The following is a 72,089-nucleotide window of genomic DNA, read 5'->3' on the forward strand; positions in this document are numbered from 1 at the left end:
GTTTGCTATTATTTTGTTGAGGATTTTTCATCATGTTCCTCAAAGATACTGGCCTGAAGTTTTCTCTTTTTCATTGTATCTCTTCCACGTTTTGGTGTCAGAATAATACTGGCCTTATAGAATGAGTTAGGGAGGCATCCCTCTTAAGTTTTTGGCTTAGTTTCTGTGGGATTGGTAATTTCTTTATATGTTTGGTAGAATTGAGCTGTGAATCTGTCTCATCCAGGGATTTTTCTGGTTGGTAGGTTTTTCAATACTGTTTAATTTCAGAACTCACCATTTGTTCACCATTTGTTCAGAGTTTCAATTTCTTCTTGGTTCAATCTTGGGTTTCTTTCTAGGAATTTATCCATTTCTTCTAGGTTTTCTACTTTGTGTGTAGAGAAGTGTTTGTAATAGCCTCTGAGGGTTTTTTTTTTTTTTTTTTTTTTTTGTATTCGGGGTTGGTAGTAATGTCCCTTCCATCACTTCTGATTGTGTTTATTTGAATCTTCTCTCTCTTTTTTTTATTAGTCTAGCTAGCAGTCTGTAAATCTTATTCTTTCAAAAAACCAACTTTTGGTTTTGTTAATCTTTGTATGGTTTTTCAAGTCTCATTTTCATTCAGTATAGCTCTGATTTTAATTATTTCATCAGCTAGCTTTGATATTGGTTTGTTCTTATTTTTCTGGTTTCTTTAGGTGCGATGTTAGGTTGTTAATTTGAGATCTTTCTAACTTCTTGATGTGGGTGTTTAACACTGTAAGCCTTCCTCCTAACACTGCTTTAGTTGTTTCCCATAGATTCTGCTATGTTGTATCTTTGTTTTTATTAGTTTCAAAGAATTTATTGATATCTGCCTTAATTTCATTATTTGTCCAGATGTCATTCAGGAGCAGATTGTTTAATTTCCATATAATCACATGGTTTTGGGAGATCTTCCTGGTATTGATTTCTATTTTTATTTTGCTATGGTCCAAGTGTAGTTGTTATGATTTAGGTTTTCTTTTAATGTTAAGAATTGCTTTATTACCGAGCATGTGGTCGATTTTAGAGTATGTGCCATGTGCAGATAAGAATGTATATTCTGTTTTTGGTGGCAAGTTTTTTAGTAGATGTCTGTTAAATCTATTTAGTTAAGTGTCAAGTTAGGTCCTGAATATCTTTGTTAGTTTTCTGCCTCAGTGATCTGTCTCATATTGTCAGTGGGTGTTTAATTCTCCCACTAGTATTGAAAAGTCTGCTGTTATTCTGATGGGTTAACTTTTACAGGTGATCTGCCCCTTCTCTATAGCTTTCTTTAATATTTTTTTCTTTCACATTGATTTTGGAGAATTTGATGACTATGTGTCTTCGGGATGGTCACCTTGTTTAGTATGTCACAGATGTTCTCTGAATTTCCTGAATTTGAATGTTGACCTTTCTAGCAAGGTTGGGGAAAGTTTTGTGGACAATATGCTTAAATGTTTTCCAAGCTGCTTGCTCTCACTCCTTCTCTTTCAGGGATACCAATAAGTTGTACATTTGGTCTCTTCACATAATCCCATATTTCTTAGACATTCTATTTATTCTTTTTCTTTCTTTTTGTCTGATTTAATTTGAAGAACCAGACTTCTAGCTCTGAGATTATTCCCTCAGCTTCTGTTTCATTCTTCTGTTAATACTTCTGCTTGTATTATGAAAATCTTATAGTGGGGTTTTCAGCTCTATCAGCTTAGTTGGGTTCGTTCTTAAAATGGCTATTTCTTCTTTCAGCTCCTGTATTGCTTCATTTAATTCCTTTGATTCCATGGATTGGGTTTCAACTTTCTCTTGAATTTTAAAGATCTTTATTGCCATCCAGATTCTAAAGTCTATGTCTGACATTTCAGCCATTTTGATCTGGTTAAGAACCATTCCTGGAGAGCTAGTGCAGTCATTTGGAGGTATGAAGACACTGGCTTTTTGAGCTGCTGGAGTTTTTGCACTGGTTCTTTCTCATCTTTGTGGGCTGATGTCCCTTTAATGTTTAAAGGTGCTGTCAGATATTATACAATGAGATATCATCTCACCCCAGTTAAAATAACGTTTATCCAAAAGACTGGCAATAACAAATGCTGGTAGGGATGTAGACAACATTATTTTAACTGAGGTGAAATGATATTTCATTTGGATGGGGCTTTTTGCTTTTATGCTCTTTGAAGCCCTTGAGCATTTGATTATGGTATAAGTTGGACTCAGCTGACTGGCTTCATTTCTGGACAATTTCAGGGGGCCAAAGTTCAGCTCATTACTCCCAGGTTGCATGCTCTACCCCTTGGGGCTTGAACCAGGCCCATGTCTTTGTTCTCTGGCCCCTTGAGAGTTAAGTACCTACAGCACTGAAAGGATCAAGGTACTCCCTGTCCATTGGTAACAACACTCTAATGTGGGGTGCTGGCAAAAGTGCTTCACTGGGGCAGTGACAGCAGGGTACATGCTTGTGTACATGAACCAGTGGCAACAGAGTGGCAGTGCAGTGAGGTTCTTGGGCGCATGTGCCAGCAGCAACAGACAGTGACAAGGTAGTTGGGTTTCCACATGCATGTGCACCAGTAAATCAGTGAGGAAGGCTGCAAGTGAGTGCAAGCCGGCAAAATGGTGGGGTGAGGCTGTGGGCAGATGCTTGCAGGCGGGGACCCTTCTGCAGAGGCTCTCTGATGACTAGGTGGAGTCAGCTTGCAAAGGATCTGTGGCAATGGCTACTGAGATACACATAAATTGGACATCTGAGGCTGTGCTGCAAGCTCAAATAGGGGTTGTAGAGTCTTCTGCAGCTAGGATTCTAGAGGCCCAGGTTGAGAGTGGGCCACTCCACACCTATTTAACTAATCTCTTCTCCAGGAGCTACTCAGTGCCCAGAATGAGTCCTGGTGCTTGGTAACCCAGTGTGGGGTTCCTAACTTCCTCTTCCTTCAGCCCAGCATCTGTGTCCTCCCTCTATCTACTCTCAATGGCTTCCTTCTGAAAATCTGCTCAGTGTGTGCCTGTCTTCCTGATGGTCTGGTCTGTTAGTAGAAACAGCTCTTCCTGGCTGTGACTAGTTGGCAACTTTGGATCTTCCCACATTTTCTTTATTCATTCATCTGTTGATGACCACTTAGGTTGCTTCCATATCTTGTCTATTGTGAATAGTGCTGCAACAAATATTGGAGTGCAGATATTTGATATACTGGTTTCCATGTTTTGGTAATATACACCTAGCAGAGGGATTGCTGGATCATATGAAAATTCTATTTTTAAGTTTTTGAGGAACCCCTAAACTGTTCTCCATAGTGAATGTTCTAATTTACATTGCAATCAACAAGTGTACAAGCGTTCCCTTTTTTCTACATCCTTACCAGCATTTCTTATTGCCTGTCTTTTGAATAAAAGTTATTTTAACTGGGTTGAGATGATATGTGATTGTATTTGCATTTCTCTAATGATCAGTGATATTGAGCATCTTTTCATGTATCTTTGCCATGCGTATATCTTCTTCTTTTGAGAAATGTCTTTTCAGATGTTTTGACCATTTTTAATCAGATTAGATTTTTTTCTTATAAAGTTGTTTAAACTTCTTACAAATTCTGTTTATTAATCCTTTGTCAGATGGATAGTTTGCAAATATTTTTTCCCATTCTGTGAGGTGTCTCTTCACTTTGTGGACTGTTTCCTTTGCTCTGCAAAAGCTTTTATATAGCTTTCTTTTTTTAAAATTAATTCAGTCAAAGTTTTGCCAATTTTGTTGATCTTTACAAAATCAATTCAATTTTGAGTTTTACTATTGTTTTTCTTTCTCCATTTTATTTCTGCTCTAATCTCTTTTTCTATCAACTTAAGACTTATTCTTAATTTGTGGTTTTTTGAAGTTAGGTTGTTTGATATCTTTCTTCTTTTTTAATGCAGATGTTTATCACTATAAAATTTCCTGGGTACTACTTTTGTTGCATCCCATAATTTTTGTTATGTTACATTTTCACTTAATTTGTCTCAAGATATTTTCTACTTTTCCTCCTGATTTCTTCAACTCATTAATTGTTCAAGAGTGTGTTGTTTAATTTCCATGTATTTGTGAATTTTTGCTTTTCTTCTACTATTAATTGCTAGTTTCATTCCATTTTGGCTCAAAATATAGTTGATACAACTTCAAGCTTCTTAAATTTGTTAGCACTTGTTTTGTTACATAATATGTGACCTAGTTTGGAGAATGTTCCATGTGCACTCAAGAAGAATGTATATTCTGATGATGTTTTGTGAAATGTTTTGTGTATGTTTGTTAGGTCAATTTGGTCTATAGTGTCGTTAAGTTCTCTGTTTCATTACTGATGGTAATTGCTGTCTGGATGGTCTAGCCACTATTGAAAATGGGGTATTAAAATCTCCTGCTATTATTGTTACTATTTCTCCCTTTAGTTCTGCTGATGTTTGCTTCATATATTTGGGTGCTCTGATGTTTGAGGTATATATATATATTTTTTTCATACACACACAAAATTGTTATATATTCCTGCTGAATTGACCCTTTTATAATTATATTAGTCTTTTTTTTTTTTGTCTCTTTTGACAGCTTTTATGTAAAGTCTATTTTATCTAAGTTTGGCCAAACCTGCTCTCTTTTGGTTTTTGCTTTTAGTATCCTTTGCATAAAATATCTTCTCCTATTCTTTCACTTTATGTGTGTCCTTATATGGAAAATGAGTCTCTCATAGACAGCACATAGTTGATTCTTCTTTCTTCTATCGCTTCAGCCACCCTATTTTGATTATGCAGTTAATGTACATATAATTATTGGTAGGAAAAGAATTACTATTGCTATTTTGTTGTCTTCTGTCTTTGTTGTCCCTCTTTTTCTCTCTTGTGTTTCCATGATTTTTTGTGGTGACATACTTTGATTCCTTTCTCTTTTTGGTGTGTATCTTCTAGAGTTACTTTCTTTGTGCTTATCATGGGGCTTAAAGTATCTTATAGTTAAAATAATCTATTTTAAGCTGATAACAGCTTCATTTCAATCTCTTACCAATGCTCAAGACTTTTACTTTTTACCTTGACACAGTTACTGTCACAAATTACATTTTATATTGTATATCAATTAATGCATTTTAATATTTATTGTATTCTTTTGTCTTTTAACTTCTTGTTTTACTCTGTTCTGGCTGCTATAACAGAATACCTGAAACTGGGTAATTGGGTAATTTAGAATAATTAGAAGTTTTTTTTTTTTGTTTGTTTGTTTGTTTGACTCACAGTTTTGAAGAATGGGAAGTCCAACATTGAAAGGTCAGCACTTGGCAAGGGCCTTGTTGTATGGTGGAAGGCAGAAAGGCAAGAGTGAGAAAAGGAGGGTCAAACTTACCATTTTATAATTGCACCAGTCCCACCTACGAGGGGCAACCAACATGGCCTAATCACCTCTTAAGTGTTCTACCTCTTAATACTGTTACAATGGCAATGAATTTTTTTTTTTTTTTTTTTTTTTTGAGACAGAGTCTTGCTCTGTCGCCCAGGCAGGAGTGCAGTGGCCGGATCTCAGCTCACTGCAAGCTCCGCCTCCCAGGTTTACACCATTCTCCTGCCTCAGCCTCCTGAGTAGCTGGGACTACAGGCACCCACCACCTCGCCCGGCTAGTTTTTTTGTGTTTTTTTTTTTTGTATTTTTTTTAGTAGAGACAGGGTTTCACCGTGTTAGCCAGGATGGTCTCAATCTCCTGACCTCGTGATCCGCCCGTCTCCGCCTCCCAAAGTGCTTGGGATTACAGGCTTGAGCCACCGCGCCTGGCCGGCAATGAAATTTTAAGCAGTTTTGAAGGAGACAAACATTCATGTCAAGTCACTTCTATACCAGAATTAGAAGTGATTTATACATCACTGATACAGGATTACAGCATTCTGTATTTGTCTATATATTTACCTTTACCAGCAAGTTTTATACTTTTATATGCTTTCATATTGCTGTTTAGTGTCTTTTCCAAATTGAAGCATGTCTTTTAGGCTTTCTTGCAAGACAGGTCTAGTGATGAAATCCCTCAGCTTTTATCTATCTGGGAAAATCTTTATTTCTCTATTTTTAAAGCATAGTTTCATTGGATATAATATTGGTAGTTGGCAGTCTGGTTTTTCTTTCAGCACTTTGGTTATATCATCACTCTCTTCTGGCCTATAAGGTTTCTACTGAGAAATCTGCTGATAGTTTTACGAAGGCTCCCTTGCATATGACAAGCTACTTTTTTTTCCTGGCTATTTGCAAATTTCTTTGACTTCTGAAAATTTGATTACGATGGTCCCTGATTTAAGATGATTCAACTTGATATTTTTGACTTTATGATGGCACAAAAGTAATATACATTCAGCAAAAACTGTACTGAGTATACATAAAACCATTCTTTTTCACATTCAGTACAGCATTTAATAAATTACATGAAATATGCAACACTTTATTATAAAAGTCTTTGTTACATGATTTGGCCAAACTATAGGCTAACCATGTTCTAAGCATGTTTAAGATAGAGTAGCCCAAGCTATAATCTTCCATAGGTTAGGTGTATTAAATGCATTTTTGACTTACGGTATATTCAACTTATGATGGGTTTATTGGGATGTAATCCCATGGTAAGTTGAGGAGCATCTGCATAATGTGTCTCAATGTAGATTTCTTTGGGTTCATCCTAGTTGGAGCTTGTTGGTCTTCTTGAATCTGGATGTCTATTTTCTTCCCCAGATTTGGGAAATTTTCAACCATTATTTCTTTAAATAAGCCTTCTACACCATTTTCTCTCTTTTCTACTTATGAAACTCCCATAATTTGATTCACAGAGTCTCGTTCTGTCACCCAGGCTGGAGTGCAGTGGCACAATCTCAGCTCACTGCAACCCCCGCCTCCTGGGTGCAAGCAATTTTCCTGCCTCAGCCTCCTGAGTAGCTGGGATTACAGGCGCTCGCCACCATGCCCGGGTAATTTTTGTATTTTTAGTAGAGACGGGGTTTCACCATGTTGGTCAGGCTGGTCTCAAACTCCTGACCTCATGATCCGCCTGTCTCAGCCTACCAAAGTGCTGGGATTACAGGCGTGAGCCACCACACCCGGTCTATTCTCATTTTTTCATGCATTGTTTTCTTGATGTTTTATCTCATCTTTACAACAATTATTTTGAATTATTTGCCAGGTAATTTGCATCACTTCATTCTATTAGATTTGTCTGGAGATTTATTTTGTTTCTTAGTTTGAACTGTATATCCCTTTTATTTTTATTTTATGTTTTGTATGTGACTCACAACTTTGTGATAGGATCCATGCATTTGAAGAGACAGCTACGTCTCCCTGTGTTTACACACTGGCTTCATACAAAGGAAGACCTTCACCAAGCTAGACATTCTGGGAACTTCCAAAACCTTTTTGCGAGAGATGCAACTTCTCTGGGTCTGTGCATGTAATTTCTCAATTAGAGAAGCTTGCCTTTTTTTTTTTTTTTTTGAGCTTGTAATCTTTCTCTCTCTCTCTAGTCTCTATATGTAGGACTACACATTCTCTGGTCCTATAATAGCAATCTGCTCCACTCTCACTTGTTCTCAGTGGCCACCAGGAATCCAAAGTATGCTGTCTTCCTGTCAGCACCCTGCATCAGGAGAGGCAGATATCCCTCAGTCCTCTAGAATGTCCGACGCACAGTCCACTTCTTTCTCCCTCTTGAGAAAGACACCGTAAGTTGTGCAGCTCCTGATTGTATTGAGTCATGCCAGCTGCAGCAAACTGACCCATGACTCTCCTTTGTTCTCAGAGACCCCCAGGTATACAAACTATGCTGGTTAAGTCAGTAGTCCGAGGAAAGGGAGAAACCATTCCCTTGGGGCAGCCCTCCAAAGAGTCAGAATATTGGATACATGCTTCACTATTTTCCCTCCCTCGCTAAAGAGAAGCCTCAACTTGCATACCTTCTCTCCATCACACTAAGTCTTTCTGGCTGCAGCAAGCCTCCCTCCACTTGTTTTTGTTCTCAGTGATCCTACTCCTGTCCCACCCCAAGCATCCAAATGATACGTGGGGTAAGACAGAAATCAGTCGCCAGGTTAGTCTTCCAAAAACCCTGAATGCTGAACTCATGCATTCACCACTCTTTTTTCCCACCTTAGGGGAAGTCGCAAGCTGGGTTGTTCTCTCCTGGTTGGGCTGTTCTCTCCCGGTGCTGAGCTGTGCTGATGTGGGTAAAATGAAATTGCTTTTCTTACCTATCTCAGTGTGGATATTCTGGTTTTGTTCCTGCCAGGGTACTTCAACTTCTTACCTGGATTCTGGAATTCTCCTAAAGGTATTTCGGTTTGCATATTGTTATATCAGTGTTTCTGTGGAGAAACAAGGGCTGGAACTTCCTATTTTGCCATCTTGCTAATGTCACTTCCTAGCAACTCAATTTTTAACTGGGTAGGTAAGAACTTGTAAGAGATCAAATAAAACATGTTGGACATTCACTATTACAAGTGGTAGCAAATGCATCGATTATGTGAATCATCCAAACTTGGATCAATTCTAAAAATGAAACACCCAGGGAATATGCTTATGTGAACAGGAAGATAGGGTTATTAATAATCACACTCATTGTATCAGGCTTCAATTTAGGAGTTGAGGAATAATGGGTTTTTCCTATTTATAATTAAGTTTCCAAACTTCCTGGGTCAGCTTTTTCCTTAAGCAATGAAGTGTTCCTGGATAAGTGGCCTCTAAGGCACTATAGGCCCTCATCATTTTATGAAATTTTTATATATGAATAATGGTGAATGGCAGATGATGGCAAATAAAGAAAAATGACACCTCTAGTATACAACCACTACTCATAATATGCTAAGATTTTTTTTAAAGAATGTGATTGATCTACTTTTGTGTTTAATATCTTTAAAAGTTGGTTGGCTAATCTTGACTCCTTATAAATTGTAAATGAGAAGCAGAGGGACCTAATTTTTCCCATATGAGCCTTGATGATTCTAGATGACTCAAATGAATTCTTTATTATAGATATCTTTCCTATCATTCTAATATTACCAGAAGCATGTGACTCTTTGGATTGAAAAATCATCCGATTCAAATTACAAACACATATTTATCCCAGTTAATTTTCTTTTACTTCCTGAAATCACCAGTACAGAATACTGGCCACCTCAAGACCACCCCCTTCGCCTTGACATTACAAGAATTTGTGTCATATCAGAAATCAGACCCCAATCATTCCAGCTCTTTCATGCTCCTGCTTCTACTGCATAGTCCTCTGATTTCACAAACATCAATTAATTTCTTCCAACTCATAAGCCAACTCCTGAGTTTACTTTTTTTCTATTTAGTTGAAATTTATGATGGATAATTTAATTCCATGGCACTCAAGGTAGGCTCTGGCCAGCATGGGCATTATCTGGTAATTTGTTAGAAATGCAGAATCTCACGCACTTCCTGACCTGCATTTTAGAAATTACTTAAAAAGATCCCCATGTAATTTGTATGCACATTGATGGTTGAGAAGTCCTGATGTCAAAATTTCTTCAACCAGTTTTATTAACCCACATATACTTTCTGGATCAGCTTTGTTCTTAAGCACTGAAGTATCCCTGGATAAATGACCTCTGAGGCACTATAGACCCCTCCATCACTTTATGAAATTCTTCCATATGAATCATGGCGAATGCCAGATGATGGCAAATAAAAATGACATGTCTACTATATACATTTGCTACTCATAACACGGTAGTGCTGGTGTAGTTCCACAGCACATTGAAATTACTTGTTTATACTCATCATCACATCTAAACAGTCTTTTATGAGCAGATATCATATTATCTTTTTAATCTTAGCTAGATGCTGTTACTAGCATGTTCTAGCAACACAGTGTTGTTGAATTCAAGTTAATTTCTCTCTAGGTCATGAACCAATTAATAAGATGCTTATGACATAGCAGGATCAGTAACTATTCTAAAATATTTGCATCTTAATGGGGGATTCCTGAAGAAAAATGAATTTAGCCTAAATTATTAATAGTAATACTGTGAATTTTGAGAAGTTGGTCAACTGAATGAAAGTACTTTTGGGGGCAAAGGACTCTTTGTCTTCAAATTTCCCTCCACCTTGCCCATCATCAAGGTGGTCCAAATGAAAGAACTCTGAGTGCTTCTGGGCTGGCCGATTGGCTTTTAAATTGTCTTCTTCCTATTACAGTTCTAAACGCCAATATCTCCATAGATAGAAACTGCAGGCCATATGAGAGACCCAATATACATGAAGTTATGGAATAATGGGAAGAGTAGTTGGAGTGGTGATAGGATTATTATAATACATTTCCTTGCAATTGCTTATCCAGTCACCTGTCTTCACCAGACTGAGTTGCCAGAGTAGAGATGTCTACCTTAAGCAAACAGATCCCCTAGCCAGTACCTTGTACATAAAGATAGCATGTTTAATGAATTTTGGGGATAAATGATTTTAAGGCATTGGTCATGGTATGATTAACAAAATGGCATGTCTGCGTCATAAAAACTGAAAGTGCCAGCAGTTCAGATTGTATCAGCAGGAGGGGGCATGTTCATTTCTGAATGCTGAATCCTGAGAAAACAGTATCATCTTTCACAGTGAGCCACATCAGTATTTTCTGACTTATAAATGCCTTTCTTAACATCCCAGCTCCATCAAAGAGAAATTAGGCAATTGGGACACTATTTTATAAACTGACTTATAAAGTCTTGTGTTTCCCTACATGACGACTAAGTACCTCAGAAATGCTTTGTCTAACACTTACTTGTTGAGTATTAGAACATTAGTTGCAGATTTAATGTTACCATGTTGTAATTTTCATGTGGTTGAAAAGTTAACATAATGTAGAAATGTGAAATTAAACTGGTTGACTATGAGCAGCAGCTCTGCTAAGATCTATTTCTCAATCCTCATTATTTCATCTCTTGGCTTATTGTCTTTGCTGCCTTCTCCTATTACTCATAAAATTGCCAAATAAGTCCCTGAGGATGCACTAGTATAGGGCTTCTGGAAAATAGTGTTTAGACAGTTTACATCATGGGACCAATGAAGCCAATATATGTGCCATTGTTACAAAAAAGAAAAAAAAAAGCCTGAGTTCTCTTGTTCTGTTAATTGACCCACAGCTTTAGAAGGAAGAGGGCAAATTTGGATGAGAAACAATGAGAAAGCAAATTTTCAGGGGACTAACTTGTAGGTTTTCAGTTTAAATGATGCTTAATAGAATAGAGAAGATATGAGAATTTTAATAACAACTTTGAATCCACAGTGGGAACTATCTTGGAAAAAAAGAATGACATAAAAATTATTCTTTTCTATTCAGAGAGTGTGAAGAGGAGGAGAAAGGCTAAGATCTTTTCCAATGCAAAATTAGGAAAAAATATACTGTAGGTAAGTCACAAAAAACAAATATCTTGAAGTTTTCTTTGTTCATGAGGTTACAACTGTGGTGCAACTTACTGTGCCTGTCATCATTTTCCTCCTAGTAGGAGGAGAAGCTAGGGAGCAGTAAACTAGAGCTGGCCTTGCCAATGGAAACTAACCTCGTAGAGTTAGCAGGACCTTTCTAAGCATCATTTGGGAACCTCTGTGTGGCCTCTGCACGGTAGTGTCCTCCCCATGCCTCACTGCCTACATCCAGAGTCTTGATATTACCATACATACCTTTACTTCATTCAAATAAGAGAAATAAATGTAACTCTGCATTTATCCTCAGTATTATCATTCAATAAATAGACTTTGGGTATGAAGGACATTTTCATCATATGTACCAGCACACAAATTGTAATTTAGAGATGAAAACGAGTATTCTATAATTTGTCAAATCTCTGTTGTGCTAAGTCACACTAACTAGCTGTGTCATAAAAAGTAGTGGCACAAAGTCATCCCAAGTGACTCAGCAAAATTTTTCTAACCTCTGCATATATATTTTACGATTACGCCTCATTTAATCCCCCCTTTTCTATTCAAAGCAGAATTGGTCAGCAGGAAAATCAATTTCTAGAATTAGGCCTTTAGTTATTAACCCCACAGCAGATTCTTATATTATGAGATGGTTAATACACTGTTGTTCTTGAAGCCTTGTAGATTCCTCTTAATTCTATAATGATCAGATTTAAAAATATTTTCCGCTTATAAATCTCTATTATCAAACGGCAGAGAAAATCTTGTTTTATCCAACAATGAGGAAAAAGGAACAAAGCCTAGGAAATGGATGTACAGAGAAAAAAACCTTCAGTTGCCATTGAGGGAAAATATTTCTCAAGTTTAAACCAAACCAAACAAACAGCACATGATGATATATAGTCCTAATAAAATTTTATTGAGAACCAGTAAGTCAAATCCTTTACAGAACATAAAAATACATATGATCCCAGCCTTTCCCATTAAATGACAATATAACATTTGGGCAGTTTCCCTGAATATCCCAAACAGTTTGCTTTATAATTAGAGAAACAGTTCATCTACAGCTCAACAGTACAGAAAACACAGGAATGAGGTGCTCTTATTTAGCGGAAGCAGAAATGAATTCAGTGTAATTCAGTGTAAATAATAAAGGACTATAGATGAGTTCTAGTAGCCAAAGGAGTAGATGCGTAAATAGTCACTCTTCACATTTTCTATTTATTTCTAAAGTAGCTAGTAAAAGGCAGGACCATCATAAGATCAGACAAAAATTAACCTGACGACATAGTAGCAGAGTATGTCTCTCAATTCAGTTATTTAGGAAATGTTAATAAAGAAAGTAACCCTAGATCCACTTTTACCTAAAACTCTACCTACCATGAAGGTTTTTGATATCAAATAATTGGAACTGACATGAACGATAAAAAGAGAGCCACATGAATCAGGATTAAAGACTGACAACTCAGGCCACACTATAGTCCATAGTTATCTATGGAAATAGTCAGGATAGTAATAATAATAGTCCATGGCATCTATGGAAATAGCCAGGATAATGTTAACATTTTTTGCAAGATGAAAAGTTAACTATTTGCAATTTCTAAATTACTATAGAAACAGAAACATGTGATGGGATAAATGAACACTGTTTGGTTATTACCTAGTCCCTGTACAGAGATAAGAGATGGTATTGAGTTTTCTAGGAAGCAACTTCTGGGAAGGATTTTTACCAAGAAGAAAAATATCCAAGAGAAAAATATAACAGAACTAGAACTGAAACAATGATGCCACTACCTTTTAAAACTAAGAAGCCTAGTATAAAAGTTTTAGTTACTACCATGTTAGGGGATTGTCTCAGCGTTGTAGGCTTTGCCTGAGTTTAAAATCCCATCAAAACTTTTTTGCTCTTAAGCATAAATACAACAAATAGCATACATATAAAATTGTGCCAGTTTAATAAGTTTTCAAAAGCTTAAAACAAACTTGAATTGTGTTTGTGTGGATGAATTTGCTAGCAGATGACTGTACCTAACCCATTTATGCTGGGGGTTGCAATTTTTTGTGTGAAAAATCAGACCTTGGCAATGACTTTGAGCAGTAGGATGTAAATGACTCCCACAAGCTTAGTGTTCCAATAATGGAACAGTAGGCATAAATGGGTTAACAAGAATCTTAATTGAAATGTTCTTCTCCCTGCCTTGAAATCTTCCTGGGGTTAAGTATTGCTATCACGATACTTGGAGAACTGTGATCAAGTCTCCTTTGGCTCAAAGAAAGTGTTCCTTTCCCTTGCTTAGTAACGTAGCTAAAAGCATAGGCACAGTAGAGTAAGACATTTAACTAAACCAAATGAGCTTTATTCTTTCAGGTTGAACACCACAGACAAAGGCAAATTAGCTTTGCTGTGCACTACTTTTACTTCTTACTGTAAGTGCTGATGTTGCTGACTGAAAGCTCGTGTCACAAGAAAGGCAGAGCATGCACACGCTTACCAGTAGCACTTCAGCAATCTGAGAGGCACAAGGTAGTGCCGACTTACACAAGTCAAGAAGGAGGAAGCTGATCTTGAAATTGAGCAGTGGGCTGCTTTTTAAATCCTACTGCCAGTGGCCTTTAAAGGGTCGATATCCAATAATACTAGCTCTTTTGGTGCTAAACAGGAGATAATAGGAGACTGCTACCTGCAGGAACCAGCACACACTCAGTAGGGATTTGGTTTGAAGTTCCAATAAAAATAGCATGTTTTTGTCACCAAGAGAGCTGTGAAATAGGCACATTTAAAATACTTAGACCCTGTTATTTTAAAGCTACAATTTTTTTTGCAAAATCAGTTGCAAAATCTCCTTTTGCAAAATCAGTTGCAAAGAGACAAAACAAGCCAGGCAAAGGCAGTATTGGAAGGAGGAGGAGTAAAAGCTGCTGAGTCAAAACATTTGTACGGGATTTGAAGCACCAGGGAGTCTTTATCTACTACAGAAAACCTGATTCTGTGGTCTCAGAAACTCATGAATTATTAAGCCTAGGATACACAAAGATGCATTTGTTCTAAGCATGAACTCTGGATAATACCTCCTCAACAAAAAGCATTTGTATTAAAAGCTTAGTGTTTTTGTTCAAGTTATTGGTTACATAGTATTCCCTTTCTCATCCCCCCTTTTTAAACCGAAGTAGAATACTGTACTATTTAGTGAAAAGATCAAAGTTCAGATAAATTGATAAGAAGGAAAATATTTTATGGCTTATACCAAAGAGTCAGCACTAATGCATAGTCACTGTAAAAAACTCAAAGTTTAGAAAGTCAGTCAGAGTGGGCTGAAATCCTAGGTCAAAGCATACTCATACATAGAAAATTAGCTTCCTGATCTTAAATGAATACTGAAATAGTTCCAAAAAACCCAGATTATTTTAGAAAAAACACAAACTGTTATTGTTAGCTTGTCTTGAACTAACCTTCAACTCAGAATTTTCACAATGATCATCACGTTTTATACGTTTTTGATTAAAAATGTTGGCTTCTGAAGCCTGTATGCCTTGCTGACAAAAACAGGCAAATCTGAAAGTATGTTTACTTCTAGTCTAAATAGGCATCAAGAATTTTAAAAATGATATTTAGGTCCCAAGTCCAGATTGCAATTCTTGGAATTTTTCTCCTGGAAGCATTTAGTTATATTTTTGTCCCTTTCAAAATGAAACACCTAGAGAAAAGCAAGTCATAAAATTGTTTGCCCTCCAATTGGAGGAAAAATATTAAAGAAAAGTGAAGTGCAATACCCAATAATAGTCACATATTTATTTTTATCTATATTGAGTTTCTTTTAAACATTTTTAGAACAGTAACAGATGGTTATATTCATAAACTTAAATAAGATTTCCTCCAAGTTCTGGAACATATGTATACAATCTCAAAACACTGTACATATCACTCACTCTCCCTTTAGGAAGAAATGGAAATTAAAAGACTTCCTTGGATACTTTTAAGCAAAAGTAAATGATAATGGAAATGAACCGAATGAAAGACAAATTCTGAAAAAAGCTAACAAAATCAAGTCCACAGTTTGACTCTTTGTTTCCTTGGAAAGCAACGAAAGCACTTAGCTTGGGTTTGAATATACAGAAAGGGTCATGCAGTGAGTTACAGGTGGCATGCTTTCCTTTCAGAGTTCAAATGCAGGGAACCTGGCTTTTGTGGGGACTAGCAGGTCAGCCAGGAAATATATTGTTCCAGCCATTCCTGAAGAAACAGAAAGAGGCAAAAGTTATTATACCAAATGACTCCATTTCCCAGGATGGCTTTTTTTTTCCTCCAAATCTTTATAGACAAAACAAGTCAACAGCATTTCAGCCTATTCAAACACACAAACATCAACAAAGGGTGCCCACCCGTGACAGCCTTGTCCCTAAGGTCTGGATCAAGGCCATACTGGAGGGGAGGGTGGGGATGTCCTCTTGGCCCTCCTCCTTCAGCATCCTATGGCTTTTTCCCCACCTCACTGACACCCCCCGAGAGCAGTTACAACTCTGCAAAAACGAAGGATGGCTCCATTTTTAACATTAACAACATCACAATATTAATGGCAATGATTTAAATGAAGTGTAAATCTATGTTTACAGACATTGTAGTTCAACATTAGAAGAGATCACTAGTGAGGTGCTCAGCCTTATATACCGGTAGAAGACTGGAGAGAGAATGGAGCCAGGTAAGTTCAAGTCACAGCCCTGCCATTTACCAAACGTAAGCTCCTGAGCCTCAGTCTCCTCGGCTGTGACATGAAGGTAGTAGTGCCTGTATGTTTTTTGCTGAATGATTTATGATGGCATCTGCAAAATGCCCAACATGTGCCTGGCTCCATAAAAGGGAGTCACCTGATGACTACCAGTATTGGGACTGTGGTAGCACACGTGCTAATTGATTTTTAATATCGATTTAGCATATTAGGAAATAAAGTAGTTTAAGAATAATTTTTTGATAAAACTTAAATTCAAATACATTAATTAGCAAGCGGAGAAGTAGATGCTGATATTATAAGGCAAATAAATAAAGTGTACAAAATACCTTCAAAGAGAGAGAAAGGGGTGTCTGGTGTTCTGCATCCATGTTCTCCATACTCTAAGCACCATTCAGCAAACTGAAAATGAGACCAAGTTAAATTAGTATAGTGATTTCTTCCAGAGACCTCCCGAAAGTTAAGAGGTTGTCTCTACAAATTACTCTGAAAAGTCAAACACTACCTTCACATCAGAGAAAGGAGATTAATGCAGAGTAAAGGATGGTCTGAGAGAGTACACAGCATGGGAGGAATTTAATGAGCTGTCTGAGTCACGTATCTCCAAGGTTATTTAAGAAGAAAGGCACTAAATCACCCTACGTCTTTATTTTTTCTCCCATAAATGCTGCTGAGTAGAATTATGTCCCTTTAAAGGAATGCTAATTTAATTGAAAGGTTTTTGAAGGTTTTCCTTAAATAACTGTATTTGTTATCCAAGACCTATGATTTTAGGGATAAATGGATTAAATCAGATGAACTAGAACCCTTTCTACAACCTCCTGGGAGACCTGCTTTTTTTTCTTTTCTTTTTTTTTTCAAGATGGAGTTTCACTCTTGTCACCCAGGCTAGAGTACAATGGCATGGTATCAGCTCACTGCAACCTCCGCCTCCCAGGTTCAAGTGAGTCTCATGCCTCAGCCTCCAAAGTAGCTGGGATTATAGACACCTGCCACCACACCTGGCTAAGTTTTTGTATTTTAAGTAGAGACCACGTTAGCCAGGCTGGTCTCGAACTCCTGACCTCAGGTGATCCACCTGCCTCAGCCTCCCAAAGTGCTGAGATCACAGGTATGAGCCACCGAGCTGCTTTCTATTTGGTGGTTCTGACTCTTACCTTACAGGCCCTATACAGGTACTTCATATCCTGCGTGAGGTTGTAGAGTGTCAGGAAGGCATAGGCATTCCCTGCAGCACCGTGGCACAGCCCATATCCCTTCTTCAGCAACCCATATTGCCAGATCACATCAGCACACTGATAGGCATCACAGAGATACTTTTCCTCTCTGAATACCTGCAGAGGCAAAGGACATGCATTCTATTATACGGGATATAAAAGAAAGTTCCACTGATACTCCTTCCTGACAGGTAAGGAGGAGAGAGGGAGATGGCTTGGCAAGAAAGGATAAAGGATTTAGTGACAGAGGGATGTGTTATATTGCTAGTGACCATTACTAAAATCTACTAGTTTGGCTTTTTGTTTTTTAAATTGTGCATGACTTTGGTATGTACAGTCTAAGTTTTCTGTGCATGTGTGTTTATGTGGATGTTACTGAGGAAGCAGCATTATTTAACTTGCAACTTGCTGTTAGCATGAGTGACTTTCCAAAGAACACATGCTCTCTTCTTTGGTAACTATGATGTCCTCTTCACTATTAGGAAGTTTCTTTAAACACTGGAGAACAACTGTTCTTTAGGAAATATGCAAATTGAGTATAAAACATTAGATTTTGTCAGAAAAAGAGAGATAGACCTTTACATTTTTTACGGCCTCCTGTATCTTCATCAAAGACTGAGGAAATATTCTGAGTAGGTATTTTTAATAGCTCATTGCAACTTAAGTGTTCTTAAAAGTAGGATAAGGCAGTTTAAAAAGTTTTTCCAGTATTAATGTGTCTAATTCTCTGAAATGTAGAATTTGATACACTGGCAGCTTATTTATGAGATGCCAGTGCCCAGCAATAATCTGCAGAGTTGTAATTTGTTGATTTGGCACCAATGGTCATAGACATCTTTTTTTTTTTCTCAACTACAAACCTTTGATTGCAGTTCTGTGAGGGCATGCTTTTTATTAGTGTTATTTATGCACTACAATGGAATCGTACAATATTTGTCTTTTTATATCTGTTTATTTCACTTAGCATAATGTTTTCAAGGTTCATCCATGTTGTAATATGTATCAGAAAGTCATTCTTTTAATAGCGGAATAATATTCCATTGCATTGTGATATGTTCCATTGTATATATATTTTCTTTATCAATTCATCTCTTGATGAATACTTGGATTATTTTCACCTTGTGGCAATTATAAATAATGCTGCTATGAATGCTGGTGTACAGTATCTGTTTGAATCCTTGGTTTTGGTTCATTTGGGTACACACCTAGGAGTGGAATTGCTAGACAATATGCTGGATCATAAACAATATCTCATTGCAACCTAAATGTTGTTGAAAGTAGGTTATGAAACCATGCCTGCTATGGTACAGAGAGATGGTGAGAATGAATTATAATTCATTTAGCAAAGTGAACTTAGGTCCCACAAGAGATTTATTTATTGTTCCTTTATGGATTAGGCTAAAACTAATTTTAAATTATAAATTTTTGGTTATTAAAAATTTTTTTTCAAAAATACACACAGTACCTTATAGGCCTGGATGAGCATGTAGATGACCCCAGGGGCGCCATGGCACCAATGGACAAGCAGATCTCGATTATCACCTATACACGGAGGGTAATTGCCAGAAGGGAACTTCAGCTGGCAGACGTAGTCTACACTGGGCTTGACCAAACTATGTAACTTCCCTTGGCTCACTTGAAGGCTGGGCTAAAAATGAGAAGGAAATTATTAGTTCTGCTGAAGCAAACAAACCTTCCTAGGTCTCAGTATATTTAAACCAGAAAAAAAGCATGGCTAAGAGGAAATGGAAGGTCATTAAGAGGTTTTGGATTTCATTCAATTTTTCCACCTATTGGATGCCTTTATTTTAATCTTTTGTGATTTCATTTAAAAACTTTAAACAGTGGGACAAAGTAAAATTGGGTTACTAGCTAACTCTTAGGGTCTTTTGAATATATTGTTTTTGTTTTTTATTTGAGATGGAGTTTCACTCTTGTCACCCAGGCTGGAGTGCAATGGTACGATCTTGGCTCCCTGCAACCTCCATCTCCTGGGTTCAAGTAATTCTCCTGTCTCAGCCTCCCAAGTACTTGGGATTACAGACACCTGTCACCATGCCCGGCTAATTTTTGTATTTTTAGTAGAGACGGGGTTTCACCATGTTGAACAGGCTGGTCTCGAACTCCTGACCTCAGATGATCCGCCCGCCTCAGCCTCCCAGACTACTGGGATAACAGGCGTGAGCCACTGTGCTCGACATTTTGTATATATTGTTTTTCAATATTGTTATCTACATACATATAAGTAATTTTCTAAAGTCAACACCTGAGAATGTGAGTGTAAGAGAAGTTTCCCATGGTTTCCATATATAAAGCAAGCTTTAAAAGTCACAAAGGGATGCACTAGACAAACCAAGCATGACTTTCGTTATTACATTTAGAGAGGAGATAGGTGGTATTTTCAATAGAAAAAGGATACTAACAAGTTAAGAGACCTGGAATCTAGATTCCAAACTATAGCATGCCTCTAGATCAGGTCTGTCTTTTTGCAGAGGATTTAGGACCGATCTAAATGCCACATTATTTTGATATAACAACGTACAGATCCAAAGGACATACTGACATAAAGCATATGAGCTACCATTTTTGATACATGTTTTAGTTTCTCCTTTTGGTCCTGTTCTTAATTCAATGACTGCTAATGTCTTTAACAGAGTCAAAGTGCTGTTATGCCAGGCAAGGTGTGGGGCATGTGGTGGTAAGGGGTGGCAGTGGTGTGAAGCACAGGCAGGAGGTGGTTGTGGTGGGGTCAAAGTAATGTTGACAATACGACTTCCACAAGATTCTGAAAGTGCACTGAGTTATTTAAAAGACAGATTTCATTTTATACGAGGAACAGCATTAAAGCTCAAAGTGTTACAGTAGAATGAGTGGACTCTCTTCAAACTTGCAGGAATTACCCAACATAGCCTAAAAATAATGATGTTTAATTTTATGTTAATGAAGGGGTACCTACTAGAATAGACTTTCAGGATTAAAAATTAAATCATTTCGTATAGATGATAACCTGCAAATGAAAAAATCAATACTTGGGTTTTCAGATTTCTTAATACAGCTAACACAAGGAGACAGAGTATGTCTCATGATTATTTGTTTAAATGAAAGTTTGATGAGGCTGTCTAGTCACTAACTATGTCTCCTCATTATTTGTTTCAATGAAAGTTCAATAAGGCTGTCTAATCCTCTTTGGAGAGGGCCTCTAATATGTTTGATTCTAACTAACCTTGAAACTTCAGAAGACTCTTCTTTCCTGAAAACTTTTAGGAATCTACATTTACTACTGGGAATAGAGAGGAAGACATGCACCAGAAAAATAAAGAAATTTAAGTCTAAATGTCAACATCCTAATTATATAACCTCTAATTGAAAAGTGTAGAATAAATACGCCAGTTAGTCTCTGATTGCCACTAACACTCAATGTGTGACTCTGCATTCAAAAGTAATAATAACCTTGAGTTTTTCAGTTTTGTTGTCCTTATTTATTTATAGGTAGAGGGCAGGTCCAACACTGATCTTGCATTATAAGAGTCAGCTACTCAAAGAGCTGGTAGTATGTATATCCAATCACTCCTGCTGAACACGTGAATGAAACACTTTTATATGACAGTGTGCCTTGGGAAGGTGACAGGGGTACCTCTGCTGCCATCAAAAATCAATTGCCATGAATTCTTATTCATAAGTGCCAATTTCTCTTTAAGGAGTGCTTCAGAAGTCTCCCAAAATGATGCCCTCATGAGAAGTCCTCTTCTGATCTCTCCCAAGTTATGTTTGCTGCAGTAAATGCTATTTGTCTTTAGTCTATTTGACTCTGGTTGATGTGCCCCAATAGTGTTAGATCCTAAGAACTGTTGGGCAGAGCATATTCAGCTGTTTTACAGGTAAGTAAAAGTCTCCTCAGCTTTGCTCTCTAAGTTAGCATTAGGCAACAAGCACTCATTTGTTTTCTATTGATTTTGTTCCTATGACTGGAATTTGTTGGAATTAGTTGTGCCTTTTAATGTGGAATAATATTTTTAATTCAAAGCACTGGCTGCAAGAGCAGAGCAGAGGTGCTTCATGCAGAACTATAGGTCAAAATACTTTAGTTTGCACAAGTGATGCTAAGTGGGCAAGTAGGGTAACCTGTAAATCAAACTTCATCTCAAAATGCAAGGCCTTTAATGTTTATACATTTTTAAAGGCACCTTCGTAAACATTACTTTTGTTTGTCTAGGTCAAGTTAATTACAAGGAGAGTACTGTAATGCAGAGGTTGACATAATGACAAACTAAAACTAGAACATCTGTCTTCTCACCCATGATAGTACATGGGTCAGGAAGGACATTTTAAAGTTCCACCACAATCACTCCTTACCTGCATCAGGTAGTAATAAATTCCAGCCAGGCCATGAGCAGCCCCTACATAATATTCCTGGTACCATTCATACATCAGTGGAGACTTTGCCGTGAAGTTTCTCTTCCTAGCTAGGTTTTCTCCAGAGGTTAAAATTGTTTCACAAATCTGCAGAGAGAGAACCAACCAAAATCACAAGTGAACTGAACAATAAACCTTCCTGGAGGAGGTAATTACTTTTTTGCTAAGGGGTACTGAGGAACACGACAAATTAGACACTAGCTTTCAGCCAGGGAAAGGCACAGTTTAATTCTTCATCAGAGAGTGGGACTATATTCAGCCTAGAACGGGGAGGGCATAGAGGAGCGTGAGCTCTTTGCATTACAGTTTACAAGAGTTCACCTGTCAAAAGCATAAAATCCTCTAGGCACCACCAAAGCAGACCCTCCATTTGGGAGGTGAAATTTGGCTCTAATCTTCTTTGGAGAGGACCTCTAAATTCTGAAATGGAGCAGACTGGCCTTCTGACTGAGTCAGAAATGTTTCCAACAGCACTCCGTAGGAAGCTATTGGTTCTTGGACTGTGCCCAACCTTTAGAGGTCCAGATACACCTTCCTTTATTTGGAATGTGCTAATTGGAGAGACACAAACAATAGTTTAGGCAGACAGTAAGTAAATGGGATCCTAAAGAGACTCCTAAAAACACAAAAACGTGGTACCTGCTGAATATGGCTTTGAGGAATCTTTTCCACTCCAAAGTTCTTATTGACAAAAAGAAGAGCATAGATGTAGCCTATTCGCCCATACAGCATTTCATTTGGAGCATGAGGATCAATCTTATTTAGGTGAATTAGCCTAAAAATAAAAATACATGCCCAAAATAATTTGAAAGGAATCAGGTATTCATGTATACTTAAAATGGTACATTGAAAAAATAGACATGCACATACAATATGTGTTTATACATACATAATATCTATCTATAGAACAGTTACGGTTCACAGATTAGCCCCCTCCATTAAATTTCTTCACTTAACAATGGAACTGACAAATACATTCATAAAACGAAAGAATACGAACGTATGGCTGAGGTTATCCGAAATCTCCCTAGTTCCTCATGGAGGCAGGCCCTAAGGTGAGTATTTTGGCAGTTGGGGTCAGAGAAGCCAAGAACTGCTGGCTCTGAGGCATTTAGCCCAGAGAAAGGACTAGGTTAACAAATGGCCCATCACCTCCTTCCTTGGTTTATTTCTTAATGTGTCACCAGGCCTACCTGAAGTAGGTCTCATCCACCACAGTCAATAATACATGTAATTTTTTTTTTTCTTTTGAGACAGTTTCACTCTTGTTGCCCAGGCTGGAGTGCAATGGCATGGTCTCGGCTCACCGCAACCTCCACCTCCCAGGTTTAAGCACTTCTCCAGCCTCAGCCACCTGAGGAGCTGGGATTATAGGTACGCACCACCACACCTGGCTAATTTTGTATTTTTAATAGAGACGGGGTTTCTCCATGTTGGTCAGGCTGGTCTCCAATTCCCGACCTCAGGTGATCCGCCTGCCTCAGCCTTCCAAAGTGCTGGGATTATAGGCGTGAGCCACTGCAACCGGCCAAAACATGCAAATATTAATAGCACAGAGATGTCAGTCAGGTCTCCATCTCCTCAGTCTCCCAGCCTTCTAGTTCTCCTCAGAAATCACCATGGTTACCATTTTTTTGTGTGTGTATTCCTAGATTTTATGTACACATAAGCATAGATATACATATTTATAAATATTCTACAGTTTGCTATTTAACAATACATCTTGACAATGATTCCGTAACAGCACACAGAGTAGTCACGTTCTTTGTAATACTTGCATAGAACCCCAATGAATGAATGTATTATGGTTCATTCAGTCCCTACGGATAGACTCAGTTCAGCTTCTCAGAAAAAGTTACTTTCAGTTCTGGTTTCAGGTAAGATGGAGTAAACACGCTCTGCACCTTGTTTCTCCCCCAAAATGTGGCTCTAAAACCTGGACAGGATAGAGCAGCTATTTGCGGTCTCTGAAAAGCAAATAGTAACACACAAAAAGAGGAAGAGGACAGGAATCTGAAGTACCACCAAACCAGTGGTGAGTTTACCGTTTTTTCTCTCTGGTATTCCCCTGGTCTGAACTCAGTATAGCCCAAAACCCAAAAGTAGGCACAAGTAGGCTGACAGAGACCCAGAGGAAGCCCTCTAGTGCTATCTGAACAAAGAGAACTCCTAATATCAGAGAGAATGGGTTAACCCTCCATTTTTCTTTATTTTCCTTTTCTCAGTTCTCTTGTGCCCCAACCTACAAGCAATCTCATGTTGGGAGCAGGTACGAAGGCAAGGGGAGCCCTGGGAGCCTAAACTCTGAGGAAGGGAAACCTCCCCCCAGATTGGAGGACCTGCAGTCTCAGGAGGGGACTGTAAGCCCCCATTGCTTTGCTTCTCTGTCTTCCACATCACCTGGCCCCAGATGCATGCAGTCATAGATGTGGCAGAGCAGGGTCATCAAAGCCCCAGCCTTTTCATCAGAGACCAAAAAGGGAAGCCTCAGGAACCAGCAAGTAGGGGAGATCACAGAGGGAAGTCAGTTTAGGAAAGTAACTGTATTTGGTAGTTTGACCTCTGAGAATGAACCTTTTTCCCTTTTTGTGGGGAGGGGAGTGGGCAGCAAATATGATAGGGAAGAAAAATGTCCTTGCTATTTTAGAGTTTTTGTCACGTGAAATTTTGAAGTGCATCTCAATCATCCCTAAATTAGCCTATAAATTTGATATGATCCCATTTAAAACATTTTACTTTTTGGTGAAACTTAACAAAATATTGGCATAAAGATCCAATGACACTCTGGAAAACAGTAGTAATGAGACGACGTTAGCCCTAACAAATGTTATCAGGTAGCTTAGGACACTAAATCTTTGTTCTTAAAATTTTTCATCTGTGAAATAAATAGTCCCTTCTGGTTTAGAAGTTATCTTGTTTATCTATATGGAAATTTACTTTTAAAGTAGTTAAGTATAAGCAGTGTGCCGTGCCTGTGCATGTCTGTCATCTAACTTCAGTCTATACACTAGGGATGGTTAATTAGCATTTGAAGTAACAAACATCAGGTCCCTCCAACCCCTGCCCCAAAGTGATGTATTTGAAGCACTCTAAGCAGGAGTCAACATTCAGAGGCACTCAGCACTGAAGTGCCTCTTTTTCATATAGGAACTTTATCAAAATCTACACCAGAGAATTTGTTGTTATTAAGGATTGACAGAAAATGGTTTTTCATTGGTGGAGTGAGTGGTAAAGATGGGCTGGAGGTTTGGGAGATGGCACGGGCTTTCCCACTCTTTCATGAATAAAGTCTAAGAAGGGCTTGAGAGCAATGTGACTTTCTCCAAGCTACAAAAACAGGGTAGGAGACTGTATGTATGTATGTATGTATGTATGTATGTCTAAATAGTATCTTCTTCTAAAGAGTACCTTCTTCCTAAAGTGTTTGCACATTTGGCAGAATTGGGCACCCACATGTGCTTTCATTTGAACATAGTAGGTAGGGGTATAGCTGAGGGGGTCTACAGCCTCTACTGCCAAACAAAATCCCAAGCAAACAGAAACCTAACAATTGTTACCACCAGGCTATAGATACAGTGAAAACATCCTAGCTCAGCAGGGAGGGTAGGTGTGAAAGAGAACAGTCTTCCTTTCCCATCTCCCTCTCCACTACTTCCACACGCTTGTGGTGAGGGGAGGAGAAAACATTTAAAATGAAGAGGATAGCTTTGAAATAAGCAGAATGAGATGATTTTAGTGAGTGAAAGTGGCCGACAGTTATGAAAGAAAGACTGAGAGAAACTAATGAAGGAGTCTTTAAGGGAACGTACTCCTCAGCAGGAAAGGGGTGAAAAAGCATGGCTAGTTGCAGTTAGTGAAAAGGTTTAAACTTTTTCATATTATACCCTCATCAAACTGAGGCAACTCAAATTAGTTAAATATGCAAATGCTGGCTCGTCCATTTTTTCTTCTACAAATATAGGCAATAATTCATAGTGAAACAGTGGTTATCTTAGGAATAGATACACTAAGAAATAGATAACCAAGAAACTTGGTTAGAGGTTTCTTTCCTTTTTCTTCTAATACATTTTCTTGTATACTTTGGCCTTTTTAAAATAACAGGGCTTAAGGATAGAATCATGGGCCATTTTGTTTTCTACTTCGATACCACATATATCTACACACACAGACTCCCTTAATTTTTAAAAGAAATTTTTAATTTAATAAAAATTTTAAATGTTTAAAAACATTTATTAAGAATTTTTTTTCTCATGTCAGAACTGGGAGCTCGGTAATGTTGGGGCCATAAGAAAACAAAATCTGTTTATTAGATACAAACTCAACTGTTACAGTAAACAATGAATGTCTCAAGTTTTGATATGAACCTATTTTTAATATAAATGTGTCAAAGTGTATAGAATTTCAATATAAAGTAATTTTGATTTACTTTTGCAAAGATTGAAAGAACTATGCAAAACAATTACTGTAATTTTTTTAAACACACGCTGCTCTATGGAAGTATTACACAGAATTACTGCATTGATTCCAATGATATTCCAACTGAAATAAAATATTTGAACCACTGCATTAACTCCATTCCTTTTTTGCCAATGTTATGACATTACCACTAGGTGGCAATATATAATTAGCATTCTATTTACTTTGCAGCCAAACACATTTGCATTTGGAACATTCAAAGTAGGTAGCAAATACCTTTCAAATATTTATTTAAAATGAAGTACTGCTCAGAGCATCTTATCAAAACAATACAGTTTAGGGTAATAAAGGAAGTATATCCCTTTTTTTCTGGATTTGAATTCAAATCGCTAAAATTCATTAGTTGGGTTCGATGATTAGTAGGATTTAACTGCAAGTTGTGCATGCTACATTCTCAAGATAAAATAAAGAAATGACATCACTGATAAGTCATAATGGTTATTTTATGTGTTTTCAGAAACTCTCAAACTAACAAGCACTTTGTTGCAGCTTCATTTATTTGTTTTGATATGTTGATATTAATGCAACCCAGAAGAGATAAGCAAGTCACTGAAATGTCACTGAAGGAAGAATAAAGACACACAAACAGGATAGTTCTGTTCCACTCCTCACAGTACTTCCTCAGGATGTTACTGGGGAAGAGTTTTTGGCCTTGTATTTTCAAAAGGTTTGTAACTTTTAAAAACAGATGTCCAGTCTCTGGGTAGGGCATCTCTGAAAAAAAGGCAGCAGCCCCAGTCAGGGGCTTATAGATAAAACCCCCATCTCCCTGGGACAGAGCACCTGGGGGCAGGGGTGGCTGTGGGCACAACTTCAGCAGACTTAAACATTCCTGCCTGTTGGCTCTGAAGAGAGCAGTGGATCTCCCAGCACCGTGCTTGAGCTCTGCTAATGGACAGACTGCCTCCTCAAGTGAGTCCCTGCCCTCCTGCTTCCTGACTGGGAGATACCTCCCAGCAGGGGTCGACAGACACCTCAAACAAAAGAGCTCCGGCTGGCATCTGGCGGGTGCCCCTCTGGGACAAAGCTTCCAAAGGAAGAAACAGGCAGCAATCTTTGCTGTTCTGGAGTTTCCACTGGTGATACCCTGGCAAACAGGGTCTGGAGTGGACCTCCAGCAAACTCCAGCAGACCTGCAGCAGAGGGGCCTGTTAGAAGGAAAACTAAGGAAAACTAACAAACAGAAAGGAATAACACCAATATCAACAAAAAGGACATCCACTCAGAAACCCCATCCAAAGGTCACCAACGTCAAAGACCAAAGGTAGATAAATCCACGAAGATGGGGAGAAACCAGTGCAAAAAGGCTGAAAATTCCAAAAACCAGAATGCTGCTTCTCCTCCAAAAGATCACAACTCCTCACCAGCAAGGGAACAAAAGTGGGTAGAGAATGAATTTGACAAATTGATAGAAGTAGGCTTCAGAAGGTGGGTAATAACAAACTCCTCTGAGCTAAAGGAGCATGTTCTAACCCAATGCACGGAAGAGAAGACCCTTGAAAAAAGGTTAGAGGAATTGCTAACTAGAATAACCAGTCTCGAGAAGAATGTAAATGACCTGATGGAACTGAAAAACACAGCATGAGAGCTTTGTGAAGCACACACAAGTATCAATGGCCAAATTGATCAAGAGAAGATAGAGATAGAAGGTTAGAGAAAAAAGAATAAAAAGGAACGAAAGCCTCCAAGAAATAATGGACTATGTGAAAAGACCAAACCTACGTTTGGTGTACCTAGAAGCGACAGGGAGAATGGAACCAAGTCGGAAACACTCCTCAGGATATTATCCAGGAGAACTTCCCCAACATAGCATGACAGGCCAACATTCACATTCAGGAAAGAGAGACCACCACAAAGATACTCCTTGAGAAGAGCAACCCCAAGACACATCATCATCAGATTCACCAAGGTTGAAATGAAGGAAAAAGTGTTAAGGGCAGCCAGAGAGAGGCTGGGTTACCCACAAAGGGAAGCCCATCAGCAGCAGCGGATCTCTATGCAGAAACCCCACAAGCCAGAAGAGAGTGGGGGCCAATATTCAACATTCTTAAAGAATTTTCAACCCAGAATTTTACATGCAGCCAAACTAAGCTTCATAAGCAAAGGAGAAATAAAATTCTTTACAGAGAAGCAAATGCTGAGAGATTTTGTCACCACCAGACCTGCCTAACAAGAGCTCCTGAAGGAAGCACTAAACAGGGAAAGGAACAACTGGTACCAGCTACTGCAAAAACATACCAAACCGTAAAGTCCATTGAGACTATGAAGAAACTGCATCAACTAAGGGGCAAAATAACCAGCTAGCATCATAATAACAGGATCAAATTCACACATAATACTAACCTTAAATGTAAATGAGCTAAATGCCCCAATTAAAATACACAGACTGGCAAATTGGATAAACAGTCAAGACCCATAGGTATGCTGTATTCGGGAGACCCATCTCATGTGCAAAGACACACATAGGCTTAAAATAAAGGGATGGGGGCTAACGGAAAGCCAAAAAAAAGCAGGGGTTGCAATCCTAGTCTCTGATAAAAGACTTTAAACCAACAAAGATCAAAAGAGACAAAGAAGGCCATTACATAATGGTAAAGGGATCAATGCAACAAGAAGAGCTGAATATCCAAAATGTATATGCACCCAATACAGGAGCACCCAGATTCATAAAGCAAGTTCTTAGAGACTACAAAGAGACTTAGACTCCCACACAACAATAGTGGGGGACTGTAACACCCCAATGTCAATATTACATCAACGAGCAGAAAACTAACAAGGATATTCAGGACTTAAACTCAGCTCTGGACCAAGTAGACCTAATAGACATCTATAAAACTCTCCACCCCAAATCAACAGAATGTACATTCTTCTCAGCACCACATCACACTTATTCTAAACTTGACTACATAATTGGAAGTAAAACACTCCTCAGCGAATGGAAAAGAATGGAAATCATAACAGTCTCTCAGGCCATACTGCAATCAAATTAGAACTCAGAATCAAGAAACTCACTCAAAACCGCACTACACAGAAACTGAACAACCTGCTCCTGAATGACTACTGGGTAAATAATGAAATTAAGGCAGAAATAAGTTCTTTGAAACCAACGAGAACAAAGATATAACGTACCAGAATCTCTGGGATACCGCTAAAGCAGTGTTTAGAGAGAAATTTATAGCACTAAATGCCCACAAGAGAAAGCAGGAAAGATCTAAAATTGACACCCTAACATCACAATTAAAAGAACTAGAGAAGCAAGAGCAAACAAATTCAAAAGCTAGCAGAAGACAAGAAAAAAGTAAGATGAGGGCAGAACTGAAGGGGATAAAGACATGAAACAACCCTTCAAAAAAATCAATGAATCCCGGAGCTGGTTTTTTGAAAAGATCAATAAAATAGACCACTAGCTAGACTAATAAAGAAGAAAAGAGAGAAGAATCAAATAGACACAACAAAAAATGATAAAAGGGGATATCATCAGTGATCCCACGGGAATACAAACTACCATCAGAGAATACTATAAAAACCTCTACGCAAATAAACTAGAAAATCTAGAAGAAATGGATAAATTCCTGAACACATACACCCTCCCAAGACTAAATCAGGAAGAAGTTGAATCCCTGAATAGACTAATAACAAGTTCTGAAATTGAGGCAGGAATTAATAGCCTACCAACCAAAAAAATTCCAGGACCAGATGGATTCACAGTCGAATTCTACCAGAGGTACAATGAGGAGCTGGTACCATTCCTTCTAAAACTATTCCAAACAACAGAAAAAGAGGGACTCCTCCCCAACTCATTTTGAGGCCAGCATCATCCTGATCCCAAAACCTGGCAGAGATACAACAAAAAAATAAAATTTCAGGCCAATATCCCTGAAGAATATCAATGTGAAAATCCTCAGTAAAATACTGGCAAACCGAATCCAGCAGCACATCAAAAAGTTTATCCACCACGATCAAGTCAGCTTTATCTCATCCCTGGGATGCAAGGCTGGTTCAACATATGCAAATCAATAAATGTAATCCATCACATAAGCAGAACCAATGACAAAAAAATATGATTATCTCAATAGATGCAGAAAAGGCCTTCAATAAAATTAAACATCCCTTCATGCTAAAAACTCTCAATGAACTAGGTATTGATGGAACATATCTCTAAATAATAAGAGCTATTTATGACAAGCCCACAGCCAATATCATACTGAATGGGAAAAACTGGAAGCATTCCCTTTGAAAACCAGCACACGACAAGGATGCCCTCTCTCACCACTCCTATTCAACACAGTATTGGTATTTCTGGCCAGGGCAATCAGGAAAGAGAAAGAAATAAAGGGTATTCAAATAGGAAGAAAGGAAGTCAAATTGTCTGTTTGCAGATGACATGATTATATATTTAGGAAACCCCACCATCTCAGCCCAAGATCTCCTTAAGCTGATAAGCAACTTCAGCAAAGTCTCAGGATACAAAATCAATGTGCAAAAATCACAAGCATTCCTATACACCAATAATAGACAAAGAGCCAAATCATGAGTGAACTCCCATTCACAACTGCTACAAAGAGAATAAAATACCTAGGAATCCAGCTTACAAGGGATGTGAAGGACCTCTTCAAGGAGGACTACAAACCACGGCTCAAGGAAATAAGAGAGGACACAAACAAATGGAAAAACAGTACATGCTCATTGATAGGAAGAATCAATATTGTGAAAATGACCATACTGCCCAAAGTAATTCATAGATTAAATGCTATCCCCATTAAGCTACCACTGACTTTCTTCACAGAATTAGAAAAAAACTACTTTAAACTTCATATGGAAATGAAAAAGATCCCACGTAGCCAAGACAATCCTAAGCAAAAAGAACAAAGCTAGAGGCATCATGATACCTGACTTCAAACTATACTACAAGTCTACAGTAACCAAAACAGCTTGGTACTGGTACCAAAACAGAGATATAGACCAATGGAACAGAACAGAGGCCTCAGAAATAACACCACACATGTACAGCCATCTGATCTCTGACAAACCTGACAAAAATAAGCAATGGGGAAAGGATTCCCTACTTAATAAATGGTGGTGGGATATCTGGCCAGCCATATGCAGAAAACTGAAACTGGACCTCTTACTTATACCATATACAAAAATTAACTCAAATTGGATTAAAGACTTAAAAGTAAGGCCTAAAACCATAAAAACACTAGAAGAAAACCTAGGCAATACCATTCAGGACATAGGCATGTGCAAAGACTTCATGACTAAAACACCAAAAGCAATGGCAACAAAAGCCAAAATTGACAAATGGGATCTAATTAAACTAAAGAGCTTCTGCACAGCAGAAGAAACTATCATCAGAGTGAACACACAACCTACAGAATGGGAGAAAAATTTTTGCAATCTATCCATCTGACAAAGGGCTAATATCCAGAATCTACAAATTTACAAGGAAAAAAAAACATAACTCCATCAAAAAGTGGGCAAAGGATATGAACAGACACTTTTCAAAGGAAGACATTTATGTGGCCAACGAACATATGAAGAAAAGCTCATCACTGGTCATCAGAGAAATGCAAATCAAAACCACAATGCGATACCATCTCATGCCAGTTAGAATGGCGATCATTAAAAAGTCAGGAAACAACAGATGCTGGACAGGATGTGGAGAAATAGTAATGCTTTTACACTGTTGGTGGGAGTGTAAATTAGTTCAACCATTGTGGTAGACAGTGTGGCGATTCCTCAAGGATCCAGAACCAGAAATACCATTTGACCAGCAATTCTATTACTGGGTATATACCCAAAGGATTATAACTTATTCTACTATAAAGACAAATGCACATGTATGTTTACTGCAACACTGTTCACAATAGCAAAGACATGGAACCAGCCCAAATGTCCATCAAAGATAGATTCGATAAAGAAAACGTGGCACACATACACCATGGAATACTATGCAGCCATAAAAAAGATGAGTTCATGTCCTTTGCAGGAACATGGATGAAGCTAAAAACCATCATTCTCAGCAAACTACACAAGAACTGAAAACCGAACACCGTGTCTTCTCACTCATAAGTGGGAGCTGAACAATGAGAACACATGGACAAAGGGAGAAGAACATCATAAACCGGGGCCTATCGGGGTGGGGGACTAGGGGAGGGATAGCATTAGGAGAAATACCTAATGTAGACGACAGGTTGATTGGTGCAGCAAACCAGCATGGCGCATGTATGCCTGTGAAACAAACCTGCACGTTCTACAGATGTACCCTGGAACTTAAAGTATAATAACAAAAAAAGAAAGTAGAAGCATAAGCAATGATTTTTACAAGCCAAATAATAGGTAACATTTATAAGCACATTTTTAGTTTAGGTGCTATAATTTATGCTAAGTGATTTCCATAAATTATCTCCTATTTTACAGATGAGAGACTGAGGTTTAGAGTAATTTACCCAAGATCATATAGCAGGGAGTACAGCTGGAATTCCATAGCCCCCAAAGCACTCACAGCCCCACACTGGCTATATAGGCTCCAGGCTTCCTTCTCCAGAACCTACTAAATAGCCTTTTAAAAAAATAGAAAGGTGGTATATACATACAATGAGTATTACTTAGTCACTGAAAGGAACTAATTTTTGATACATTCTATAACATAGATAAATCTTGAAAACATTATGCTAAGTGGAGTAAGCCAGACACAAAAGAACAAATGTATAATTCCACTTATATAAAATATCTAAAATAAGCAAATTCATAGAAAAAGTAGAATATAGGTTACCAGGGGATGAGGGTATGGGGACATGGAGAATTACTTTTTAATGGGTACAGAGTTTCTGTTGGAGTAATAAAATATTTTTTGAAAATAAATAGTGCTGATGGTTGTACAACATTGTGAATATAATTAATGCCAATGAATTGTACATTTAAAAATGGTTAAACTGTAAATTTTATATTATGTATATTTTACCGCAATAAATATTTTTAAATCCCTTTTCTGCTTATTTAAAAAAAAAAAAAAGATGTCCATTACTGACTTGTCACACTACAAGAAGGGAGGGTATACATTTCTGGACCAGGAAAGCCACCGTGCTTCATCATCCTAAGTACTGGCCCCAAAGCACTATATATGTCAGGTTAGCCATCTAATTGGGAACAGGCCACATACTCTATTCATGTTGTGGCACCGATACGTAGAAGTGGGTGGGATGAAAACAGACACACACCCTCCTTTTGGGGAGTTATAGATCCCTTTAAGAAAAGCACAAATGCTCTCTCCTTGCTGAATATAATTTGGAGGTTGTGGCACCGATACGTAGAAGTGGGTGGGATGAAAACAGACACACACCCTCCTTTTGGGGAGTTATAGATCCCTTTAAGAAAAGCACAAATGCTCTCTCCTTGCTGAATATAATTTGGAGGTTTTATACACTTCCAGAAACCCTAAGATTCTCAGAGGCCCAAGGTTAAGAATATGTACTACAGGGAAACGCTGATTTCCTTGGATTTCAGTTTCTTTAAGGATTAGACTTTTGATGATCTCAAAGGACCGTTTGGTCTCTAAAACTTAAAAATTATGATTTTGAAAGAACATTATATTAAGAAAATGTAGAAAAAGCAAGCTAGCTAGAACATGATGTTGGCAATGAAGCACAACAAAGGCAGTACACAGAGAATGTGAGTGTGGGATCTCAAAAGATCTGTAAAATGAGAAAAGTTTAGTAAAAAGTTAAAGGAGGTTTACTAAACTGATATGAAATAATTTTGGATTTCTTGAAATTAAGTCAAATTTCTAGATTTTTCCTTTGAAAAGATAAAGCAAAGTCCGTAACTTACAAATCATTCTAAGTCATTCTTTTTCTGTTTTATATAAAAGAAAAAATCTGAAAAAATCAAAGCTATAGCCACAAATAGTGTATTTTCCTATTATATTCACACACTATATTTTTAACCTTAACAAGCCTACTGGCTATAAATACTGTTGAAATGTCAAAATTTAAAAAGGTAAATGACAAAAACACCTTTAGTACCAATATACCAAAAACAAAAATCTCAGCATACTCTTACGAGCATTTTAATACACTAATACTGATATTGTGCCATTTCCCAAAGAGTGTGTTAGAAATAGGCCCTCAAGATTTCATGAAGAAGAGGGTTGTATAGGTGAGTTAAGATTGGCAAGTGCTGCTCCCTAGAGTTGCTGTGTTGTCCTCAGGTATATAAGCTGCAGAAGACTCTAAGCAGCCGGTAAAGACACATATTTAATTTTGTTTAATTAGTGCTTTGATACAAATTCCCATGTTTGAATCTATGAATCCTGGTCTCATTGAACACATTAACATTTCTCACACAGCAAACTATTAAAATTTGGCTGCACGTATTTTGGAAAGGCTGGCATTATATATAGAATATTGGGAGCACTACAATTTGATTTGATGGTACTTAACAGTGATTCACTGAATGAGAATATCTTGTGGACCTCTAAAGCAGTTGTTGGCTGATGGTTTTAAATATCAGCTATGTAAAAAAAATTAAAAGGTAGTCTCTGTGTTTCACATTTCGGTGAGTATGGAACAGTTTTTGCATTGGCAAGTCTTATGCAAGTCAGCTACTATGGAAGGAACACACTTTAATTAAACCTTGGGGGAAATCACTGTTTTGTTTCATCTTTCATTTTGGTCGAGCTTGGTGACAGGTTTTATATTAAAAGCTTCTCAGCTCTGGAATAATGGAATGTTCAGTTATTTTCCTCTAGACGCACTAAGTAATGTGTTTTAAAGTTATACTATGTAATGTCTAGCCCCTAAGAAATGTAGCATAGGCATGTATTTAAAAAAAGGTGTTTTGAAGTATATGTCAATTCAGACAATGATCCAATATGATGATTCCCAAATCATTATGTGTGGAACAAAAGACTCCCACCCCCTCTTTTTGTTACAATTTCCAGTGGAAAAAGTTAGTTACAATAAGAAAACATCACTGTATGGGCAAAGATTGGGAGAGAAGGGATATATGCATATACACACACATGCCTAAACAATAGGGGTATAAATCATTTCTTTTTTGAATATAGCACTATCACATCTTGAAAAGTCCAAAAAGCCTGTTGTTGAAATATACACCAGCAAACAGGGTAAAGATTAGCCAAGGGATCCTAGACAAACTAAATCGGTGATGGTAATGCCATCCTAACAGTAATCTGTAAGAAAGAATAGTGGGAGTCAAACACCATGGTCAACTCGGGGACGGTCAGTGGTTAAAACGTTGCTGGAGTGTTAGCACGCGCAGTGGGAGCCTAAGAGCAATGCATGCAGAGTCACGTGGCAGCCAGGGTTCTTAGAACTCTGAAAGAGTGCTTAATAAACTCTGGTAAGGCAACAATTATAGCCTATTAGTAAAAACATTTAATAATTCTTCATAATTCACCAGCTTCTAGTGGACCACCATAATTTATACCAAAATGAAAATCAGGATGTGCATGTCACTGCCTCTAAGAAAGGCCGTTTTGAATCAGTTTGTGGTCCCTTAGAAGGACTCTCTCAGCCCACTTGTAGGAACTGAACTGCATTTCCTTGAATTACAGATCTTGGATAGCACTTTGGATTAGTAATCATATGTTCAGGCTTTTGACCTCACATTACTGAACTGATGTTTAATCTGGAACATGACAGTGTCTTATATCTTGCAATAAAATAGGGATTATATTTGTTGTTCCTTCACTACAACACAGGAATAATATGAGAATTGATTAAATGACAGCAGTGAGATTTATCTGCTAAGAGAAAAGTAAACTCACTAGAATGTTCTTTTGTTAACATATGCAGAATTAATGCATAATGATGTCTAGAAAATAACCCTCATGTAGAAACACGATTACCGTGTGATGCAATCTTCTGCCTGCTTCTCATTGTTCATCTTGTGATACAGCACAGCAGCCACTGCCAGGGGGCCTGCATCCCCGCAGAGGAAGGTGATGGAACGCTTGGTTAAGCAGTTCAGACTTTGCTTGACATAGCCATGTGCTAACTGTAGGTAGGCAGGGTCCCCAAATACATCATAAAGATGTAAGTAAAGCACAGCAATACCTGAAAAACAAAAAGAAAGCAATGTAAAGATGAGGAAAGGCAGTTATTTTATTATTTTGGCATGGTGTCTACTCAGCAGTGATTCTTGATAACCTGTAGCAAATATATTAATGATCTGGAAGTTTGGGTGACTTTAATTCTAGGCTCAGCTCTATTAGTAAGCAACTCTACGAACCAGCATAAGCCAACTACTTGTCCTCAGTTTCCTCATTATGACAACTCTATTAAATAATAAGGTCTCTAAGGCTTTGGCCAATAAAGAGACACACAGCCTATTATTAATCTTTGTTGTACTCTGGTTATTGTGTTAATGTATTCTTCTTGATGGTGAAATGAAGTGTCATTAAACTAGGGTTCCAAATAAATGTAATCGATTCACTAATAATTAATAAGAAATGGTTTGTCGTGAACTAAAGAAATTCAAAGACTAGTGAATGAAAACTTCAATTTCTCTTTACGTAAAAGTTTGGTTTGTGAGTGTGTGTGTTTTTTTTTTTTTAGTGAAAAGGTAGTTAATGTAACCAAATCCCCTGCCCCAGTATCCTTCCAAGCAGGGATTATAAGAAAGTTATTTGATAGCTGAGAAAAAATATTCAACCCCTTGATTTTTTTCTCTGTCAAGGACCCACCTACTTTGGTAACTGTAATGTAAAAGCCACCAATGACTTTTGCCTTGGGCTTTACTCGATCAGTTTCTTACCCTCTTCTTGAAGCCTGAAATATGTAATAGAGGCACTGTCTGCATGTCCTGATTTCAAATGCCTGTCACAGTGGAAAGAGCCTTCCCTCTGAAGCCAAATGGTCTCAGGGCAGACTCAAAGATGTGGAGTAGGAAGCCTGCCTGCCTGCAGCATTTCCAGAAACCCATTTTTTCCCTTAAAGTACATTTTCCATCTCATTTGCCATTTTTAGAAGACACAGAACCTCTGTTTAAATTTAAATTAATAGAGCCAATCTCTTCACAGATTTCAATGCAGTAAAAATGCTATCTGCAAAATTACTTTCCACTGTACTGAGGACAATTTTAAATTTAGATAGTTTTCTCATTTTGCATGGGTAATCTCCAAAGCTTTGTGCTACAGACAATTCAATTTCACATGTATATTAAGGCCAAACTTTCATTTCCTGCCAAAGTTAATAACCTTGACTGCTCTTTCAAAGTGGCTTGGTGTTAGTAATCCCAGAAGCTGATGATCAGATGCACTAATGCTTAAGGTTTGTAGACAAGTGTACAGAACCTTGTGTGTAGGTAATAAAAAAAAAAATCCCCTTTTCACAAATGGCTGATGTCAAGAGCTTCTTCTAAAATTAGGTCCTTAATAGGCTTCATCTCCATCCATATCACGCATCTGCAGGTGATCCATTTAAACTGTTACCCTTTCATTTTGCCCTACTATTCCCATTGCTGCCTGAACTCTCCTAATTAAGTTATGTAAGCACCAAAGCCAGATAATGACATGATGGAGATCTGAGAAAATAAAAAGTGATTAAATACAAGCCCAATGATTGTTTTCCTTTCAGACCTTTGTCTCTCATTAGCAACAATTCCTCTTGGCTTAACTATTTAACAAAACCTATTAAGGCTTGCAATTGTAAGATTTGGTGTATTTCTCATGAAAAACAGGTAATCATTTCTCAAGTCTCACAAGAATACATTTGGATTAAAACTTTCTTTTTGATCGGCAAAGAATTATCTTTCTAGTTTCTGGGATTCCACAACCTCAAGTTCCAGTTCTCCCCTACCTCTTGTGGGCCTCTGGATCTGTGAATTTTGATAAGCAATCTTCTGCAGATGATAGTTTACTGTGTCTACATTCCCTGTCACAGAACATCCATAGAGGAAAAGGACTTTAAGTGGTGAGTGCTGCTGCCAATTAGAAAAAGTTTCCTGCACATGCTTATTATAAATCAACCCAGGTCAGGAAAATAAGACAAAATGCATTAAGTCACAGACATTTAATGCCTCATCAGTATTTTATGTAATAGAAAACAACAGAATGTGTCCTAATAACAGAAAAAAGGGGGGACTGCTTGTGGCCAAATGTCTTAAACCTGATCTTTATGATCCTCAACCCTTGACAATAACCATGCATATACCATCACCTCTGAATAAATACCAAAGACTCGGGGATGGTTGGCAAGGTGGGAAATAAAAACACAACTTCAGGGGCTTTGCAGGGAAAAATCACCCAGTCCTAATACATACTCGTGGGCCTGGCTTCAGTCAATGCCTTAAGAAATGCCTTCAAATGCAATGTTTATCAAAATATATATGTTCTTCATGGAAAAAATTATACAGCACTGAAAGACTTAATATGCAAAACACCAGTCCTCTGGTTCACTGTGTTCCTGCCTTCCAGAGGCAACCATTTTCAACAGTTTCAGCCATTTTCTCTAGTATCTCTCTCTCTATTTCTAACAATATGCTTATGTGCTATCTATTAATTTTTCTATGTCAGACATTTCTGACTCATATTCTACTCTAGAAAATGAGGCGTTACCTCTTGTGATGGAGACTGCTAAGTGGTTTTCCAAATGTATCTCACCTTTCTCTCAACAATAATGCCCTGGATTTTAGCTGGGTATGTTCTTCTGGCTGCTAAGAACAATCTTCTTCATAGCTGGGTATGGCTATGTGGCGAAGTTCTGAACAACAGGATGCAGTGGGAGTAGTGGAGGCAACTTGGGAAAATGTTCTTAAAGGGAAGGCACTGGCCATTTATTTCCTTTTCTACTTTCTTCCTGGCTGGAATGCAGATGTGATGGGGCAGCTAGAGCAGCCATGGCCTAAGGACCGTGAGTTGGAAGCTCTGTGCTGAGGGTGGTAAAGTTTCAAAGATCAAAGCCACCTAGATCCTGGCAGACTGTGAAGCTGCCACACCAGTCTGTGGATTGCCTACTTACACAAGAGAAAAATAAACTTCAGTTTTGTTAAAGCCACTGTTATTTTAGATGTATTGTACTGCCATGTCCTGGTAACCCCAATCCTAGAAAAGACAGCTCTTCTCAAAGCTAGAGAGGCAGGCAGAAGCTAGATTACACAGGGTCTAGCAGGCCAGTTAGGATTTGGAGTTTCATTTGAAATGCACCCATTTTAAGCATGGGAAGAATATATTTAGATTTGTTAAAAGTTCACCATAACTGCACTGTGAGGTTTGCAAGGGAGTGTATGGAAGAGTGGATGCAGGAGGAGCAGTTAGGAGGATGCTTCAGGAGTAGGAGCGAGACACAGGGTGGGTGGTGTTAACACGGATGTTGTCAGAATGAACTGGGAAGATACCTGTCTAAAAAGTAAAATCAGCAGAACCTGGTGGGAGATGCGCAGAGGAGGAGACGTCAAAATGCCTCCTGATGAGTAACTTGAACAGCTAGATGGGCAATGGTGCCATCCACTGAGGTGGCAAACCCCTCTGTTGGAGAATCAGGTTTGGGAGGAAAGAGTACAGCTGTATCCATTAATAAATTCATCCCCAAATGATTCTATTCTCTGAAGGACACCTAATATAATGAGAAAAAACACTTCTACTGACTTCTAACATAACAGCCAAAATTGTTTGAGTTTTGACAAAGAATGAGGTAGGGAGTTTCATCTTTTTAGCATTTTCTTTCATCTTTTTAGCATTTTCTTTCATCTTTTTATCGCAGAATGTGCATCTACTTTAAAATGTGACAAAAGCCAATTTTAGCCAAGTGTATTCTTAGGCTTAAATTTGAATATCACATTACATTTCCTTCTGTGCTGTCTGCTAAGCAAAAAGTAGAATGGCGACATGCTTCCTTCCCTTTATCTTCTCTTCTAGACCAGAAAAAACTGAATGAGATTTAAATTTTGATTGAATTTAATTGTAAAAATCTGCTCTAAACTGAGAGTTTAGAATTATTTTATATTTAATAAATGGGGTTACTGAATGTCGTTAAGTATGAATATTCTGTATATCCACATGCAGAAGAATGAAATTTGAACCTCATTTCACACTATGTAAAAAAGTCAACTTAAAATGGACTAAAGACTTAAGACTTAAGACCAGAAATTGTAAAACAACTAGAAAAAAACATAGAAGAAAATCTACACATCCAGATGTATAGTACTTTGAATTACTACTCCTGCAACCTGTCTGGTTTCTCTAGAAGTGCAGTGTCCAGTATGATACTCTCTAACCATAAATGTCTATAGAAATGTAAGTTAATTGAAAGTAAACACAATTTAAAGTTCAATCTTAGTCACACTAGCCACATTTTGAATGTTCAATAGCCACATGTGGCTAGTGGCTGTTGTGATGGAAATAACATTTCCATTACTGCAGAACATTCCAATGATAGTACTGCTCTGAAGACCAGGAATAGATGTCATTCTGTACAAGAAGTTCGGGAAGTCTGGCACTGTCTCTCAGTTTACCCTAAGAATTTCTTGGTCTTGAAATGTTGATAACTATTTAAAACAAAACAATAACAAAAACAAACAAACAAAAAAACATGCTGTGAGGACCAAATAAAATTCTGTTGTAATAGGAATCAGTCCTGGCTTCAGTATGAAAGCTGTGAACTAGATTTTTCTTTTCTTTTTTTTTTTTCCTGTAGCTACTACCCTGGGATGGGAGGGTACATTATTTAGGGATACTTCTAAATCTGCAATTTCCTTACTCAGCAACTTATGCCAAGTAGTACTATAAATACAGCCAGCTGTTGAGAAGTAATTAATAGTAAGCCTTTGAATTTCTGAGGGATCATTAGTCCTATTCATTTTGACCAATCAAGACCTTGCTGTGTCTCAAATGCATATGGAGATAAAAATCTCCACAGATATATCTCTCAAAATACTTTTCTGCGATTTTGCATTCTACAGATTATTCCTCAACATTTTTCATTTGTTTTATGGCCAGCTTACAGTGATGTAAAAAGCTTCGTGCCATGGTACTTCAGCCCTGCAATGCATTTTCGTGCAGTTCAAGAGCATTTAGAGACTCCTTTCATGTACTCTGGTAGGGAAAATCATGTTCAGATTTTGGATCTACAAGGCTCATCAGAGGTGCTTAACTAATACGCATTAGTTTAGAATGATAGGGAGACAGGAACTTCCTAAAGGAGGGGCACTTGGGTGTTCCAATCTAAGTTCAAATACATTTTTCCCTACTTGAAACTTTAACAGCTCATCAATTACTATGTTTTCTTCTCTTCAGATTTATGAAAAAATAAGAAGTGAAAGTATTCTCTGCAAGTATGACCACCTGTCTTTCTATATCAGGTTGATAATTTCTAGTATGTTCTTTTGTAATTGTTTCTCAATTTTGTGCTGAATGTTGACCATGCGCATTTCCATTCCTTAACAAAATCACATTTGTCTTTAGAGCATTGTTGTTACTGTGCACAGCACTCTCCCCATGCCTGAACCGTAAACAATCCAGAGTAGGACATCTGCCCAGCTGTCCGACTAAAGCAGAGCATCGTGGGCTGTGGCTTTCAAACACTCCAGTGCTTTAACAGGTCATCCGGGGAGGAAACTAGTCATGACTCCACACCTTTAATTTAATAATATTGCCCCAAACAAATGAGTAAAAAAGAGAATAAGGAGGGCAAATAAGTACTCTGAAAATGTGTTTCTTTTCTTCTTTATTTCAGAGCTGACTGTCCAATAGAAAAAGAGATGAAAAAACAAAACAAAAAAAACAGGGAAACATTGTTCGCTTTTCCTCCCCGCAGTGCCCTGCAGCCCACCAACTATGAATTGGGCACTGTGCTAAGTGCTGCTGTTATTGGAATGAAAATGACAAACACAGCCTTCTTGGTGTTGGCTGTCAAAGTCAGATTGTTAGATAGGTCTTCTTTCCTTCCTACCTTTTTTTTTTTTTTTCTGATCTGTGTCACACTCTCATCCTACTCTGCTTCACTCAAGCCCACTGGTGGTGTCTAAACTCTACAACTGCATTCATTTATCTAGTGGCCATTGTGAAGTGCTCTAACCAGCGTAAATCCACACCCGTGGCTCTTTCTACTTGTGCTAACAGCGCTGGCTGGGTGGGACAGGTGAATCTAATGAAGGTGAAGGACACTTGGTCAGGGCTCAAATTAAACACCGAAATGCTGGCTCTGATGAAGAGCTACTTACAAAGAGATCAAACTGCAAAGAGAAGACACCTGGCCACAGTGACTCCTTTCAAGTAAGTCTGGGGTCAGCAGTAACTAACACTCACATGCTAAATCTGCAGCTCAAAGGCCATACATTTGGTAGATCAGAGGAACAGCATCTTGAAACACTATAATGACTTGCATTTAGAGTGCAAGTTAATATTACTCTAGGGATTATGCTACATATCCTCTTGTTTAAAAGGTTATTTAATATTTGAAAAGAGGAAATACATGCCAATTTTAGCCTCATTAACTTTGTGAGTCGGTTACAGAAGACTGGGTCATGTCTTTCAGAACTAAAGTCCCTAGAGTCCTGTATGAATTTTTTTTTTTAAGTGTAAGCTGATCATCCTTTCCCCTAAGAATCATCATAGTTAAGAGTGGGAAAAAAATGAAGTAAGGGCTAGCATTTTCCCTCATTGTCTCTCAAAGACAGCAGTGATATCAGCCATCCCTTGGGTTTACTTAACTTTTCTACTATGTTATCTGCAAGGGAAGGAATACTTTTGATCAAATGTTTATTTCTAACACAAGAACACTTTATCTGCTCATTTAATCCTTTATAATAACAATTCCTTACCAGTGTTTTGTGGTTTCTATTTTATAAAGCACTTTAGAATGTTCTCCCCCCTAGCACCTACAGTCTACCTGGATCAAAACTCAGACCAGCTCCATGGCAGGTAGCATTATGTTCTCTGGTGAGTCCCCAGCGATCTCTGGACACCACTGGGAACCACTCAGTAGCTGACCAGTGGATTTGATCCAAGGGGCCTCCAGTCATGCTATTTTTCTGTACTGTCTGCTGCTATGTGTAGAGTCATATATAACAACTCTTAATGGGGTTCCTAAATAACTAAAATGTGTCCCCTGCTACACAAGCCGTGAATACATAGTTCCTGTAAGTCTACTGGGAAAAGATTAAGGCTAAAAATGAACAACTCAATGCTTATTGCAGACATATGTCATACATCAATATCACGATGCATTACACTCCCATGTACTAAATTTTACAAAAGAGAATTTTGGTGAAAAGAACTGAGGCTGTTCGTTCAAAATATCACTTATTAACAGCTGCAAGAGCTACCAATTGATTTCAGACTATGGATGATAATTCACTTGAGAAGATCTTTAAGCCTTTTCAAAAACAAGCAATTATGAGGAAAAGCTTCTGTCTTGGCCCAATTAATTTTCTATCCTGAAACCATGCTGAATATATTAATACAAGATTAGGAAGGGAAAAAAACACCTTCTATAGAAAAACACTGGAGAGTTTTTCATTTTTCTAGCTGCAAATGCCCATAAGTCTTCTCAGGGTTTATTTTATGTTCAATTCTAAATAACTTTTTAAATAGTAATTACTCTTGCCTAATAAGCCTTGTTTCCTTCTTACTTACCAAATTTCCTTCATGCTTTATCAGGGCTTACTCTGACTCTTCTTTTACTAAAACACTTAAATCTGACTAGTCATTAGCCATTTCTATGAAGTTTGTATGGCATGAGTATCATGTTGTCATTGTTCAAACTACTCCATCTTATAGTTTGTGAGTAAACCTTCTTCACTTATAAAGTGTACAGAATAAACTCATATGTAGAGGCTGAGAGTAAACACACACATGCACACATGTTCACAGGGTAAAGAGCAGGACTCAAGAGCCAGGCTTGTTTGGGTTGAACCCTAGCATTGTCACTAGCTGTATAACCTTGAATGAAGTACTCAGCCTTGCTTTGCTTCATTTTTCTCATCTGTGAAATGAGGATATGAATGGTATTCTGGCCATAAAGGTTTTTTTTTTTTTTTTTTTTTTTTTTTGAGACAGTCTCCCTTTGTTGCTCAGGCTGGAGTGCAGTGGCACCATCTCGGCTCACTGCAACCTCCGCCTCCCAGATTCCAGCGATTCTCCTGCCTCAGCCTCTTGAGTAGCTGGGATTACAAGCACCCACCACCACGCCTGGCTATATAAAGTTTTTCTGAGGTTTGGATTAGTGAATTAGTGCAACACACTTAAAATGGTGCCTGGCATACAACAGTAGTCATTGGTGTACATGCCTGCACCGTCTTGTCATTCAAATGCTAACTGCAGTAACATTTTATCAACAGGAAGAGTGTTTTAATCTTACTCCTGTCCTGCAACAGTCAAATGATCATAAAACTGCAAACTGATGATCTTTATTCCCTTGGGAACCAACATTCAGTCAACCTATTTTTATTTTTTTTTTGAACATTATAGAAGTAATTTAAGTCTAAATTACTGTCTGAAAAATTGATTAATCATAATCTCTCATTCCTGAATGAGCATGAGAGAGACCAGAGGGATTTATGGTAATAACTGCCTCTTTTGACAATATGAGACAGCTACAGGGTTTTAAAAATTCTTCCCTCCTTTCTTTCCCAGGGTCAGGGCACTTTTACCTCTGCTGTGAATAAAAAAGGTAAAAGTCAGGGATACAGCTTGTAAAACTGCACTATGACAACTCATGGGTGTAAATACATAGGCTTCAGTGGAAATGATGTTTGAGTTCTATTAAAAGTTCATGTTAACCAATCTCTTCACTATATTATACCCTCTGCTTCAATTTTAAAATAAAAGCCAAGATAATTTCAGTTGTAAAAGTTTGTAAAGTAAGTGTAAAGTACTTTCTTAAGCAATTATTTACTTCTTTTACATTTCTATTTAAACCTGTACATATCACCCTTATCAACAAAGCATTTTGTATATACGAATTATTTGGAATAATCCTATCCTAAATCCTAATCTTATCTGGACCAGCGTTAATTATCAGACCATCTACATGCTACTGGGGAATGAAACAACAAAATAAAATTGTAAAGTCCTAACTAATTATAATAATCATTTTACTAAGCATGTTTAACACTCAGAAGTACTTTAGCAGAATTCTAATTCTAATTCTAATTCTACCTTCTATTAGTTTTAATTTTTGTTGAAAAGATAGATGGGAAAAAAAGGAGTCAGTTTTTCAGTTCCAAGTGCAGTGGGCTCTTAAACAACATGGGTTTAAACTGCATGGTCTACTTGTACACAGATTTAAAACATATATATAGCGGAAACTTTTTTGGGCATTTGTTGACAATTTGAAAAAACATGCAGATGAACCGTGTAGACCAGAAATATCGAAAAAATTAAGAAAAAGGTGTGTCATGAATACAAAAAATATATGTAGTTACTAGTCTATTTTATCACCAGGATAAAATATACACAAATTATAAAAAGTTAAAATTTTTCAAAACTTATGCATACTGTACATGGCGCCACCTGCAGTCAAGAGAAATGTAAACAAATGTAAAGATGAAATATTAAATAACTTCGTAAATTAACTCTAGCGCACACTGTATTACAGCAATAACTTCTTAGCCACCTCCCGTTGCTACTTATGTGAAATCAAGTGTTGCTCCACTTAAAATAACATGTGATGTGAATTATCTCTGCTTGAGATCATTATCTCTGTCTCTCCAGTAAATTACATATCACAGTAAGGAGTAATCTCTTGTGATTCTTGAGTATTTTTAATTGTGTTTAGTGCAACATTGTAAACCTTGAATAACACCATGGGACACATACAAAGTGCCACTAGTGATGGTGAAAATGCTTCCAGGAAGCAGAGAAAAGTCATGACATTACATGAAACACCTGAACTGCTTGATATAATGTAACCATAGACTGAGGTCTGCAGCTGCAGTTGCCTGCCATTTTAAGATAAATGAATCCAGCATAAGGACCATTGTAAAGAATGAAAAGGAAATTCATGAAGCCATCACTGTAGTTACAGCAACAGGCACAAAAACCTTGCATTTTTAGTGAAACTGCAGTACATATGGAAAATGTAGCCTTTATCTTGGTGCAATACTCTAGAATGATTCAAGAAAATGTGAAGTCAATATATGGCAACTAAAAGCAAAACGAATCTAAAGCTGGATAATTTAATGCCAGCAAGGGTTGGTTTGATAATTATAGAAAGAGATTTGGCTTTAAAAAAGGTCAAGATAACAGCAGCAGCAGCTTCTGCCAACCAAGAGGTGGCAGGTACAATGAAGAACAATTGAGGGGAAAGGACGTCTGCCTGAAAAGTTTCTGAACCCTATTCTAGGGGGAAGAATCCACAAAGGACATGCATTAGTAAGGAAAAGAAATGAGCACCAGGATTTAAGGCAGGAAGGGATAGGCGAACTCTACTGTTTTATGCAAATGCAGTAGGGTTTATGATCAGGACTACCCTTATTTATAAAGCTGCCAGCGCCCGGGTCTTGAAGAGAAAAGATGAGCACCAGCTGCCAATCTTTTGGTTGTATAGGAAAGCTTGGACAACAAGAACCTTTTTTAATGGTTTTGTTCTACCAATGCTTTCTCTTTGATGCAGAGAAATTATCTTGCCAGTAGGGACTGCCTTTTAAAATTTTTTCAATAGTGCACAATGCCCCTAGCTACCCAGAACCCAAGAGTTCAACACTGAAGGCATCAAAGTGGTCTACTTGCCCCAAACAGGTCTCTAATTCAGGCTCTATATCAGGGGTTCATAAGGAACTCTCAGGCTCATTATAAACAGTACTTTATGGAATGGACTGTCAATGCTATGCAGTACCCTGTGGAGACAAAAGTGACTCCATCTTGTAGGCTAATTCTCTACGCTAACTTCTGATTAGCCCCGGCCCCGTGAATGCCTCCTGATTTTTACGTTACTGTCCGTAGTGTAAGAACAAAGGAAGCTTGGTGCTATTGCACAAATTATAGGCTGCGATACACATAGTAGTCTTGCCTGTTTTGGAGGGTTGCCTTTCCCTATGGTATGTAAGCCCTGGGTCTCTGGAGTAACAGTGTTGAGATCTTCCTGCCTTGTGGCTGACCAAGACCAGGCTGGTGTCTCTAAGTTCTCCAATAAAACAGCCTTTACTGACAAACTGGATTTTCTGCCTCCTTTGGTTTTTCAGCTCCTTCAGCATTTGGGGGCCACTTTGCATATGTGACCCATTTACGGAACAACCCAGATAGAACATCGTGACAGTCTAGAAGAATTACACCATTGAGACACCATTGTTAATACAGTAAAGCCACAAAAACCATCAAGGCTGAAATAATAAATTCTTGCTTGAGAAAACTGGGTCCAGATAGTGTGCATGACTTCACAGGCACCAATCAAGGAGATCATGAAAGGGATGTGGATATGGCCAAAAAAAAAAAAGGTGGGGGGGGATAGGGATGAAGGACTTCAAGACATGAATCTTGGAGAAATTTGAGAGCTAATAGACGCCACACCACAGGAATTAATAGAAAGCAACTTGATGAAGATGAGTTCTTATGAACCAGTTAAGCTAGAGGATGAGGAAGATACAGCGTTAGACAGTCTGGCAAAAGGGTTTTGATTATTCAATGCTGCTTTTGACTTCTTTTCTGACACGGATTCATACATGGTATGGGCACTGACACTAAAGCAAATGGTGGAAGAATTGGCAATGTACAGAGATACTTTTAGAGAAATGAAAAAGCAAAAATGTCAGACAGAAATTACGACGTATATCTGTAAAGTTACACTGAGTGTTCCTGCCTCTTTGGCCTTCCCTTCCACCTCCCTTCACTTCTTCTGCCACCCCTGAGAGCAAGACCAACCCTTTCTTTTCCTCCTCTTCCTCAGCCTACTCAATGTGAAGAAAACAATGAAGACCTTTATAATGATCCACTTCCACTCAATGAATAGTAAATATATTTTCCCTTCCTTATGATTCTCTTAGTAACATTTTTTCTACCTTACTTTATTGTAAAAATATAGTACATATTAAATGTAACACACAAAATATAAAGTATAAAAATATAATATAAAAGATAAATAGTTAATCAACTATTTATCAGTAAGGCTTCCTCAACAGCAAGCTATTAAGTTTTGGGGGAGACAAAAGTTATACACAAATTTTTGACTGTGTCAGGGGCCTGTGCCCTTAAACTGCACATTGTTCAAGGGTCAACTTTACACATCTAACACTAAACACACAAATGTGTCAGTTCTTCACTAGAACCCTTTCATTTTCAAGATCAACTGAGCAACTGCAACTGAGACAAATCTAGACACACCATGAATGAGGTATTAAGAAGTTGGGCGGCCCAGTTTTGTAGCTTTCTTTAGATTCATGAAGTAGAAACAAAGACATACAATTATGGGGTTTAGTATGAATTGATGCATGGTACAAATTAGGAACTTTATAATTCTGCAACCAAAAATAAGAGTTTAGGAGAAAGCAGAAAAGAACGGCAAATAACTGTTTAATAAAGCTATAAAAATAGTAATGTTTTACAGTATTAAGTTTAGAATCAATTGTAGTACCTTCTAGATTTAAGTTACACTTAGCTCTAGGAAAATTATTTATGATTTGGCATTCCTGTAATACTTCCTTTCTGTGGCAGGCTTTATGCAAAGACTATTACTTATTGAATGGAAAAACAAAACAAAACAAAAAAACCCTTAAACGAGTAAAGGTGTTGTGAATCAAAACCCAAATCAATCTCCTTGGAAACAAAGAAGAGACAAAATATTGCCTGGAAAATTTCAAAATATTTTATAGACACTGGTAAATTTATTCTCCCCAAAAGTGAACAGAAGAGATCCTTTAACAGACATAAAAATTGAGGCTCACTGTCCAAAAGCCTTGTGCAAAATATAGGAGTCAAGAAAAAAATCATTTTTCTTGTTATATAGAAGTTATAGCCGAGATTACTAGGTCTTATCCTAAAGTTGACTCTCCTCTTCCTCTATTAACAGAACCCAAGATAAAAGCCTGCATTTCCCACCCTTTCTTCCTAACAAGAGTGACTACGTCCCAGCCCATGCAAAGTAAGCACAACTGAAATGATGAGTGGGACTTCCAGGAAGGCTTTTTAAAGGCAGAGCATGCATTAATGCATTCTTCTTTGCCTCTTCTTCCTTCCAGCAGCCTGAAAAGCTGATGTAATGACTGGATCTTCAGCAGCCATTTTGAACAAGAGGTAAAAGCTAGAGGCTGAGGAATGATGGAGCAGAAAGAAAGGAAGTGGGGTTCCTATTAACATCCTGAAGCTAACTATCAGACCTGGACTGACCAACGCTTTCTGGCCTTCTTTTATGAGAGAAAAATGCACTGTTATTTAAACCACTATACTTTTGTTTTCTTTTTTGGGGTACAGACAGCTGAACCTAATCCTGTCCCAAATCCTAATCCTATCTAACTAGTATTAGCTATCAGCCCATGCTTATACTGGAGAATGACATTTAACAAAATAAGATGTTAAAGTTCTAACTAATTGTAATAACCATGCAGTTTTCTCATGCTGAACAAAGTTAAAGAAATATAATGCGTATTTCCTAAAGAGTGTCATTTTTTTGAAAGATAACGGGACAAAGTAACATAAAAATCTACACATAATTATATAAACATTGCTTTGACATACAACACCAAATATTTTTATTGTGTCTGTGAATGCATTACTTGGTAATAAAATTGCAGTTATGAATAAATGATACTTGGTAAACTATAACATAATAGGAGGAGAAGGTATTAACACTGTGATTTTACGGGGTTGAATCAGTTTTAGTTTCTTATACAACTCAGAGCTTTATGTTATTTAAACTGTCTCAACACTGGCACAAGGTAGCATTTTACTTATCAAAACACTGGAGGAGGCAGTCTATTTTATGTGGGAATAATGGTTTTTTAACAGTGTTTGATTAGGAGACATTAGGAACCTTGCCTTGAAAACCATTAGCAAATTTATCTAGAAGAATTTACGTTACATCCTAAAACAACCAGCCACTAAAGACATCCTAAACTGCTAACTATGCCAATTTGCCTCAGATGCTTGCCATATAAGCTGCTTTCAGGAACCAGCAATGAATATCATAGATACTTGAGGATTAAAGGTTGAAGGATATTGACATTCAAAGGAGATGAAGCCAGAAACCCAGCACAGCCCCCCCCCCCAAAAAAAAATAAACAAACTTGCATTTTACTTTGGAGTGAAATTTCTTTGCTATCTCCAAAGATTTTAACTTTTGGTTTCTCAACTAGCCCTAGCAATATAAGGTTCTGACTAATGACTCTTCCCAACATTGTCAAACTTAATTCAAACTTGAAATCAATCCTCTTATTTTCCCCCTAAAGCAAAGCACCTCACAATAATAATATGAGTACATCTGAGTGGCCAATTTAAAAGTTTAAGTCATTGTTTTGTAATCAGTGCTAGAATTAACTAGTGATCTGTTTCAGTCTTTTTTTTTTTCTTTTTTTGGCCAGGAATAACAAAATAATAGAAACTCCATATATATTAGAAACAGATCTGTAGGTTTGAGCCTTATATATTATTACAACATGGCCATCAAGAGGAAATCTCAAGACAACTGTATATTGTGCTTGCCCTATTTTGTTCAAACCCCGATAATTTTAAATAAATAGTAATGTTCAACATTGACTGATGACATTATCTATCAACCACATCACACCTGGTACACAGTAGATAATAAATGACAGCTGTTATACCTTCCTTCTTGAAACAAAATCCTTTCATTTCATTCTCATTTTGTGTTAAGCTTCTACAATTCATAAAAATCATAAAATAATAAAAGGAATGGTCCAACATTATCTAGTCCAGTCTTATTTTTACAAAACATTGACTTTAAAAGTCCCTGAGATTGTAATTTTACTGGTTCAATCTGTCTTCCCTACTGTCTCAAAAAAAAAAAAAAAAAAAAAAAATAGAATCATTTGTCATTATTGGTTGAGTATCTCTTATCTGAAATCCTTGGGACAAGTGTTTTGGATTTCAATTTTTGAAATATTTGCCTTATATTTACCAGGTGAGTATCCCAAATCTGAGTATTGATAATCCTAAATGCTCAACGAACATTTCCTTTGAGTGTCACATCAGAGCTCAGAAAGCTTCAAATTTTGGAGCATTTTGGATTTCAGATTTTCAGATTTGGGATCCTCAACCTGTACTATAGACGAAGACTAAGAGATTGCTATTATAAATAAATTTCTCTCAAGAAGCTTTCAAACTGCAGTCCATAGATCACCATCTGCATCAGGACCACTGATGGTTATAAAAGGCAAATTCCTGGGTTCTGCTCAAGATCTACTGAATCAGAATCTCTGCTATTAGGCCATTTTTATGACAAATTCCACTCCCTTAAAATCAAATTCAAATTCCGTGGATTACAAGCTTATTCCTCCTTGCCCACTCTTTAAAGGGAATGGGAAACACTGAGTCTCTATGCTTTCTTCCAGATTACACAGCTGTCTTTTCGTTTCTCTACATTTGGTAAATTAATTGCAGTTCTTTAACTTTTCTCCTTTTTTTGAGATGGAGTCTTGCTCCATCACCAGGCTGGAGTGCAGTGGCGTAATCTCAGCTCACTGCAATCTCCACCTCCCGGATTCAAGCGATTCTCCTGCCTCAGCCTCCTGAGTAGCTGGGACTACAGGCATGAGCCACCATGCCCAGCTAATTTTGTATTTTTAGTAGAGATGGGGTTGCACAGTGTTGGCCAGGATGGTCTTGATCTCTTGACCTCATGATCCACCCACCTTGGCCTCCCAAAGTGCTGGGATTACAGGTGTGAGCCAGTCTCTTCTTTGCTTTTTCTCTTTCTCACCTTTTTTGACATCAATGCACCGTTTCTTCCTAAACCTCCTCCAACCTCTCAATGATTGAGACTGGCAATGCAGCAATTGCAAACCAACCAGCAATGACCGCATAGGAGGATTAGTCCATGGAAGTAATACTTTACCCTGTGTTTCTGTATGGATTCCTGTCATGGGTTAACTTTTTAAAATGCTTCTGGACATGTTTTACTCCTGAGATCAATCCTCATTACCTCTGCTTCAGGCAATGTATTTTGGAACTCTTCCCAATTCTTCCCACTGAAATTACATCTCCAAATTAACCATGTAATATTGAAAATCAATTTTTCTCCTCACAAGTATAGCAGCCATCCAAATGTCAGGCATGAATTACATGAATATGCTTACCATGTCCTAAATTCAGGGCACTATTAAAAACCCAGAAGATACTGTGGTTGGGTTGAGGGCACAGCACTCTCCCAGAAGCAATTACTCATATGCAGATGCAGGAAGCATTTAAGGGTGTACCATTCAGAGAGACAGCTCTTGGAAAAATGCTCTGGCTCTTAAGCACAATGCTTATGCCAGCTCACAGTCAGCACTTCATACCTGCCCAGCCAGTGTAACCGGTGCCATCCCGAGGGTCTGCTGATTTCAGGCCTCTCTCCATTTGCTGAAGAAGCTCCCGAATCTTATTGGTCAAGCGTTGTGAGAACTCAGGAGTCAGCTAGATATTAAAGAAAAACAAATATCAAAATAATGTGGGTCACCCAGCTTGCTGGACTATAAGCTATCAAAGACAGAGAGGTACTTCTTTTCCACTTACAACATATTTTTCTACCTGGGAGACTGAACAATTTATTACCTATTCTTTTTTTTTTTTTTTTTTTTTGAGGCGGAGTCTCGCTCTGTCGCCCAGGCTGGAGTGCAGTGGCGCGATCTCGGCTCACTGCAAGCTCCGCCTCCCGGGTTCCCGCCATTCTCCTGCCTCAGCCTCCCGAGTAGCTGGGACTACAGGCGCCGCCACCACGCCTGGCTAATTTTTTTGTATTTTTAGTGGAGACGGGGTTTCATTGTGTTAGCCAGGATGGTCTCGATCTCCTGACCTCGTGATCCGCCCGTCTCGGCCTCCCAAAGTGCTGGGATTACAGGCTTGAGCCACCGCGCCCGGCCTTATTACCTATTCTTAACAACAACATCATATTAACAAAATTTATAAAATACTGTTGTAACTTACGTTTTACGTAAAATTTTTAGTTAAATACTAAAACAGACTGCCAATGATAAACTGGCTCACAGTAATTTTCCACTTAATAGTAATCGCCTATTATTTAAACCAATATTTATTATAATAATAGTCATTTTATTAAATTAAGCACAAATCATATGTCTGCTGCTTTCAAACTACTGGATTTTTAGTATTCAAGCTGCAGCAAGGTAGATTCCCTAAAGAAACATCTAATTGCTCTTATTTTTAAAAAATGATTTAAAAAAAAATAACGTAGCAAAAGAAAAGCAAAACAAATTCATGTGTATCAAGAGCCTCAAGCAGAACAGAATGAATATCAAACTCACCATCATAAACCCAGTGTCTGGCAGAGAATGGGGCTTCACAAATGTTTCTCAATGAGCGAGCCTGTCTGCATCCTTACCCGCTATTAGCTGAGTGATCTGGCTCAACTCAGAACTTATGTTTCAATTACCTCCATAAAGTCAGGATAATAATACCTGCCCCACCAATTTCAAAATGTACGTTGAGGATTAAATGAAATAGTGTATTATAAGTCTTTCTCATTCAGGGATGTAAATGTTGACATTTTTACTAATTTTTTAGCAGATCAAGGGTCTAAGGCAAGTAATAGTTTAGATATGGATTGAAAAATCCACTAAGGCTGGGGCTCTGGGGTCAGTACCACCCATATGAAGGTCCACAGATGCTGTGCAAATAGTGAGGCTCACACAATCATTACGTTATTCTTCTTAAAGGCAAATGAAAAATAATTTTAAACTTCTGCATACACTGAATCAGTTTCTTAAAAAGTCACTTTAGGCCGGGTGCAGTGGCTCATTCCTGTAATCCTAGCACTTTGGGAGGCCGAGGCGTGTGGATAACCTGAGGTTGGGAGTTTGAGACCAGCATGACCAACATGGAGAAACACCATCTCTACTAAAAATACAAAATTAGTCAGGCATGGTGGCGCACGCCTGTAATCCCAGCTACTAGGGAGGCTGAGGCAGGAGAATCCCTTGAACCCAGGAGGCGGAGGTTGCAGTGAGCCGAAATCGTGCCACTGCATTCCAGCCTGGGCAACAAGAGCAAAACTCCATCTCAAAAAAAAAAAAAAAAAAAAAGGTCACTTTATTGTATCCCTCAATAATTTTAACAACTTGCTGTGATTCTACGACTTGAATTTCACAAAGCCATTAAAATTTCAGAACAATGTTGATGTTACAAGGGTATAAACACTTTATATTACCATGTAAGGATTGCAGAAATAAATCTAACCACTCACATCAGAATCTCATTTTTAAAAATGGGATAAAATCTTAACACTGATAACAGCAAGAAGGCAGTATCAGAATTAACAACAATAGTTTAAAAATACATTAAGATTCACTTTGGAGGAGCATCCTTGATAAGGCAAATCAGACTTTCAACCACATCTGGATTATTTAATCTAGAGCATCACTATGATCCCTTATTTCACACTCTTTAGAAGAAACTACATTGTTTGACAGACACACTCCCATTATTTAACAATTTCTGCAAAGAAGATTTCAACCAGACTTGAAAATACACTTAGTAGGATAAAATATACTTCAGTGTTAATATAAAAGGTCTATAAATCTCAGCTAGATAGAAGAGTGCATCCACATTGAGAACACATCATCTACTGTATATAGATCATATATAATTTATCATCTTGCCTGGCCTTCAAGAAATCAAGAATAATGAGAATGTCTCAGCCTCATGAAGGGAAGTTACTTTCTGTTTGGCACATTCTGCATTTAATAAAGGTGACCTCTGTGAGAATATTGATTGCTTGTGGTAGACCACCAAATTATTCAAACTCTAGCAATAACCTGAAGTCTCTAAAAGTCCTTTTTTTTTTTTTTCTGACCGATGCCAGAAAACAGACCAGTTCCTTATTGAAATCTTGTGCCAAGAAATTGAGGAGAACAGATCTCCAGGGTTTGATCCCCTGTGTTCAACATTACACAGTTTTAGAACTGGTATGCTACTTTCTTTCTAGGATCTGTCCAAAAACTACATTAGGAAATAAATTACATTCTTACTCTTGGGTCAGGGTTTAAATTTGTACATTTTTCCCCTTAGAAGTAAAGGGTTAAATTCGGCCAGGCACAGATGGCTCACGTCTGTAATCCCAGCATTTTGGGAGGCTGAGATGGGTGGATCACTTGAGGACAGGAGTTCGAGACCAGCCTGGCCAACACGGTGAAACCCTACCTCTACTCAGAATTAGCCAGGCGTGGTGTTGTGCACCTGTAATCCCAGCTACTTGGGAGGCTGGGGCATGAGAATCACGGGTCTGGGAGGCAGAGGTTGCAGTGAGCCAAGATGGTGCCTCTGCGCTCCAGCCTGGGCTCAGGATGAGACTCCATCTCAGAAAAAAAAAAAGAAAAAGAAAAAGAAAAAAGAAAAAAAAAGAAAGAAAAAGTTAAATTCATAAAAAGCATTTACTTTATAGGCAGCCTAAACAGCTACATTTTATTGAAGGTTTCTGTCACTAGGACAATCCTCAAGTGTTCTCTTTGCCAAGTCAGCATGAAGCAGCAAGTCCTCCTCCAGCAAGATAAGACATATACTTCACCTTGAGAATCTGCACAGTTAGGAAGAATGCAGGCCCAAATGGCCAAAGGGAATCCATCTGACCTGAAGATAATTATAAAAAGCTTTGTTTGGGCAGCTTAATACTAGTCTTAAAATAATCAGATTGACTCCAACTCCATATACATTTTGGTAGCCTTCTACCCTATACCTCTTCTTCATCTCTTTGATTCCTCCTACCTGCATTACTGACCCAAGTTAATCTATAAAGTGACAAGTGCTTTAAGGAAAAAACACAGAACCATCAAACCCACAGATTAATTTGACAGGGATGAAATCTGTAAGGCCATTATATTACATAAAATGCCTTTTGCATGACTGACAAGTTTCAAAGAAATAAACTAGTAAAATTTTTAAAGTGTGTGCCCTGTTTCCAACTTAACTCATTTTCAAAACTTTTGTTTTTATTTTTTAGAGACAGGGTTTCTCTCTGTCACCCAGGCTGAAGTGCAGTGGTGCAATCATAGCTCACTACAGCCTCAAATCTCCTGGGCTCCAGCAATTCTCCCGCCTCGGCCTCCCAAGTAGCTGAGACTACAAGCTTTCCACCACACCTGGCTAATTTTTAAAAAAATTTTCGTAGAGATAAGGTCCTGTTAGGTTGCACAGGCTGGTCTCAAACTCGTGGCCTCAAGCAATCCTCCTGCCTTGATTTCCCAAAGTGTCGGGATTAATGGCGTGAGCCACTGCACCCAGCCAAAACTAGGTATTCTTAAAAATACCTGTATTCCTTCTCAACCATTATGTTCACTCAAAAAGTCATGAGAAAACACAGGCCCCCAGTATTTCACATCCAGGTTCTCTTTTGCACAGTGATTTGTGACATACTAACCAGTTTAATTTACAAGTGTGTTTTTTTTTTTTTTCCCAGCTGTGGGTATGTCCTGTGGAGCGACACTGGTACAAACAACTTCAGGTTTCCTATGTCCCCAAATTCTCTTAGCAGTAAGAGTTTAAAGATGTCCTTACCACACACCACCATCTGCTCTCATAATTACCCTGACCACACTTGTGTGTAATCACAAAGGAATAACACGGCACATGTGAATACTGTTAGGATTCTTCACCTCTTTAAGCAGCAAACCAAAATACATAAAAAATGCCAATTACATAGCAAACTACATATTTGCCAATTTTTAAAATTTATACTATCAATAATTGAGCTTATTTCAATAATGTTAACAATGACGTATTCAACATGATGTTGGAGCTCCAATTGTATATATTAACATGTATTTTTAAATAATTTACATATTTATCGTCGAATCATGTATTTTTTTAAAGGGGGATGCTCAACTCTTCCTTTCAGGCAAAAATGAGCTCCTTTCCGAACACCGTGGGGAGAGGCAGGGATGCAGGCAGCCATATCCCAAACTCACCCTCCCGGCAGCGTCAAAGTAGCCCTCGGCCAGGGATTTGTTATAATCAGCATAAGGATTCGGGAAGGCCCTTTGAGCCATGACGCCGGAAGCGAGCCTGCAGAACAGGGGAAAAAGAGAAACTAGGTTGAGATAGGGGCCTCGGCCGAGTTGCGAGGGCGGCGGCCGGCGCCCAGGTATCCCCTTTCCTCCAGCTCCGCGGCCAACGAGCGGTCTCGGCGGTCCGAGTGGACCTCGGGCCCACTGCGGCCCAACTGCTAGGGCGTGGCGCCTTCGCGAAAAGGCTGCCAGGGCCCTTAACCCACCCGGATGGAGGGGACCCGTTTTGCAACCCCGTTCCCACGCCCGCGACTTGAAGCAAGGGCGCTTCCCGCGTCCTGAAGCCCTCCTCGGCCCTGGCCTCTCACCCAGCAGCCCCGGTCAGTAACAGAGGAGGCTCTTTTACCGCCCAGTTTCTGCCAGGAAGACCAATCAGCGCCTTCGCCGCCTCCGAGACCCTCCCCCGCCTCGCTTACAGTTTGTTAAAGAGACAGGAGTGTAATTTCTAAAGGATAACACAGGGTATTTTAATTACGGGGTAGCAGAAGTGAGGACCTAGAATCACGCGGAGATGTGACCAATATTTCCTACCCTTCTTTAATTTTTCTTATTTTTAAGAAGTCAAATTTAAGTACAGAGTCATAAGAAGTAGATTTTTTTTTTTTTTTTTTTAATCTGGAGAAGAAAAAGACTGCTTTTAGATCTGAACACTGGTATTTCTGCTGTTCGCAATAGATAAAATTGGCGGGGGGTCGGGGGTAATGTCTCTCCAGGGACGTGCCAAACTTTTTCTTTCATTTCTTTAAAAAAAAAAAACAAAAACAAAACACCACCATTATTATCAACAACAACAAAAATATGTCCAAAGGACAGGATATCAAATAGCGATTGATAATACTTCGGGGACAGCACATGAAAACACAAATTACAGCTCTCAGGAAATTTATTCTGCTCCTTAGCCTCAACTGGACGATAATACTGGGTAACAAAGCTCTTTAAAAAATATTGAAGACCAACAAAGCAGGAGCTACACAACATTCAGTTTCACTGTTTAACAGTCCCTGCTATCTGAAACATTTTTCCTTCATTTAAAATTAAATCCTACCTGGTACATATTAGGCCCATTCTATTGCTGAGAACTTTGGAGTTCAGTTAAAAAGTCAGCCTCACTCTCTCCTTTTCCTTCTCACCAATTTCAACGAAGGGTCCTAGCTCCACACCTCCGACTGGAGAAGCTCGATTTCCACCCCAACTCCCTCCCACCTTGGCCTAAGTTTGTCCTTCTGAGGCTGCCATCCCAAATTCTACTCCTAATCCCTTTCCACACCCAGGTTTGCTGTTTTAAAATAGTTACCCTCTTAGGAAGCTGAGTTCCTTTCTTTCCCTCATCAAATTCACGAAGATTTAGCTGACGCCCATAGTGAATCATACACTGGATATCCGTCATGTTGTAAAAGATGGGTGTTTGAAGGAGCAACTCACAAGAGAGAAAAGGAAAAGGAGAGACGTTTTATCAATTTTTTTTTCTTTAATGAGTAAAGGCTTACTATCCATTTATCCCACTCACAGTCTTTAAGCAATTAAATATTACTGTTGTTAAGCAAGGCAGGATGGTAATTGTATATTTTCATAGTATGCCTCTATCTTGTTTTACTAATTCTTTCCCCTAATGATGGACATTGTTTCTAACTTCCATACACAATATTCTTGGAACATGTGCTTTTATGAATCTGTGTGAGTATCCCTGAGACATACACCCAGCAGTCAATTGCTGGATCATATGAGATTCTGTACTTAATTTCCCCAGTGTTGTTAGATTGCTTTCCAAAACCGCTGGACTAGTTTATATTCCCTCCAACAGTATCTATTGTTTACTCCAAGAGTATTCACTCCAGCATATCAATTGTTTATATCATTTCCATCTTCTCTCCAACACTTGGTATTATCTAGTGTTCTAATGTTTGCCATTCTAATGAATAATGTAGAATCTCAGTCATATTTAATCTTTTCATTTTTCTGTGGCTAATGGTGTTGAACTTTCCTTCACATATGTGTTAGAAAATTGGGCTTTACCTGTTCATATCCTTCATTTATTTTTCCATTAGCTATTGCATTGTTTTACTGTTGATTTGAAAGAGTTTTGTTTCTTTTTTTGTTTTTTGTTTTTTGTTTTTGCATGTGTGTGGGGTATATTCTATATATTAATCTTTCACTTTAGTTATTGTAGATACTTTCTTTAGTCTGTTCACATTTTCTAGGATATCCTTTATTGAATCACAATCTTTCATTTTGATGAAGTTAAACCCATGTAATTGTGACACTGTGATTTGAGGATTTAGCTTCATATTCAAATGTCTTTGTCTACTCATAGACTGCAAAGATGACTTCCCACATTTTATTTTATTCACTTTTTATCTCTTATATTTAAGCTTTTATCTGTAGTTTACTTTTGAAGATGATGTGAGGCATGGGTCCAAACTTATTTTGGGAAGGGAAGTGGAATTATTTAGAATTTAAATATAGTCAAAGCATGTGACTTGTAAACACCCAAAGATTTTAATTGCTGGAAATAATATCTTCCTTCCTTCCTCCCTCCCCCACTCCCCACCTTTCCTTCTCTTTCTTCCTTCCTTTTTGTCAGAGAACCAACCCAGAGAATCCCTCCTTGGTTCTGATACAAAAGAAAAGTGCTTAACGTTTATTATTTGTATTTGTCTACTCAGGCTGCCATACAAAGATCCATAGAAAGTGGCCTGAAACAACAGAAATGTATTTTCTCACAGTTCTGAAGGATAGAAGTCTGGGATTAAGATGTTGGCAGGACTGATTCCATCTGAGGCCTGTCTCCTTGGCTTGTAGATGCCGTCTTCTCCTATCTTCACATGGTTGTCCCTCAGTCTGTGTTGTCTGTGTCCTAATTTCCTCTTCTTATGACACCATCATAGTGGATTATGACTTCATTGAACCTTATAATTTTTTTTTTCTTTTTGAGACAGAGTCTCGCTCTGTTGCCAGGCTGGACTGCAGTGGTGCGATCTTCGCTCACTGCAACCTCTGACTCCCTGGTTCAAGCGATTCTCCTGCCTCAGCCTCCAGAGTGATTGGGATTATAGGCACACACCACCACACCCAGCTAATTTTTATATTTTTACTAGAGACGGGGTTTCATCATGTTGGCCAGGCTGGTCTCGAACTCCTGACCTCAAGTGATCAGCCCACCTTGGCTAACCTTACTTTTCCTTAAAGACCCATCTCCAACTGCCACTTGCTGAGATACTGAGAGTTAGGGCTTCAACGTATGAATTTGGAGGGCAACAATTTAGCCCTAAACAGTACCTATGCTTTCACCTGTGGCTATGGTGGCTGAACACATTTGTGGCTAACACAAATTTGACAGTTATAATTTTTTAAGGATCATTTTACTTTTAAAAAATGTAGCGTTCCTTCTTTTAATCAATGTAGCTGTCTTGTGTGAACTTTCAGGAAATAATCATTGTATTATTGCCTTTAAAACTGAATACTTCTGGAAATCTGGGACAATTGATAACAGAGAAAAACAACTATAATCTGAGGGCATTTTAGTTCCATTATCAGACTTTAATTTCAAAATGTTATAATGTGTATTAGGGTGAAAACTATGTTAGTTACAAAGAGGCCTCAAAACATAATCTCCAAAATACATAGAGATGTATTTTTCTTCGTTCAGATTAGCTTTGCTCCATGTGGCCATTCAGGATCACAGATTCCTTCCATCTCTGTTCCTGCCTCCCTCAGTGTGTGATGCGCTCTGCAAGTCCATGCTGGTCTTAGATGTGTCGGGATTGTAGCTTGTGAGAACGTCAGGCACACCCAGAGGAGTGCACAGACTAGGAAGTGGGATTTGTCATTTCTCTCATATTCCGCTGGTGAGGATTTAGTCACTTGTTCACCCCTAGCTGCCCAGGAAGCTGTGAAATGAAGTTCTCTGCTGAACAGCTGTGTGTTCAGCTACAATGAAAGAAGAGGGGGACTGACTTTGGTGGACAGTTAATGTCCTCCAATACATAATGGCAGTTTTAGTAACTGATAGCCCCTATCTGCCAGCAAAGGTGCAGCATGCTTAAGTGTCTGTGGTGTTCCCTTTGCCTCTAACCTTCTAGCAACCATGCCTGCTCTGTTTCTTACCTATTCCCTTGATCCTTGTTAGCTGGTGGGTCTTTGGGGTAAAAGATAGATCTTGAGACTCCATATCCTTTTTTCTAGAAACTCGCCACCTGCTTTCAAACATACATATACGCACTCAGACACACACACACACACACACACACATACACACACACAAATCAGGCAAATGGTTTTTACTTTTTTCACTTTTCTCCTAAGTACCACTTGTCTCTTTTTTTGTTGTTGAGATTACCTTATTTTCTTTTCAGCTCAAAGAAGTGTAAAGCAAGAGTATCTAAGCTTGCGTCTAATATCACGACACTGCTGGTTTAACACCCAGCTGGGACTGTGTACTACTGAAGCAATTTTCTGTTTCGTTCATAGTACAGAATTCAGGGATTGACAGGAGCAATTGCCAGTGGAGGAAACAAGAACATAAACAGATGTACACCACGCACGCTACGGAACACTTTTAATTTCCTGGAGACAGTATTTCTTACGGCGCTGGCAGCCTTTCCTCCCTGCCTTGTCAGGATGTTATTAGTGTGCTGACAGATTCCTTTCTCTCAATGTACCTGCTGGGTGAGAGCGGCTATTATGTGGAACACAGGTGTGCTGGGGTTTCCTTGGGAGGTTAAAAAATATTGTGAGTACAGACAGTTGGTAAAAGATGTACAAACATTTAAGCTTTTTCCTTTCTCCACCTACCACTTGTGATGGGCTCTTTATCAAGCAGTGTTAGTATGCATCTTTGACGAGCAAAAAGAAAAGGAGACTTCCCCCTTTGTTGTTGAAACTATGTCTATATTGCATTGTTAAATGTATGCAGGTCCCCAGTTCCCTATATGATTGAATTTCATAATGATGGGAAGGATAGAAAGTATCCCCTACTGGAGGGGTCTTCTCAGGACAATGAATTGTTAATCAAGTGGATTATTTTTGCTTCCATCCCATCCAACCACACAAAACTCAGTCATAGAAAGAGATGATATATTACCAAAGCCCTGCGTTGTCCCATTCTGATGTGTTCTTTTGGCATATCTGATAGTTGTACACCCTGGCAGGGGAGAGTAGCCAACAGGGAGATACTCAGGCCTTTGCAGTCCTTCTTTTAAGATTTGGAATTGCCACACAGCAGGTGCTTTTCAATCATTTGAAAGTGAAACCTTAACATTTTCCAACTTGCCTAGTAGCCACGTTATTTGTGCTTCATTTTTCCTTTCTATTTGCCTTGAGTTCAGGTGTATAGGTGAGTAACTGTAAGTAGAATGTAGTTCATAAGAAGTGGGAGAAGCTGCTACTTCACGGCAATAGGAATTTAGCAGTGGAATTTACAGACCTAGAAGGACACTTCAAGAATCCAGCTGGTTCATCCTGTGATTGCCTTGTGGGATCATCTTGAACTGACCATGCTACTGGTCAGCCAGTGGCTATGGCAACAGACAGGGCTGCAGCTGCAGAGAGGAGCTGGCTTCTTTAACTGGCTTCTTATACATCATCATAACACCTGGGCTGAGCCTCAAAGCCTGGGCCCAGGACTGTTCTTGGAGCTGGCTGAGAAAGGGAGGATGAAATTCTCAGGACTAATTTCCTTCCTCCTGAGGGACAGGACTTGGCATTCTAGGAGTTATATAAAACTTTTTTCCCTGGGTAATTCCAAGTTCGGAAGCAGTAATTCTCATACATTATATCAGGCTCTTGTTTGAAACACAGATTCCCAGACCTCAGGAGATTTGGATTGAATTTGCATTGTAAAAACCTTCATATGAAACTCTTGGAGACTACGTTGAATCCTTTTTTTCTTTTCTTTTGAGATGGAGTCTCGCTCTGTCTCCCAGGCTGGAGTGCAGTGGTGCGATCTCAGCTCACTCGGCTCACTCTCAGGTTCCAGCAATTCTCCCACCTCAGCCCCCTGAGTCGCTGGGATTACAGACGCGCGCCACCACGCCTGGCTAATTTTTTGTGTTTTTAGTAGAGACAGGGTTTCACCATGTTCCCCAGGCTGATCCGCCTGGACAAGTGATCCGCCCACCTTAGCTTCCCAAAGTACTGGAATTACAGATGTGAGCCACTGCTCCCAGCCTGAATCTTAATCTTAATGTGATTGTTTTGCAGACTGTAGACTAGAGTTTGACATATGCTGGTGAAAGAGAGAGAGAGAGAGAGAATACAATTCTGAATATAAAAGCCATGGTTCTAAAGGTTAACAGACTGAAATTCTGTGAGTTATCATGCCCATCAATGTATATTTGTTACATCATAGTCTCTAAAGTATTTCCTAGACTAATGTTTAAAAAGAAAAAAAGAAATATCTTTTCACTGTAGCCTAACCCGATGTGTACTTAGAGGTGGTTATTTCACCTAGATGCTTTCAGAGAAAGAGCTTTCATAACTTCTTTTGGCAGTCAATTAGGGTTTTTAATACCCTCATGTTTCCAGGAGGTTTTTTTCTTAGATCTAGACTGAATATTGATCAACCAGAAGCTTAAACATACTTTGGGCAGAATAAAGAGCAACTAGTCAAGATAAGTCTTTTTAAGTTATAAAAGTTTAATTTGATCTTCAGGTGGAATAATTCAATTTTATACCCTTTCATCTTGGGGCCTAAGCTCTTTAATAAACATCTGTACCTTTAAGCCAGGGGTAGGCAGAGTAACGCTGAGGGTACCAGGAGGCATGCCGTCGCTCTGTGTGTAAAGACTCATAAACCTTCCAGAGCAGTTGGTGGTGTTGGTGGGAACACATAAAGGCCAAGAAGGGGAGATTAATCCACATCCCCTTCCTAATAACAGCATCTACTGTTTACAAGCCTTTACTGTAGGCTAGGTACTTTACTCGAACTATTTCCTTTCATCTTTGGAAAGTAGTCTCATGAGTAATACTACTACTCATCCCTCTTTTACAAGTGAGAAAACAGAGACTTGCATAGTTTTCTCACTGTTCCAAGGTCACTATCATGTGAGTGGTGACCCCAGACCTTCTGACTTGAGAGCCAATATGCTTAACCATCTACTGTCCTCCTCCTTCTGCCCAGGTAGCTCCAGCCACCAGCATTTTCTCCTCCTTTTCTCCCTGCTGGACATCAGAGCTCTTATATGCTGCCGTGACCATATGGGTCCTCTCGTAACTCCTACTCTCCATTATAAATTCCTAATTTACTCTCTCTGCTCCAAGTCTGTATTTCCCTCACTCTGAATATTTAAGAATACAGTTCAAATAAACTGGTATAGTTATATATGTTTCCAGACAAACCTTTTACATCTGTCTGCAAAAATCACATTATACGTGATTTATCTTGTTTATTCACAAGTTTGGCCTTACCTGGGTGTGTCAGGATTGGGCCTCTAAAATGTCTCTGAATTATATTTTCTGATTTATTTGTTGGTTCTGTTGCTCATTCATTGATTCATTTACTTATTCTTCAGATAGGTGTTGCAAAGTGTCTATGGAGTGCATATTGTGTTCTAGGTTTGGGGAGTGGCTTCTGAACTAAAGTAACTCACAAATAAGAAACTGAATAAGCAAACAAATGACTACAATGTGCATAAGTGTTATGCTTTAAGATACTGAGGATACCATGAGAACTCACGGTGGGAGAGTCACCTTACCCGACCTGAGGCAGTCAGGGAGGTTTCATGGAAGGTGACATCTGAGTTGAGTTTGGAAGGAAGCATAGCAATAGGCCAAGTGAAGGTGATCCAGGGGAACATCTCAGATGGAAGGGTCAACCTGTGCAAAGATGAGTCAGGCAAAGTCATCACACTTTCACATAAATGCCAGTAGCCCAGCTGGAGCACAGAGAGGGGTCAAGGCCCAGAAAGAAAAGAAGTTGCAGAGAGACAGTGGTCTTGGAACTTCTTTTAAGACATAACAAGGAGCTTACACTTTATCCTAAAGACAATAGAGAACCATGGAATGATTTTGAAACTGGCCAATTGTCCCATAGAACTGATGTTTATGATTTCTTTTGAATAAACATAGAAATTGACCCTCCTGGTCTTAAAACTTGAGGAATTTACATTTGTCTTATCTGAGTTCCTTTCTCAGGAAACCAACCATCAGGCCTCTCAGATAGTATCAAGCAACTGTAGCTTACCAGATCACCATATCTGGACGATGAGATGCCAGAACGCTCACCTATCATGGCTACCTAACTGATACCTGCTTTCTGTTGACAAACTGCTCTTCCTTACCCCTCCCTAAATTCTGTATTCCCACATATGAATACATTTCTTTCCTGCTATAAATCCCCCTAATTTTAGTAGGTGTAGAAGATAGACTTCAGACTGATTTTCCATCTGCTTGGCACCTGATTAAAGCATTTTTCCAGGCAATACTCATTGTCTCAGTGATTGGTTTTCTGTGTGGCATGCAGCAGGATCTAGACTGAACCCCTAGTGTTTCAGTAACAGTTTGTAAAAATAGATCTTGGCCGGGCATGGTGGCTCACGCCTGTAATCCCAGCACTTTGGGAGGCTGAGGTGGACGGATCATGAGGTCAGGAGATTGAGACCATCTGGCTAACATGGTGAAACCCCGTCTCTACTAAAATTACAAAAAGAAAAATTAGCCTGGCATGGTGATGGGTGCGTGTAGTCCCAACTTCTTGGGAGGCTGAGGCAGGAGAATGGCGTGAACCCAGGAGGCAGAACTTGCAGTGAGCCAAGATCATGCCACAGCACTCCAGCCTGGGCGACAGAGTGAGACTGCGTCGCAAAAAAAAAAAAAAAAAAAAAAAAAAAATAGATCTTATGGGACATAATGGACATAAGTAAACAGTATCTAAAGTATACCATTTGATAAGTTTTGACTTAGGTATATACCCACAAAATCATCACCAAAATTAAGATAATGATCATTATTTATCACCCCCAAATTCCCTCATACCATTTGTAATCCCTTCTTCCCGTCTTTCACTAACAATCTCTGCTTCCTAGCTATGGACAATGACTGATCTGCTGTCTGTCAATATAGAATTTCTGCATTTTCTAGAATTTTGAATAAATAGAATTTTATAGTATGTAATTCTGACTTTTTTCACTTAGTATAATTATTTTTAGATTTATCTATATTGCAGGTATTAATAGTCAATTTATTTCTATTTGTCAGTTTTATTCCATTGTATGAATTTGTTTATCAAGATGTATTTGTATCCAGCCATTGGCTATTACAAATAAAGCTACAAGTAACATGTTCATACTTTGTATGGATACAGTCTTTCATTTTGCTTGTGTAGACATCTAGGAGTGTAATGGCTGGATAGTATGTGTACTTTAAGAAACTAATAAACTGTTTCCGAAAATGATCTTACCATTTCACATTCCCACCAGCAGTTTATGAAATTTCTAGTTCCTCCATGTGCTTACTTGTCAATACTTGGTATATTCTGTCCTTTTAATTTTAGCATTCTGGTGGATTTGTAATAGTGTTGCATTGTCATTTTAGCTTTCATGTCCCTAATTACTAATGCTGTTACATTTTTTTTTTTTTTTTTTTTTTTGAGACGGAGTCTTGCTCTGTTGCCCAGGCTGGAGTGCAGTGGCGCAATCTCGGCTCACTGCAAGCTCCGCCTCCCGGGTTCACGCCATTTCTCCTGCCTCAGCCTCCCGAGTAGCTGGGACTACAGGCGCCCGCCACTGCGCCCGGCTAATTTTTTCTATTTTTAGTAGAGACGGGGTTTCACCATGGTCTCGATCTCCTGACCTTGTGATCCACCCGCCTCGGCCTCCCAAAGTGCTGGGATTACAGGCGTGAGCCACCGCGCCCGGCCTGCTGTTACATTTTTTAATGCTTATTTGCCAACGAAACATGTATGTATGTATGTGTATATATATACACACACACACACACACCCTGTATATATATATATGATAATGTGTTTGTTCAAATCCTTAGTCCCTCCCCCCATTCCCAACTTTTAAATTGGGATGTTTGTTTACTTAAAATTATTCATAATAGGTTTGAGAGTTCTTTATATGTAAGTCACTTATGAGATACATGTAAAAACATTTGTCAATGTTTTCTCCTTGGCTTTAGCTTGTCTTTTCATTCTCTTAAGTGTCTTTGAAGAGCATCTAATGACTGGTCACTCACAGGAGTACACGTGCCCAACACCCTTGCTTCAATCTAGGACCATCTTATGTCCTTATATCATCTTATCATCTTATATTTTATATCCAGAGTGCCCATAGGATGGGCTGAAGCCTCTTTTCTTTTTCTGAGATGGAGTTTCACTCCTGTTGCCCAGGCTGGAGTGCAATGGCGTGATCTCGGCTCACCACAACCTCCACCTCCTGGGTTTAAGCAATTCGGCCTTAGCTTCCTGAGTAGCGTGTACCACCACTCCCAGCTAATTTTGTATTTCCAGTAGAGATGGGGTTTCTCCATGTTGGTCAGGCTGGTCTCGAACTCCTGACCTCAGGTGATCTGCCTGCCTCAGCCTCCCAAAGTTCTGGGATTACAGGCGTGAGCCACTGCGCCCAGCTAGCTCTTTTCAAATTCATTGTAGGTCAACTTCTCCTTTGCTCAATCTGCCTTCTTCACACTCTGGCTTTCCACAGCTCTTATTCCAAAGGGCACTCCACCATAACCTCTTACATGCCCGTGTCTACCTTAAGTTTGTTTCCAGGACCCAAGCCTGAAAACAAGACCATGGCTTTTTTTTTTTTTTTTTTGCTTGCTTTGAATTCTTACTCTGTCAATGAATTGTGCTGTCTACACACATAAAAATATACACTGAAACATGTCTTTGTTTATTCCTAGTTACATATTTTGGAAATGAAGTATAACTCAAGAATATTCTTAACCTACATTCTCATTTCTTAAAAAAGCTATTCTTAGGCCGGGCGCGGTGGCTCAAGCCTGTAATCCCAGCACTTTGGGAGGCCGAGACGGGCGGATCACTAGGTCAGGAGATCGAGACCATCCTGGCTAACACGGTGAAACCCCGTCTCTACTAAAAAAATACAAAAAACTAGCCGGGCGAGGTGGCGGGCGCCTGTAGTCCCAGCTACTCAGGAGGCTGAGACAGGAGAATGGCCCGAACCCGGGAGGCGGAGCTTGCAGTGAGCTGAGATCCGGCCACTGCACTCCAGCCTGGGCGACAGAGCGAGACTCCGTCTCAAAAAAAAAAAAAAAAAAAAAAAAAAGCTATTCTTAACTTTCTCAGAAGGATCTACTGAACGACATGTCACTCTTTTGTCCTTTCATGTGGCATCAACTGGAGTGCCCACCCCACCCCGCTTCTTCCTTGCTGGCTTACTGTCATTTCTGTCTGCCCTCTGACCTCAGCCATTTAGATATTCAGTTGGAGGACTTGCTCTCTGTTGTCTTACATCTAGCTAGTACAAATGATAGATGGACTTTGATATACAACAGATTCAATACAAGCCACCTGAGGTTTGTGGCAGCTCCACAATTTGTAAAAGAAGTGGCTTAGGCGACTGTTTTGTGGGTTGGAACACACAGTGGGCTTGTCTAAGCCTGCATTTGCAAAACACTTTACGTAAGATAGAAAAGCATCAGTTATGCATATTAAGGAATGAGGGGTGAGGACATTGGTGGAAATTACACAGATCTTCCTCCAAGCCACGACTTGACATTGGTATTCTTCCAATGACTTAATGTCCTTATGTTTAAGATTATTTTAGGAGTTGTTTAGTACATTGTGATGCTTTTTTTTTTTAAGCTAAATCTGAATTTCTTATTTTTTAGAATTCTTTTCCCCACAGTTTGGCTTTTCTCATTCAAGTGTTAGGATAGTAAATTTACCTTTGCACATGTTTGTGCTCCCAGCCGTACATATCAATTTGTAAAAAGCCAAATGGAGAACAGTTTAGCATCCGTGAAATGTCAGGAAAATGCCCAGAAGGCACCAACACAATACTAGAGTTTCAAATTTTGAGAATGGAATTAGGCCACTAAATCAGTTTTCTTGCCTGTGTCATGGACCATGGGGATGTGTCCTGGTTCTTTTTAAAAAAGGGCATCTAAACCTCTCTCAGTACAACTTACAGGTCTGTGCTGGGGACCTGTGGGAAACCTCTGGATCTGAGACTAATTGAATCTGCATTGAAATGGCCTTTTCCTTTCTTTATTAAAAATCTGATTTGCTCTACCACCTTATTCTTTGGCTTGCTTGCATTATCCTTTTTTTTTTTTTTTTTTTTTTTTTCAATCACAGAAATCATATGTTCTTCAAGGTTAGAAGAAAAAAAGAAGAGAAAAAATCAGAACTGAATCATACTTTTTGTTAGATCATGGGCATAATATTCCCTTTTGTGGTGGTGGAAAGAACTCACCTCCTCTGGCTTAGAGGGAAGAAGAGTCAGTTGTCAATGCAAAGTACTATTACAACATCTCCAAAGCCATAGTTTCTATTTGAAAAGTGAGGAAGTATGATAACATATGACTGGGCCATTGATTATCATTCAGACCCATACAGTGAAAACTCTGCCTGAACCTGCTCATGACCACATTGCTTTTCCAGGTTTGACAGATTGTAGTTTTCCAACTGTCGCCTTATTAACATGCTGCCTGTTCCCTCTATCTACTTTTGCTGCACCTGCTGTGATAGTGATTGTTTTGTGTATATAGGTACCATTGCCTTCAGAGATTAAGGGCGCACATTGTGAGCAGAAATAAACCAATGGATTTATCAGTGACTGTACAAATTCCACCTATCTTTTGGACAATAACTGAAAGATCTCTCTTGGGAAAGTAATGTTTTTCTTTCGGAATTGTGGGTTAAAAAACTATGTTTATAAATATGCCTATCTCCTCTTTCCCATTCCTTCATTCCTTCTACTTTTTGATTTATAATTGTATTTCATAGCCAGAAAAATGCTAAAGAAGTTAGTTATTTGTATTATACAGTAAAAAAAAAATCCTAAGTAGGTTTACTGAGATTTTTCTAGCAAAACTAGAAATCTTGCTGGGCTTCAGATTCATACTCATGAATATTCTTTTAATTCTTACTTTTATACAAACCTTGGAAATTAGAGGTACAATAGATTATTAAGAATTATGAAAATTTATTCATTGGAGAGCTTAGCAAGAAAATTGCTTATTTTAACATTTGAAAAATTATTTGGTCTACCTGCACTGCAAATTTCTAGATGATGGGAAAGCTTATCTTTAAGGCCTGGATCAGTTCAAACAGTCATGAAAAAGGAAATCTCAAGTTTAATTTACCTTTCAGTACTGAAGAATATATATTGCAGTATTTAAAGAGAAAAGGATCTTCTCTCCTATCTCCCAATGGATACTCTTTGCATCTAGGGTCAGTCTGACTTGGGGGGTGAGGTATTTAACTGCTGCTGACCTTGCTTTGAATTTCTGGCTACAGAGCATTTCAGAGGACAGAGCAAATCTTCTGTTGGGTGTCATATAGGTGGATGCATGCTGGTGCTGGTTCATTCACTGGCACATCCCAGGAATGAATGTTTTCCTCCTTGCACATTGACTTTACACTAATAGAGTGACCCAGAAACAGAGCTGCTCTAGTTTTATGTGTGAGTAGGAAGGAAACTTTTCTTCCCTGGCACACACACCTGCTAGCACTCGGACACTTCTAATTTGGAGGTCACAGGAGTAAGTAAATAAATACTATTTAAGGAGCAGTCAAAGAAGAAAATTTGGTTTAAACCAAAAAAAATCATAAAATGGGGAGACAGAGCTACAAACTAGCTGTGGGACTTCAATCATACTTGCTTTCTTCCACACTATTGTGAGAATAAAATAAAAAAGGAAGGAAGGGGGAGGCCAAGGTGGGCGGATCACAAGGTCAGGAGATTGAGACCATCCTTAACACGGTGAAACCCCGTCTCTACTAAAAATACAAAAAATTAGCCGGGCGTGGTGGCGGGCGCCTGTAGTCCCAGCTACTCGGGAGGCTGAGGCAGGAGAATGTTGTGAACCTGGGAGGCGGAGCTTGCAGTGAGCCGAGATGGCACCACTGCACTAGGCAGGCAAGGCAGGAAGAAAGAAAGGAAGAAAGGATGGAAGGAAGAAGGAAGGAAGGATGAAGAAAAAACTAAATATATTTCACTTTATACATAGCCTTGCTTCAGTTGCAGAGTGATTCAACTACTCTCAGCTTTCTCTGTGACCACTCAGGAATACCATTTAGAAAATTGTTCTTGTAGAGCTAGAGCCTATTGCTAGTAGTAATATTCTGGAAAATTATGGGGAGATATATATGCTTATAGACTTACCTCTGACCTACAAATTGTCTCTAATAGAGACTATAATTGTGCACAATCCCTTTTTTCCTCTTCTGCATAGCCACGGGAGGTTTCTCTATGTAGGCTTATGTGACCTTCCTAGATTGTCTGAAATAATTTTGCATCTAGTACATGAATATTACTGAATAAATCCATAAGTATGTACCAGGTGATCTGGCTGCAGAATCAAAATTTTTAAAATGATCCATATTAACAACATCTGAGTTTACCCTTGAGCTCCTCTTCTTGTAAAGAGAGGAGTCCAGAATACTTGTGGAAGTTTGTGGGGGGATAGTGAAGGACATTTATTGGTCTAGTTAATGGTAATAGGATATATCCAAAGTGGAAATAAAAGAGAGGCTGTCTTAATTCAATGGTGAACCATGGCTATAAGTAACAAAAGGTGGATTTCTTGGGAAATGAAAAATGAGACTGTTCAATTTTT

At 38.5% G+C, this 72,089-nt stretch overlaps 1 protein-coding gene across 2 annotated transcripts; it reads right to left on the bottom strand.

Moving 5' to 3' along the window:
- Window positions 1-12,281: 12,281 nt before the first annotated feature.
- LANCL1 (LanC like glutathione S-transferase 1) lies at window positions 12,282-57,705 on the bottom strand. Of its 2 annotated transcripts, none has more exons than XM_015110874.3 (10): window positions 57,647-57,705; window positions 57,240-57,336; window positions 52,620-52,737; window positions 36,085-36,292; window positions 22,377-22,512; window positions 21,678-21,824; window positions 18,790-18,972; window positions 17,265-17,441; window positions 16,437-16,509; window positions 12,282-15,614 (listed from the first exon to the last, which is right to left on the bottom strand). In XM_015110874.3, the coding sequence occupies exons 2-10, from the start codon at window positions 57,318-57,320 to the stop codon at window positions 15,538-15,540; spliced, it is 1,200 nt and encodes a 399-aa protein (XP_014966360.1). In that variant the 5' UTR covers window positions 57,321-57,336; window positions 57,647-57,705; the 3' UTR covers window positions 12,282-15,537.
- Window positions 57,706-72,089: the final 14,384 nt, after the last annotated feature.

Source organism: Macaca mulatta, chromosome 12 (genome assembly GCF_049350105.2).
Source record: "Macaca mulatta isolate MMU2019108-1 chromosome 12, T2T-MMU8v2.0, whole genome shotgun sequence".
NCBI lineage: Eukaryota > Metazoa > Chordata > Mammalia > Primates > Cercopithecidae > Macaca > Macaca mulatta.

What these genes read in the sequence shown, in the direction of transcription:
- LANCL1 (XM_015110874.3), bottom strand. Translation starts at nt 57,320, where the DNA reads ATGGCTCAAAGGGCCTTCCCGAATCCTTATGCTGATTATAACAAATCC. An exon ending in TGCTCATCCAGGCCTATAAG is followed by an intron (nt 17,442 to 18,789) that starts GTACTGTGTGTA and finishes TTGCCTCTGCAG; the next exon opens with GTATTCAGAGAGGAAAAGTA. An exon ending in ACCTGTATAGGGCCTGTAAG is followed by an intron (nt 16,510 to 17,264) that starts GTAAGAGTCAGA and finishes TCTCATTTTCAG; the next exon opens with TTTGCTGAATGGTGCTTAGA.